Source organism: Heterodontus francisci, chromosome 34, assembly GCF_036365525.1.
Source record: "Heterodontus francisci isolate sHetFra1 chromosome 34, sHetFra1.hap1, whole genome shotgun sequence".
In the NCBI taxonomy this organism is placed as follows: Eukaryota; Metazoa; Chordata; class Chondrichthyes; order Heterodontiformes; family Heterodontidae; genus Heterodontus; species Heterodontus francisci.
Window position 1 is genome coordinate 31476331 of NC_090404.1, and position 71855 is coordinate 31548185.

Consider the following 71855-nt stretch of genomic DNA (forward strand, 5'->3'; position numbering starts at 1 on the left):
GGGAGAGGGGGAGAGCGAGGGGGAGGGGGAGAGGGGGAGAGCGAGGGGGAGGGGGAGGGGGAGAGCGAGGGAGAGGGGGAGAGCGGGAGAGCGGGGGAGAGCGGGGGAGAGGGGGAGAGCGCGGGAGAGCGAGGGAGAGGGGGAGAGCGAGGGAGAGGGGGAGAGCGGGGGAGAGCGAGGGAGGGGGGGGGAGAGCGAGGGAGGGGGGGTCAGAGGGAGGGAGGGGGGGAGAGCGAGGGAGGGAGGGAAGGAGGGAGAGCGCGAGGGGGGGTCAGAGGGAGGGAGAGAGCGAGGGGGGGGTCGGAGGGAGAGAGCGAGGGGGGGGTCAGAGGGAGGGAGAGAGCGAGGGGGTGCTCAGAGGGAGGGAGAGAGCGAGGGGGTGCTCAGAGGGAGGGAGAGAGCGAGGGGGGGCTCAGAGGGAGGGAGAGAGCGAGGGGGGGCTCAGAGGGAGGGAGAGAGCGAGGGGGGCTCAGAGGGAGGGAGAGAGCGAGGGGGGGCTCGGAGGGAGAGAGCGAGGGGGGGCTCAGAGGGAGGGAGAGAGCGAGGGGGGGCTCAGAGGGAGGGAGAGAGCGAGGGGGGGCTCAGAGGGAGGGAGAGAGCGAGGGGGGGCTCAGAGGGAGGGAGAGAGCGAGGGGGGGCTCAGAGGGAGGGAGAGAGCGAGGGGGGGGCTCAGAGGGAGGGAGAGAGCGAGGGGGGGGATCAGAGGGAGGGAGAGAGCGAGGGGGGGGCTCAGAGGGAGGGAGAGAGCGAGGGGGGGGCTCAGAGGGGGGGAGAGAGCGAGGGGGGGGGCTCAGAGGGAGGGAGAGAGCGAGGGGGGGGCTCAGAGGGAGGGAGAGTGCGAGGGGGGAGGGAGAGAGCGAGGGGGGGCTCAGAGGGAGGGAGAGAGCGAGGGGGGGGTCAGAGGGAGAGAGCGAGGGGGGGGTCAGAGGGAGAGAGCGAGGGGGGGGTCAGAGGGAGAGAGCGAGGGGGGGGTCAGAGGGAGAGAGGCGAGGGGGGGGTCAGAGGGAGAGAGCGAGGGGGGGGTCAGAGGGAGAGAGCGAGGAGGGGGGTCAGAGGGAGAGAGCGAGGGGGGGGACAGAGGGAGAGAGCGAGGGGGGGGTCAGAGGGAGAGAGCGAGGGGGGGGTCAGAGGGAGAGAGCGAGGGGGGGGGTCAGAGGGAGAGAGCGAGGGGGGGGTCAGAGGGAGGGAGCGAGGGGGGGTCAGAGGGAGGGAGCGAGGGGGGGTCAGAGGGAGGGAGTGAGGGAGGGGGGGGTCAGAGGGAGGGAGAGAGCGAGCGAGGGGGGGGTCGGAGGGAGAGAGCGAGGGGGGGTCAGAGGGAGGGAGAGAGAGAGCGAGGGAGGGGAGAGAGAGAGCGAGGGGGGGGTCAGAGGGAGAGAGCGTGCGAGGGGGGGTCAGGGGAGGGAGAGAGCGTGCGAGGGGGGGTCAGAGGGAGGGAGGGGAGAGAGCGAGCGAGGGGGGGGGTCAGAGGGAGGGAGAGAGCGAGCGAGGGGGGTCAGAGGGAGGGAGAGAGCGAGCGAGGGGGGTCAGAGGGAGGGAGAGAGCGAGCGAGGGGGGATCAGAGGGAGGGAGGGAGCGAGGGGGGGTGGGAGGGAGCGAGGGGGGGTCAGAGGGAGGGAGGGAGCGAGGGGGGGGTGGGAGGGAGGGAGGGAGCGAGGGGGGGTGGGAGGGAGCGAGGGAGGGAGGGAGCGGGCGAGGGGGGGGTCGGAGGGAGGGAGCGAGGGGGGGTCAGAGGGAGGGAGGGGAGAGGAGCGAGCGAGGGGGGGTCAGAGGGAGGAAGAGGAGCGAGCGAGGGGGGTCAGAGGGAGGGAGAGAGCGAGCGAGGGGGGGTCAGAGGGAGGGAGAGAGCGAGCGAGGGGGGGGTCAGAGGGAGGGAGAGAGCGAGCGAGGGGGGGGTCAGAGGGAGGGAGAGAGCGAGCGAGGGGGGGGTCAGAGGGAGGGAGAGAGCGAGCGAGGGGGGGTCAGAGGGAGGGGGGAGAGCGAGGGAGGGGGGGTCAGAGGGAGGGAGGGTCAGAGGGAGGGAGAGAGCGAGCGAGGGGGGGGTCAGAGGGAGGGAGAGAGCGAGGGAGGGAGACAGCGAGGGAGGGGGAGGAGAGAGAGGAGGGGGAGAGCGAGGGAGGGAGAGAGCGAGGGAGGGAGAGAGCGAGGGAGGGAGAGAGCGAGGGAGAGAGCGAGGGAGAGGGAGAGAGCAAGGGAGAGGGAGAGAGCGAGCGAGGGGGGGTCAGAGGGAGAGAGCGAGCGAGGGGGGGTCAGAGGGAGAGAGCGAGCGAGGGGGAGAGCGAGAGAGCGAGAGAGGGAGGGGAGAGAGCGAGGGAGCGAGGGAGCGAGGGAGGGAGGGAGGGAGGGAGAGAGGGAGGGGGGGGAGGGGGGGAGAGAGGGAGGGGGGGAGGGGGGGAGAGAGGGGAGGGGGGGAGGGGGGGAGAGAGGGAGGGAGAGGGGGAGAGAGGGAGGGAGAGGGGGGGAGGGGGGGGAGAGAGGGAGGGAGGGGGGAGGGTGGGGGGGAGGGTGGGGAGAGAGGGAGGGAGGGTGGGAGAGAGGGAGGGAGGGAGGGAGGGAGGGGGCGAGGAAGGGAGGGAGGGAGGGAGGGGGAGAGCGAGGGAGGGGGAGAGCGAGGGGGAGGGGGAGAGCGAGGGGGAGGGAAAGAGCGAGGGGGAGGGGGAGAGCGAGGGGGAGGGGGAGAGGGGGAGGGGGAGAGGGGGGAGAGCGAGGAGGAGGGGGAGAGCGAGGAGGAGGGGGAGAGCGAGGAGGAGGGGGAGAGCGAGGGAGAGGGGGAGAGCGAGGGAGAGGGGGAGAGCGAGGGAGAGGGGGAGAGCGAGGGAGAGGGGGAGAGAGGGGGAGAGGGGGAGAGAGGGGGGAGCGGGGGAGAGCGGGGGAGAGCGGGGGAGAGGGGGAGAGCGGGGGAGAGGGGGAGAGCGGGGGAGAGGGGGAGAGCGAGGGAGAGGGGGAGAGCGAGGGAGAGGGGGAGAGCGAGGGAGAGGGGGAGAGCGAGAGAGCGAGGGGGAGAGGGGGAGAGCGAGGGGGAGAGGGGGAGAGCGAGGGAGAGGGGGAGAGCGAGGGGGGGGAGAGCGAGGGAGGGAGGGTCAGAGGGAGGGGGGGGGAGAGCGAGGGAGGGGGGGTCAGAGGGAGGGAGGGAGGGGGGGGAGAGGAGGGAGGGAGAGAGCGAGGGGGGGAAGGAGGGAGAGCGCGAGGGGGGGTCAGAGGGAGGGAGAGAGCGAGGGGGGGGTCGGAGGGAGAGAGCGAGGGGGGGGTCAGAGGGAGGGAGAGAGCGAGGGGGTGCTCAGAGGGAGGGAGAGAGCGAGGGGGGGGCTCAGAGGGAGGGAGAGAGCGAGGGGGGGCTCAGAGGGAGGGAGAGAGCGAGGGGGGGCTCGGAGGGAGAGAGCGAGGGGGGGGCTCAGAGGGAGGGAGAGAGCGAGGGGGGGCTCAGAGGGAGGGGAGAGAGGGAGGGAGAGAGCGAGGGGGGGCTCAGAGGGAGGGAGAGAGCGAGGGGGGGCTCAGAGGGAGGGAGAGAGCGAGGGGGGTCTCAGAGGGAGGGAGAGAGCGAGGGGGGGGGCTCAGAGGGAGGGAGAGAGCGAGGGGGGGCTCAGAGGGAGGGAGAGAGCGAGGGGGGGGCTCAGAGGGAGGGAAAGAGCGAGGGGGGGCTCAGAGGGAGGGAAAGAGCGAGGGGGGGGCTCAGAGGGAGGGAGAGAGCGAGGGGGGGGGCTCAGAGGGAGGGAGAGTGCGAGGGGGAGGGAGAGTGCGAGGGGGAGGGAGAGAGCGAGGGGGGGGCTCAGAGGGAGGGAGAGAGCGAGGGGGGGGGCTCAGAGGGAGGGAGAGAGCGAGGGGGAGGCTCAGAGGGAGGGAGGGAGAGAGCGAGGGGGGGCTCAGAGGGAGGGAGAGAGCGAGGGGGTGTCAGAGGGAGGGAGGGAGAGAGCGAGGGGGGGTCAGAGGGAGGGAGGGAGAGAGCGAGGGGGGGTCAGAGGGAGGGAGGGAGAGAGCGAGGGGGGGGTCAGAGGGAGTGAGGGAGAGAGCGAGGGGGGGTCAGAGGGAGGGAGGGAGAGAGCGAGGGGGTGTCAGAGGGAGGGAGGGAGAGAGGGAGGGAGGGAGAGAGCGAGGGGGGGTCAGAGGGAGGGAGAGAGCGAGGGGGGGGCTCAGAGGGAGGGAGAGAGCGAGGGGGGGCTCAGAGGGAGGGAGAGAGCGAGGGGGGGCTCAGAGGGAGGGAGAGAGCGAGGGGGGGGGGCTCAGAGGGAGGGAGAGAGCGAGGGGGGGGGGCTCAGAGGGAGGGAGAGAGCGAGGGGGGGCTCAGAGGGAGGGAGAGAGCGAGGGGGGGCTCAGAGGGAGGGAGAGAGCGAGGGGGGCTCAGAGGGAGGGAGAGAGCGAGGGGGGGCTCAGAGGGAGGGAGAGAGCGAGGGGGGTCAGAGGGAGGGAGGGAGAGAGCGAGGGGGGGTCAGAGGGAGGGAGGGAGAGAGCGAGGGGGGTCAGAGGGAGGGAGAGAGGGAGGGAGGGAGAGAGCGAGGGGGGGTCAGAGGGAGGGAGGGAGAGAGCGAGGGGGGGTCAGAGGGAGGGAGGGAGAGAGCGAGGGGGGGTCAGAGGGAGGGAGGGAGAGAGCGAGGGGAGGTCAGAGGGAGGGAGGGAGAGAGCGAGGGGAGGTCAGAGGGAGGGAGGGAGAGAGCGAGGGGGGGGTCAGAGGGAGGGAGGGAGAGAGCGAGGGGGGGTCAGAGGGAGGGAGGGAGAGAGCGAGGGGGGGTCAGAGGGAGGGAGGGAGAGAGCGAGGGGGGGTCAGAGGGAGGGAGGGAGAGAGCGAGGGGGGGTCAGAGGGAGGGAGGGAGGGAGAGAGCGAGGGGGGGTCAGAGGGAGGGAGGGAGAGAGCGAGTGGGGGTCAGAGGGAGGGAGGGAGGGAGGGAGAGAGCGAGTGGGGGTCAGAGGGAGGGAGGGAGAGAGCGAGGGGGGGGTCAGAGGGAGGGAGGGAGAGCGAGGGGGGGTCAGAGGGAGGGGGGGTCAGAGGGAGGGAGAGAACGAGGGGGGTCAGAGGGAGGGCGTGAAGGAGGTGTCAGAGGGAGGGAGAGTGTGGGGGGGGGTCAGATGGAGGGAGGGCGAGAGCGGGGGGTGGGGTCAGAGGGAGGGAGGGAGAAAGGGGGGTTCAGAGGGATGGTGAGAGCGAGGGGGTGTCAGAGGTAGAGAGCGAGGGGGTGTCAGAGGGAGAGCGCGAGGGAGCGAGGTGGGGAGACAGAGACGGGGAAGGGGAAGGGGCAGGGAGACAGAGGGGGGCACAGAGAGAGAGAGGGATAAAGAGAGTAGGGAGAGGGAGACAGAGAGAGCAAATGGGCGAGAGAGTGAGGACACTGGTGGGGGAGACAGAAAGGGTGAATTGATGAGAGAGGGGGAGGGAACAGAGGCGGGGGGACAAAGAGAGCGGGGAACATGAAGTGGAGAACACTGGAGACACAGGGTGGGGGCAGAGAGGGTGGGTAGAGGGACAGAAGGAGAGAAAGGTGGGGAAGGAGACAAGGGGAGAGGGAGACAGAGATAGGGCGAGAAGGAAAGGGGCAGAGGGGGAGAAGGAAAGGGGGAGAGGGAGACAGAGGGAGAAGGAAAGGGGAGAGGGAGAAGGAAAGGGGGAGAGGGAGGGAGAGGGAGAAGGAAAGGGGGAGGAGGGAGAAGGAAAGGGGGAGGAGCGAGAGGGAGAAGCAGGGAAAGGGAGACAGAGAGGGGAGGGAGACAGAGAGAGGGGGAGACAGAGGGAGAGGGAGAGAGAGAGGGGGAGAAGGAAAGGGGGAGAGGGAGACAGAGAGAGGGGGAGAAGGAAAGGGGGAGGAGAGGGAGAGAGGGGGAGAAGGAAAGGGGGAGAGGGAGAAGGAAAAGGGGAGAGGGAGAAGGAAAGGGGGAGAGGGAGAGGAAAGGGGGAGAGGGAGACAGAGAGAGGGGGAGGAGGGAGAGAGAGAGAGGGGGAGGAGGGAGAGGGAGACAGAGAGGGGGAGAAGGAGTCAGAGGAAGACAGAGGGAGAGGGAGACAGAGAGAGGGGGAGGGAGACAGAGAGAGGGGGAGGGAGACAGAAAGGGAGGGAGGGAGACAGAAAGGGAGGGAGGGAGACGGAGAGGGGAGGGAGAGTCCAAGTCATTTACTTGTGACACAGAAAGAGGCCATTCTGTCTATTGAGCCCATGCCAGCTCTCTACAGATCTATGCAGTCAGTTCCACTCCCTGGCTCGATCCCCATAGCCCTGCAAGTTTATTTCTCTCAGGTCGTTTTGAAGTCATTGATTGTCTCCACTTCCACCACCCTTGTGGGCAGCAAATTCCAGGTCATTACAACCCACTGCATAAAAAAAGTGCTTTCTCATATTCCCCCTGCATCTTTTGCACAAAATTTTCAATCTGTGTCTCCTAGTCCTACAGGGGAGGGCGGGGGAAAGAGAGAACCAGACACACACACACACACACCGCAAGGATAGGGGGGGGAAGAGAGATCAAGGTGTCTCCTGAAAGATGGACATCTATCCAGACTGCTCTGTATCGCTACATCAAGTGTGCGGGCAGAGATTGACTACTTATACAAGCAAAAATAATGCCGGGTATGTCACTAAATCAGTTTTCAATATAATGATGAGAAAGGAAGTCAATAAATTAGTCTTCTCATGAAAAGCTTCTTCACAAAAATGCACATTTGTTGTTTTATTAGTAAGATAAATTTTTAATACCTTTACCTTTCGAAATTTGCTCACCTACCCCCCAGGCTGAGCAAAAATCAGAATGCGGCTCTGCGCCCGAAAAGGTTGGGCAACCCCGCTTTAGATGTTATGCTTCTTTTTTATTCTTCCTGCCAAAATGGACAATTTCACATTTTCCCACATTATATTCCATTTGCCAGATCTTTGCCCACTCACTTAACCTATGTATATCCCTTTATAGCCTATGTCCTCTTCACAACTTACTTTCCTACCTATCTTTGTGTCATCAGAAAATTTAGCAACCATACCTTTGGTCCCTTCATCCAAGTCATTTATATAAATTGTAAAACATTGAGGCCCCAGCACTGATCCCTGTGCCACAACACTCTTTACATCTTGCCAACCAGAAAATGACCCATTTATGTCTACTCTCTGTTTCCACGGGACTTATTGGGGTACAGAAGGTCAATACCGAGAAAGGCACTCTGACTGAGAGTTAGACAGATCAGGCTGTAGCTCTGACTCCAGCTGTAAGGCCAAGTACAAATACCGCTATGAGTGTGGGGGACCTGAACAAGATAATTGAGATCGATAGGGATCTCGTCAAAAGGAAAACAACTCCTTATCCCTCAAGTGAGACAGGTAAACCTATAGTTATACTTTGGGATACACGAGCCATCCAATCTCTTTTGCTGGATAAAGGCGTGATTTTTCCATCAGAGAGCATTGAATACCAAGGCTTTAGTGAATGGTATCGGGGAATATATACCCATACCTTTGATATCAGGTGCACCTGGAGTGTGACTTAATGTCTGGAACAGTAACCATAGGAGTTGTCCACAGTTTTCCTGTAGATGGAGTTCACCTACTCCTGGGGCACAATTTGGTCGGAGCAAAGATAGTAACTTCTCCAGTAGTCACAGAAAGACCAAGTGAAGTCAAGGAAACAGAGCAGTTGCAGGACAAGTTTCAAGGAATTTTTCCTTCATGTGTAATGACCCGAGCAAAGGCTAAACAAGTTCCATCGTCAGAGGTCAAATTGGCACCACAGACAGATATTTGGCTATCTGAAACTTTCTTTGGGGATTTGGATAATCGGAAGGAAATTCTCAGTAAGCCTTCTCTGATTAAGGCTCAGCAAGCCGATCCAGGGTTAAATAAAGTGGCAACAATTGGCTCAAGCTGAAGCAAAGGGAGTTCCAGAAGGCTACTACATTAAAAATGGGATTCTCATGTGGAAGTGAAGACCTCTTCACAGACCTGCGGACGAAAAATGGACGGTTGTTCACCAGATAGTGGTGCAATCTGAGTATTGCTGGGAAATATTAACGGTAGCCCATGAAATTCCTATGGAAGGACATGTGAGGATCTAGAAGATCCAAGCATGTATAAGTCGACATTTCTACCGGTAAAGTATTCAAAAAGATGTGATACAGTTTTGTAAAACATGACATACATGTCTGATTGTGGGAAAACCGCAACCTGCAATAAAACGGGCACCTCTAATTCCCATACCAGTTTTTGGGGAACCATTTGGTAATGTGTTGGTAGACTGTGTCGGACCAAAAACAAAAGCAGGGCACAAATACATACTCACCATTATGAATATGGCTATTTGGTTCCCAGAGGCCATTCCCTTGACAGCAATTTCTGCTATAGTAGTGTTCTTCACTGGATATGGATTACCAATTGAGATCCAGTCGGATCAAGGTTCCAATTTTTTTGTCTAAGATTTTTCAGGCAGTTATGAGTAGTCTGGGTATAACACAGTTAAAGTCTTCAGCATACCACCCACAGACACAAGGGGCTTTAGAAAGGCACTATCAGACCCACAAAACAATGATCAGGGCACACTGTCATGAATATCTCCATGATTGGGATCAAGGGCTGGAATTTCTTTTGTTTGCCACCAGGGATTCACCCAATGAGTCAACAGTTTTAGTCCTTTTGAATTAGTTTCTTAAACTAATCAGAGAAAAATTTTTAGAACAAAGGAACAAACCTTCCATGTTAGATTATGTATCCATGTTCCAGGAACAGCTTACAAGAGCTTGCAAAGTGGCTTAGAAGCACCTTAAAGCTTCCCAAACAACCGTGAAGAAATGGGCAGACAAGCATGCTAAGATCTGAACATTTCAAACTGGCGATGAGGTGTTAGTATTACTACCTTTGCAGGGTGAACCACTGAAATCATGGTTCAGTGATCCATATAGAATAGTCAAAAGTCCTGGCAAATTATTTGCTTGACACCCCAGATCACTGGAAAAAGAATCAGTTGTGTCACATCAATATGTTGTAACAATATCACCGCCAGGAAGAGGATAAGCAAGCACAGGTATGTCAGGTAGTAAGGACAATGAAGGACGGAAGGGATAGTTAGGATGGGGCCAAAGGAGGCCGAGACAATTCCCAAATTGAACCTTCTATTCTCCGGTTAGCTAACATTGAATTCTTTGTGAGATTAGAGACTATGCTTTCATATTTAGATGAACAACGAGGAGACCTAACAAGGCTACTCACAGCATTTAAAGGAGACTGTAAGGATAAACAAGGATGCACAACCTTAGCCATACATGATGTGGATGTAGGAACATCCTTATCACTTAGGTCTAGAGAAACAGGCCCAGGTCAAAGTAAAAATCCAATACATGTTGGAAAACCACCTAATTGAACCCAGTCAAAGTAGCTGGAGTTCCCCAGTCAAGTTAGTGCCTAAGCTTGATGGTTCAACTAGATTTTGAATGGACCATAGAAAGGTTAATGCAGTAACAAAGGCAGACTCCTACCCAATTCCTCACTTGGAAGACTGTATTGACAGAGTGGGCAGTCCCATGTGTCTTACAAAAATAGATTTGTTAAAGGGATACTGGCAGGTTCCTTTCACACCCTGAGCTAAAGCAATTTCAGCCTTTGTCACACCAGACAGTCTTTTCCAATGCTGAGTGATGCCATTCGGGCTAAAAAATGCCCCAGCAACTTTTCAGAGACGAATGAACCAAGTGGTAGCCAGTGTTCCTAACTGCATGGTTTACCTTGATGATGTGCTGATATACAGTGACACTTTTAAATGACCACTTGGAACAACTAGAGGCCCTGTTTAAATAAATACAGTCAGCTGATTTGGTGATCAACCTTGCCAAAAGTGAATTTACAAAAGCACTGGTAACCTACTGAGGGCATATAGTAGGACAAGGGCAAGTATTTCCAAGAACAGCAAAAGTACAAGCATTGGTGGAGTTCCCTGCCGCCAAGTCTAAATGAGAAATCATGAGGTTTTTGGGGATGTCTGGATTCTATCACAAGTTTGCATCAATTTGCAGTACTGTAGCTGCTCCATTGATGGATTTGCTACAAAAGAAAGCCAAGGTAGTGTGGTCAGGGGAGTGCCAAGCATCTTTTGAGAAGCTGAAAGCAAGTTTGATCAATGAACCAGTATTGGCTGCCCCAAATTTCACTAAGCCCTTCAAGGTAGCAATTGATGCTCGTGACCTAGGGGTAGGTGCAATCATAGTCATAGAGTTATACAGCACAGAAACAGGCCATTTGGCCCATCGTGTCTGTGCCGGCCATCAAGCACCTAACTATTCTAATCCCATTTTCCAGCACTTGATCCATAGCCTTATATGCTATGGCGTTTCAAGTGCTCACCTAAATACTTCTTAAATGTTGTGAGGGTTCTGGCCTCTACCACCTCTTCAAGCAGTGCGTTCCTGATTCCAACCACCCTCTCAGTGAAAAAAAATGCCTCAAATCCCCTCTAAACCTCCTGCCCCTTACCTTAAATCTATGCCCCCTGGTTATTGACCCCTCTGCTAAGGGAAAGAGTTTCTTCCTATCTAACCTATCAATGCCCCTCATAATTTTGTATACCTCCATCATGTCCCCCCGTCAGCCTTCTCTGCTCCAAGGAAAACAACCCTAGCCTTTTCAGTCTCTCTTCGTAGCTGAAATGCTCCAGCCTAGGCAACATCCTGGTGAATCTCCTCTGCACCCTCTCCAGTGCAATCATATCCTTCCTATAGTGTGGTCCCCAGAACTGTACACAGTACTCCAGCTGTGGCCTAACTAGCGTTTTATACAGCTCCATCATAACCGCCCTTTGGCCCACCGAGTCTGTACCGACCAACAACCACCCATTTATACTAACCCTACAGTAATCCCATATTCCCTACCACCTACCTACACTAGGGGCAATTTACAATGGCCAATTTACCTATCACCTGCAAGTCTTTGGCTGTGGGAGGAAACCGGAGCACCCGGCGAAAACCCACGCAGTCACAGGGAGAACTTGCAAACTCCGCACAGGCAGTACCCAGAATCGAACCCAGGTCCCTGGAGCTGTGAGGCTGCGGTGCTAACCACTGCGCCACTGTGCCGCCCGTATATTCCCTTGCCTTGATAGTCCTCCCAAAATGCATCATTTCACACTTATCAGGATTAAATTCCATTTGTCACTGCTCTGCCCATCTTTCCAGCCCATCTATATCATTCTGTAATCTAAGGCTTTCCTTCTCATTATTTACAACACCACCAATTTTTGTTTCATCTGCGAACTTACTGATCATACTTCCTATATTCGCGTCTAAATCATTAATGTACACTACAAACAGCAAGGGTCCCAGCACCGATGCCTGCGGTACACCGCTGGTCACAGGCTTCCACTCGCAAAAACAACCCTCAACCATCACCCTCTGCCTCCTGCCACTAAGCCAATTTTGAATCCAATTTGCCAAATTACCCTGGATCCCATGGGCTCTTATCTTCTCCCATGCGGGACCTTATCAAAAGCCTTACTGAGGTCCATGTAGACTACATCAATTGCTTTACCCTCATTAACATCTAGTCACCTCCTCAAAAAATTCAATCAAGTTTGTTGGACTCTAGTCACCGCCTCAAAAAATTCAATCAAGTTAGTTAGACCTGTTAGTCCTGTTACAAGATGATGAATTGGGCATAGAACATACTTTTCCAAAAAGTTACATTGACACCTAAAGAGATAATGTAGTACAGTGGAAAAAGAAACCCTGGGCTTACTACTAGCTCTTAAACATTTTGAAGTGCATATCCAATGCGGTTACAGAAACTCTGGTATATACTGATTATAAAACCTGAGCATTTGTGGAAAAATTCAAAAACCAGCTGGCGGCCGTTAACCTAGGCCTGTCACGAGGAGAAGCCCCGCAGCTGCAAACATGGCACCTGGAGGTTATTAAATGGGTTTACGGTCTACACTGTGTGTTTCTCAAGCTTCCCCGCCCACCCAGTCCCCATTTCTCTTCCAATGGTAAAGGAATGTCCCTTCTGAGCTGACAAGGTGTGTATTTTAACTAGAGAACAGGCCATCCTAGACTGGGTATGGTGTAATGAGAGAGGAATAATTGACAATCTAGTTGTGCGAGACCCCTTGGGGATGAGCGACCATAATGAGAGAATTCTTCATCTAGATGGAGAGTTACGTAGTTGATTCTGAGAAAAGGGTCCTGAATCTTAGTAAAGGAAAATACGAAGGTATGAGGCTATGATGGATTGGGAAATGTTACTTAAAGGGATGACGGTGGAAAGGCAACGGCAAACATTTAAAGAGCACATGGATGAACTGCAACAATTGTTTATTCCTGTCTGGCACAAAAGTAAAACGGGAAAGGTAGTCAAACCATGGCTTGCAAGTGAAATTAGAGATAGCATTAGATCCAAGAAAGAGGCATACAAATTTGCCAGAAAAAAACAACAGACCTGAGGATTGGGAGCAGTTTAGAATTCAGCAAAGGAGGACCAAGGGATTGATTAAGGGGAAAATCGAGTACGAGAGCAAGCTTGCGGGGAACATAAAAACTGACTGTAAAAGTTTCTATAGGTATTTGAAGAGAAAAAGATTTGTGAAGACAAATTGTCCCTTACAGTCAGAAACAAGGGAATTTATTATGGGAACAAAGAAATGGCTGACCAACTAAATGCATACTTTGGTTCTGTCTTCACAAAGGGGGACACAAATATCATACCAGAAATGTTGGGGAACACAGGGTTTAATGACAGAGAGGAACTGAAGGAAATCAGTATGAGTAAAGAAATGGTGTTGGTGAAATTGATGGGATTGAAGGCTGATAAATCCCCAGGGCCTGATGGTCTACATCCCGGAGTACTTAAGGAAGTGGCCCGAGAAATAATGGATACATTGGTGGTCATCTTCCAAGATTCTAGACTCTGGAACAGTTCCTAAAGATTGGAGGGTAGCTAATGTAACCCCACTATTTAAAAAGGGAGGTCGAGACAAAGCAGGGAATTATAGACCAGTCAGCCTGACATTGGTAGTGCGGAAAATTCTAGAGTCCATTATCAAAGATTTTATAGCAGAGAAATTGGAGAACAGTGGTAGAATCGGACAGAGTCAGCATGGATTTACGAAAGGGAAATCATGCTTAACAAATCTACTAGAATTCTTCGAGGATGTAACTAGTAGAGTTGATGAGGGGGAGCCAGTGGATATGGTTTATTTGGACTTTCAGAAAGCTTTCGACAAAGTCCCATATAAAAGACTAGCGTGTAAAATTAAAGCGCATGGGATTGGGGGTAGTGTATTGCAATGGATAGAAAATTGGTTGGCACACAGGAAACAAACAGTAGTGGTAAATGCGTCTTTTTCCGAATGGCAGGCAGTGCCTAGTGGGGTACCGCAGGGATCGGTGCTAGGACCCCAGCTATTCACAAAATATATTAACGATTTAGATGAGGGAACTAAATGTAATATCTCCGAATTTGCAGATGACACAAAACTGGGTGGGAGGGTGAGTTGTGAGGAGGATGCAGAGAGGCTTCAGGGTGATTTGGACAAGTTGAGTGAGTGGGCAAATGCATGGCAGATGCAGTATAATGTGGACAAATGTGAGGTTATCTACTTTGGTTGCAAAAACAGGAAGGCAGATTATTATCTGGATGGCTATAAACTGAGAAAGGGGAATATGCAACGAGACCTGGGTATTCTCGTATACCAGTCGTCGAAGGTAAGCATGCAGGTCCAACAGGCGGTAAAAAAGGCAAATGGTATGTTGGCCTTCATAGCGAGAGGATTCAAGTACAGGAGCAGGGATGTCTTGCTGCACTTATACAGGGGCCTGGCGAGGCCACACCTGGAATAGTGTGTGCAGTTTATGTCTCCTTATCTGAGGAAGGATGTTCTTGCTCTAGAGGGAGTGCAGCGAAGGTTTACCAGACTGATTCCTGGGATGGTGGGACTGACGTACGAGGAGAGATTGAGTCGGTTAGGATATTTGCTGGAGTTCAGAAGAGGGGGAATCTCATAGAAACCTATAAAATTCTAACAGGACTTGACAAAGTAGATGCAGGAAGAATGTTCCCGATGGTGGGGGAGTCCAGAACCAGGGGTCATAGTCTAAGGATACGGCGTAAACCATTCAGGACTGTGATGAGGAGAAATTTCTTCACCCAGAGAGTGGTGAACCTGTGGAATTCGCTACCACAGAAAGCAGTTGAGGCCAAAACATTGTATGTTTTCAAGAAGGAGTTAGATGTAGCTTTTGGATTTAAAGGGATCGAAGGATATGGGGGGGAAGCAGGAACAGGTTACTGAGTTGGATGATCAGCCATGATCATAATGAATGGCAGAGCAGGCTCGAAGGGCAATTGGCCTACTCCTGCTCCTATTTTCTATGTTTCTATTTTTACTTATCCTTGTATCTAACACTCACACATCAATAAAACAGGGAATTCCTGGAAACACGCTGCAGGTTCATCTTTATCTGGAGATTGACTGTCTGTTGTATAATTATACCAGCAGTTAACAGGCTCCTGTGAAATCCTCCATCTGCTATTTTAATGCAGACTTTATCCAATTTATTTGAAACAGGTATATTTTAAATGAGTTAACACCCATCTTAAAATGTCAGAACTGTCACACAAACACATTAAAGTTTTGTAGAATAATTATCAGTGATTTTCAGACTGGAAACTTAAACCTTTCCTTTAACTTTCAGTCAGAAACAGATTCCAGTTTTACACCAATCTCTGATTTGACAGCACGTTTCCAGCATTCACTGTTGTTCTTCCTGACTCTAAACACAGTTGTAAAGGAGCCTTCTGTTCTGTGCCCAGGAGCTCTGAACCATGGAAGAGAGCGGCTGGGACACATTTCTTACACATCTCAGGATTAACCCACACGGGGACTTTGCTGTCAGTGAAGAGAGACGAGAAAGACCAAACTGCCATTTGTCCCTCTCAGTGTGACCCTGACGGACTGTGTCCAGACTGAAGTTCTGTTTCTGCTGTACAATCCTCCCCCAGATTGTCCTTTCTGAGCTCCAGCCAGGTGATGCTAAACACTCAGGTGGGAAAGACAAAAATCGACAACACTGTGTTTGAAACAAATCTGATTTGACATTTAACCTGAATATTAAACTCCAGCCAAGTTATATTGATCAGTAACATCAGCACAAACAAACCTCAAATGTTCAAATAGAAATATAGAAAAGTTACGGCACAGAAGGAGGCCATTCATGTCTGTGCTGGCCATTAAGAGTTATCCAGCCTAATCCCACTTCCCAGCTCTTGGTCTGTAACCTTGTAGGTTATGGCTCCTCAGTTGCATATCCAAGTACTTCTTAAATGTGAAGAGGATTGCTGCCTCTATCACCCTTTCAGGCAGTGAGTTCCAGACACCAAACCCCAACCCTCTGGGTGAAAAGATTTCTCAACTGTCTTCTAATCCTTCTCCAATTACTGTAAATCTATGCTGCCTGGTTACTGACCTTTCTGGTAATGGAAATAGCTCCTTCCTATCCACTCTGTCTCAACCCCTCAGCCTCCTCTGTTCCAAAGAAAACAACTCTATACTCACCAATCTTTCCTCACAACTATAATTCTCCAATCCGGGCAACATCCTTGTAAATCTCCTCTGTACCCACATCTTTCCTGTAATGCGGTGACTAGAACTGCACACACTACTTCAGCTGTGCCCTAAGTAGCATTTTATACAGTTCCAGCATAACCTCCCAGCTCTTACATTCTATTCTTCGTCCAATAAAAGCAAGCAACGTATGCCTTCTTAACTACCTTATCAACTCATTTAAAAGGTACCTGGACTTGCACCTTAAGTGCTGTAACCTGCAAGGCTACCGACCAGGTACTGGAAGGTGGGATTAGATTGGGCGGCTTGTTTTTTTCAGCCGGCGCAGACACAATGGGCTGAATGTCCACCTTCTGTGCCGTAATTTTTCTATAGTTTTATGGTAGCTGTTCAGCCACTTTCAGGAATTTGTGGACATGTACTAAAAAGTCCCTTTGTTCCTCTACAATTCTCAGCATCCAACCATTTACTGTGCATTCTAATGCTTTGTTTGCCCTCCCCAAATGCATTACCTCACACATCTCTGGCCTGAATTCCATTTGCCATTTTATGCCTACCTGACCAGTCCATTGATATCTTGCTGCAGTCTACAGCTTCCTTCCTCACTGTCAACCACATGGCCAATTTTTGTCTCATCTGTAAACTTCTTCATCACGCTCCCTATATTTAATTCTGAATCATTGATATATACCATAAAAAGCAAGCCACCTGGTACTGAGCCCTGTGGAACCCCACTGGAAACAGGCTTCCAGTCATGATTCAGTTCTGGATGTGATTAGCAGCAGCAATAGCAGAATCCAACCCCTGTCATTATATGTGAACTCACTGGTTTGTCAGCAGCTTGGATGACTGAGTGAATCCCTTCCCACATATGGATCAGGTGACTGGCCTCTCCCCAGTGTGAACTCGCTAGTGCCTCAGCAAATCCTTCGTATTTTTAAATCTCTTCTCACAGTCAGAACATCTAAATAGTCTCTCCTCAGTGTGAACAAATTGGTGTTCATTGAGCTGGGATGACTGAATGAATCCCTTCCCACACACAGAGCAGGTGAATGGCTTCTCCCCAGTTTTAATTCGCTGGTGTCTATTGAGGCGATATGAATATGTAAATCTTTTCCCACACACAGAGGAGGTGAACGGCCACTCCCCAGTGTGAATGCATTGGTGTGTATAGAGGCTGGATGAAAATGTAAATCCCTTCCCACACACTGAGCAGGTGAACGGCCTCTCCCCAGTGTTGATAAGTTTCCAGCTGGATGGAGAATTGAATCCCTTCCCACAGTCACCACATTTCCACGGTTTCTCCACGGTGCAGGTGTCATTGTGTTTCTCCAGGTTAGATGATCAGTTGAAGCCTCGTCTACACACAGAACATGTGTAAGGTTTTGCGAATGGTGTGATTTTTTTTCAGGCTGTGTCACTGATTAAAGCTCTTTCCACAGTCAGTCACTGGAACACTCTCACTCAGGTGTGTGTGTGTGTCTCATTTGTTTCCAGTCACAATAATGTTTTAAATCTTTTCCCCCAGACAAACAGTTTTAAATCTTTTCCCCCATTCTCCTCCAATCTACCGCCCTTGAAAGTCTTACATTGGAAATTGTTGTGCACGATTGGGCTCAAAAGTACTCGGGGTTAAACCCAGCAGCTGTCCCTCCATCTCACTCCAGCTCAAACTGATGCAACAAAAAAGACCCACAATCAAGGTCCGCCGCAGTTCTGGTCGAAGATAGGCAAGGGCCTCGAGCCCCGCTCCTTACTTCTCCAGGTCCTGCTCCAGATCTACCGCAGCTCTGCTCTAAGGTAGATAAGGGTCTCGTGCCTCGCTCTTTATTTCCACAGGTCCCTCTCCAGATCTGCCTCTTCCCCGGTCCGCCGCCCACTACCGCTGCTCTGGTCCTCGGTTCTTGCTTCTGGAGCAGCTGTGGTGCAGTCTTCTCTCTTGAGGTGTTCTGTTGATTGTAGGTGGTCTCTTCATCGAATCAGTGCGTGTATTGATGTCTCTCAGCACCTGTCATTTACCCCTCCACCCCCAGAGGGTTTCTTCATTCCATATTTGGTTACATTCCACTTTAACCCTTTTGATTGGTCAGCTATGACTCACCTACTATACATTCTCTTTTCTTGATTCGTTTATAATAATTAGATTGTCCATATATAACCTCACCTTCCATATATTGATCCAGCCATGAATGGTGGTGGACAATTAAACAACTAACTGGAGGAGGTGGCTTCACAAATATCCTCATCCTCAATGATGGGGGAGCCCAGCACATCAGTGTGAAAGATAAGGCTGAAGCGTATGCAACAATCTTCAGCCAGAAGTGTCAAGTTGATGATCCATCTCAGCCTCACAGATCATCACAGATGCCAGACTACAGCCCATTCGATTCACTCCGCGTGATATCAAGAAACAAATGAAGGCACTGAATACTGCAAAAGCTATGGACCCTGACAATATTCTGGCAATAGTACTGAAGACCTGTGCTCCAGAACTTGCTGTGCCCCTAGCCAAGCTGTTCCAGTACAGCTACAACACTGGCATCTACCCTGCAATGTGGAAAATTGCCCAGATATGTCCTGTACACAAAAAGCAGGACAAATCCAACCCGGCCAATTACCGCCCCATCAGCCTACTCTCAATCATCAGTAAAGTGATGGAAGGTGTCATCAACAGTGCCATCAAGCAGCACTTGCTTAGCAATAACCTGCTCAGTGACGCTCAGTTTAGGATCCGCCAGGGCCACTCAGCTCCTGACCTCATTACAGCCTTGGTTCAAACATGGACAAAAGAGCTGAACTCAAGAGGTGAGGTGAGAGTGACTGCCCTTGACATCAAGGCAGCATTTGACCGAGTATGGCATCAAGGAGCCCTAGCAAAACTGAGGTCAATGGGAATCAGGAGGAAAACCCTCTGCTGGCTGGAGTCATACCAAGCGCAAAGGAAGATGGTTGTCGTTGTTGGAGGTCAATCATCTGAGCTCCAGGACATCACTGCAGGAGTTCCTCAGGGTAGTGTCCGAGGCTCAACCATCTTCAGCTGCTTCATCAATGACCTTCCTTCAATCATAAGGTCAGAAGTGGGGCTCTTCGCTGATGATTGCACAATGTTCAGCACCATTCGCAACTCCTCAGATACTGAAGCAGTCCGTGTAGAAATGCAGCAAGACCTGGACAATGTCCAGGCTTGGGCTGATAAGTGGCAAGTAACATTCGTGCCACACAAGTGCCAGGCAATGACCATCTCCAACAAGAGAGAATCTAACCATCTTCCTTTGACATTCAACGGCATTACCATCACTGAATCCCCCACTATCAACATCCTAGGGGCTACCATTGACCAGAAACTGAACTGCAGTAGACATATAAATACTGTGGCTACAAGAGCAGGTCAGAGGCTAGGAATCCTGAGTCGAATAATTCACCTCCTGACTCCCCAAAGCCTGTCCACCATCTACAAGGCACAAGTCAGGAGTGTGATGGAATACTCTCCACTTGTCTGGATGGGTGCAGCTCCAACAACACTCAAGAAGCTCGACACCATCCAGGACAAAGCAGCCCGCTTGATTGCCACCCCATCCAAAAACATTCAATCCCTCTACCACTGACGCACAGTGGCAGCAGTGTGTACCATCTACAAGATGCACTGTGGCAATGCACCAAAGCTCCTTCAACAGCACCTTCCAAACCCGCGACCTCTACCATCTGGAAGGACAAGGGCACCAAATGCATGGGAACACCACCACCTGAAAGTTCCCCTCCAAGTCACACACCATCCTGACTTGGAACTATATCGCCGTTCCTTCATTGTCGCTGGGTCAAAATCCTGGAACTCCCTTCCTAACAGCACTGTGGGTATACCTACCCCAAATGGACTACAGCGGTTCAAGAAGGCAGCTCACCACCACCTTCTCAAGGGCAATTAGGGATGGGCAATAAATGCTGGCCTGGCCAGTGACACCCACATCCCATGAATGAATTAAAAAATATACAAAGTATAACTATTCCCAAACATAACAGCAACATCACTTAAAATCAATGTGTCCTTGGGGATCCTGCCATCTTCCATGTGGCTCACATGGCCAAGCCATCTCAAGCGCTGCTGGCTCAGTAGTGTGTATATGCTGGGGATGTTGGCCGCCTTGAGGACTTCTGCGTTGGAGATACGGTCCTGCCACCTGATGCCAAGGATTCTCTGGAGGCAGCGAAGATGGAATGAATTGAGACGTCGCTCTTGGCTGACATATGTTGTCCAGGCCTCGCTGCCGTAGAGCAAGGTACTGAGGACACAGGCTTGATACACTCGGACTTTTGTGTTCCATGTCATGCGCCATTTTCCCACACTCTCTTGGCCATTCTGGACATAGCAGCAGACGCCTTTCCCATGCGCTTGTTGATTTCTGCATCGAGAGACAGGTTACTGGTGATAGTTGAGTCTAGGTAGGTGAACTCTTGAACCACTTCCAGAGCGTGGTCGCCAATATTGATGGATGGAGCATTTCTGACGTCCTGTCCAATGATGTTCGTTTTCTTGAGGCTGATGGTTAGGCCAAATTTGTTGCAGGCATCTGCAATCCTGTCGATGAAGCTCTGCAGACACTCTTCTGTGTGGGATGTTAATGCAGCATCGTCAGCAAAGAGGAGTTCCCGGATGAGGGCCGCACATTGTACAGCGAGCTCGTCACTGGTATCAGACCCACCAACCGTCCATGTCTCCGCTTTAAAGACGTCTGCAAACGTGACATGAAGTCCTGTGACATTGACCGCAAGTCGTGGGAGTCAGTTGCCAGCGATCGCCAGAGCTGGCGGACAGCCATAAAGGCAGGCTAAAGAGAGGCTAGTCGAAGAGACTTAGCTGTTGGCAGGAAAAAAGACAGAAGCGCAAGGAGAGAGCCAACTGTGTAACAGCCCCGACAAGCAAATTTTATCTGCAGCGCCTGTGGAATAGTCTGTCACTGTAGAATTGGCCTTTATAACCACTCCAGGTACTGCTTCGAATAACCACTGACTACCTCCAGGTGCTTACCCAGTCTCTCAAGACAAGGAGGCCAAAGAGAGAAGACAGAGACTTAAAATCATTCTACTTTTAAGCATAGCGCCTCATGTCATCTGTAGCAGGCCATAACTTGCATAGATTCATCCAACAGATTAAACATGGCAGTTGTTGACACCTTACTTTCTACAGAACTGGACAGGTCCAGACCCAGCAGTGACAAGACAGGACAGGCCCACTGGGAGGTGATATAAAGCCCAATTAAACTCAAATGTAGCATTTTCGTTATTTAATTAATTTTACAATGAGACTCAGTGAATATTTTCCATTGGGTTACCTTTCAGCTGAAGGCAGGATAAAAGTTTTCACATCACCAATCACATCAATGTTGAATATATTGGACAGCCCTGGAAAACATTCCTCCAAATCCCTTTAACAGGATACTGATGAACTTTACATTCAGAAATGTAAATGTACAAGGAGATAATAGTATAATTTAGGTGGAGAGGGGTCTGTGATTACGAATCCATTTGAAAAGGGATCCTTCAACCAAAAATCTTTGAGAACCACTGCTGTCAATTTGATGTGACTCTATGTACGCACTGTAATTCTCTGTAACTCTATATTACTATGTGTCTGACTCCTGACGGAACTGGAAAAGATTTCACTAATTTCACCACAATGGTGCACCATCTTCTTTTCCAAAGATCTCTCAGCTTCTCCAATGGCTGTTTCCGTCTCCCTCAATTGGGGGTGATATTTGTCCCTATTCTCCTGGAAACTGAATTCATCTTGTTCCAAACTGGGTTCAATGTAAGACAGTTCGGGGAGTCAAGCATCATTCACCCCTAGGTCTATACTAACAGGTAAAACCCCATACGGGGTTTCTCTGGTTCCTCACCATGTATCTGTCAGGATACTGAAACCCAGCTTTCTTACAGTCCACTCTTGGAGGCCCCACTCCCTGAGCCTAAAACTTCAGCAAGGTCAGTGGTGGAGTTCCACAGCAAGACTGATCCCAGAGTAACTGTCAGGATCGCCCCACCGTGGATATTCCAGGTTGTGTATTTTTAGTTATCCTGCTGCCTAACACTAACACATCAACGAAACAGGGAATTCCTGGAATCACTCTGCAGGTCCTTCTTTATCTGGAGATTGATTGTCTGTTGTATAATTATACCAGCAGTTAACAGGCTCCTGTGAACTCCTCCATCGCCTATTTTAATGCAGACTTTAACCAATTTATTTTAAACAGATATATTTTAAATGAGTTAACATCTGTCTTAAAATGTTAGACTCAGGACTGTCACACAAACACATTAAAGTTTTGTAGAATAACTACCAGTCATTTTCCGACTGGAAACTTAAACCTGCCATTTCACTTTCAGTCAGGAACAGATCCCAGTTTTACACCAATCTCTGATTTGACAGCATTCACCCTTGTTCTTCCTGACTCTAAACACAGTTGTAAAGGAGCCTTCTGTTCCGTACCCAGGAGCTCTGAACATAGAAGAGAACGGCTGGGACACATTTCTTACAGGCCTCAGGATTAACCCACACGGGGACTTTGCTGTCAGTGAAGAGAGACGAGAAAGACCAAAGTGCCATTTGTCCCTCTCAGTGTGATCCTGAAGGACTGTGTTCAGGCTGAAGTTCTGTTCCTGCCGTACGATCCTCCCCCCCAAATTGTCCTTTCTGAGATCCAGCCAGGTGATGCTAAACACTCAGGTGGGAAAGACAAAAATCTGAAACAATGTGTTTGAAACAAATTTGATTTGTTGCTCATTTATCCATAATATTAAACTCCAGTCAAGTTACAAGGATTATTCACATCAGCAGAAACAAACACTAATTGTCATAAAACAATAGATAAGTTATGGCACTTAAGGAGGCCATTCAGCCCATCATGTTCACACTGGCCATTAAGAGTTATCCAGCCTAATCCCACTTTCCAGCTCTTGGTCTGTAGCCTCGTAGGTTACAGCTCCTCAGTTGCATATCAAAGTACTTTTTAAATATGAGGATGGTTTCTGCCTCTATCACCCTTTCAGGCAGTGAATTCCAGACACCAAACCCCCCCCAACTCTCTGGGTGAAAAGATTTCTTAACTGTCTTTCAATCCTTCTGCCAATTACTGTAAATTAGAGCATGGCTACCCGACCCGAACCCGACGACATGTGTCGGGTTCAGGTCGGGTCGGGTCACTCTTCCCGATCCGACATTCGGGCTCAGGTAGGGTTGGACACAGTGACAGCCAGGACGTCAAGACGGGAAACACTCAGCACCAGTCTGCAGTGTGTGATTCCATCCAAGGTTGAGCACAATCTTTTCAATATAATCAACTTTATTCCGGTGGTCGGGTCGGGTACGGGAAAAAATGAAAGGACTTGGCTCTGGTTCTGTCAGGCTGGGATCGGCTTTAATTTGCAGACCCGAGCAGGCCTTTACTGTAAATCTATGCACCCTGGTTATTGACCTCTCTGATAATGGAAATATCTCCTTCCTATCCACTCGATCTCAGACCCTTATAATTTTATACACCTCAGCCTCCTCTGTTCCAAAGAAAACAACCCTAACCGAACCAATCTTTCCTCACAGCTAAAATTCTCCAATCTTGGACAACATCCTTTTAAATCTCCTCTGTACCCTCTCTAATGCAATCACATTCTTCCTGTAACGTAGTGACCAGAACTGCACACAGTATTCCAGCTGTAGCCTAACCAGTGTTTTTTACAATTCCTGTATAATCTCCCTGCTCTTATATCCTGTGCCTCAGCTAAAGCAAGCTTTATGTATGCCTTCTTAACCACCTTACCTACCTGTCCAGCCACCTTCAGGAATTTGTGGACATGCACTACAAGGTCCCTCTGTTCCTCTACACTTCTCAGTATCCGACCATTTATTGTGGATTCCCTTGCCTTTTTCACCCTCCCTAAATGCATTACCTCACACTTCTCCAGATTGAATTCCATTTGCCACCATCACAGAATTGTTTCAGCACAGAAGGAGGCCATTCAGTCCATCATGTCTGCACCAGATCTCCGAAAGAGCAAGTCAGCTAGTTCCATTCCCCCTTCTCCCCCTAACCTTTCAGATTCTTCCATTTTAATAAAACAGTCTCATTCCCTTTTGAATGCTTCAATTGAACCTGCCTCCACCACGTTCTCAGGCAGCACATTCCAGACTTTAACCACTCACTGTGTGAAAAAGTTTTTTCTCATGTCGGTTCTGCTTCTCTTTCCCATCACTTTAAATCTGTGCCCTCTCATTCTTGATCCTATCACGAGTGGGAACAGTTTCTCCCTGTCTACTCTGTCCAAACCTCTCATGATTTTTAATACCTCGTAAAATCACCTCTCAGCCTTCTCTTCTCCAAGGAAAACAGTCACAACTTCTCCAATCTGTCTTCATAACTGAAGTTCCTCATCCCTGGAACCATTCTCGTGAATCTTTTCTGTACTCTCTCCAATGCCCTCACATCTTTCCAAAAATGTGGCACACAGAACTGGCGGCAATTCTCCAGCTGAGGCTGAACTAGTGTCTTATACAAGTTCAACATAACTTCCTTGCTGTTGTGCTCTATGCCCCTATTAATAAATCCCAAGATACTGTATGCTTTATTAACTGCTTTCTCAATCGGTCCTGCCACTTTCAATGACTTACGCACATATACACCCAGGTCCCTCTGCTCCTGCACCCCAATTACAAGGGTACCCTTTATATTCTCTCTCCATGTTCTGCCGAGCAAAATGAATAACCTCACATTTCATTGCATTGAACTTCATCTGCCACCTCTCTGCCCATTCCACCAACTTGTCTCTGTCATTTTGAAGTTCTACACTATCCTCCTCACAGTTCACAATGCTTCCAATTTTGTATCCTCCGCAAACTTTGAAATTCTGCCCTGTACACCAAGGTCTGGGTCATGAGTATATTTCAGAAAAAGCAAGGGTCCCAACATTGACCTCTGGGAAATCCACTACAAAGCTTACTCCAGCTCAAAAAGCACCCAGTAACCACTACACATTGTTTCCTATCCCTCAGCCAATTCCGTATCCATGTTGCCACCATCCCTTTTATTTCATGAGCTATAACGTTTCTCACAAGTCTGTTGTGTGGCACTGTATCAAATGCCTTTTGAAAGTCCATGTACACCACATCAACAGCATTGCCCTCATGAACCCTCTCTGTTACCTCCTCAAAAAAAAGCAAGTTAGTTAAACATGATTTTCCCTTCAGAAATTCATGCTGGCTTTCTTTAATTAACCCGGCTGCCTACCTGACCAGTCCATTGATATCTTCCAGCAGTCTACAGCTTTCTTCCTCACTGTCAACCTCACGGCCACTTTTTGTCCCATCTGCAAACTTCTGAATTATGCCCCCTGCATTTAAGTCTAAATCATTGATTATATACCACAAAAAGCAAGGGTCCTGGTACCGACACTGTGGAACCCTCACTGGGAACAGGCTTCCAGTCATGATTCAGTTCAGATGGGAGGACCGAGTGAATCCCTCCCGACACTATGAGCTGGTGAATGGCCTCTCCCCAGTGTGAGTGCATTGGTTTATCTGTAGATCTGCTGTTCTTTTAAAACTCTTCTCAGTCAGAACATTTAAACGGCCTCTTCCCAGTGTGAACTCGCTGGTGTCTCAGCAGGTGGGATGAGTCAGTGAATCCCTTTCCGCACTCAAAGCAGGTGAACGGCCACTCCCCAGTGTGAATACGCTGGTGTCTTAGCAGGATGGATAACCGAGTGAATCCCTTTCCACACTCAGAGCAGCTGAACGGCCTCTCTCCAGTGTGAACTCGCTGGTGTCTCAACAGATCGGATGATTCAGTGAATCCCTTTCCGCACTCATAGCAGATGAATGGCCTCTCCCCAGTGTGAACTCGCTGGTGTCTCAGCAGGTGGGATATCCGAGTGAATCCCTTTCCACAGTCAGAGCAGTTGAATGGCCTCTCTCCAGTGTGAGTGCGTTGGTGCATCTGCAGATCTCTTTTCCCTTTAAAGCTCTTCTCACAGTCAGAACATTTAAACGGCCTCTCCTCACTGTGAACTCGTTGGTGTCTCAGCAGGTTGGATAAGTCAGTGAATCCCTTCCCACACTCAGAGCAGGTGAATGGTCTCTCCCCAGAGTGAACTCGCTGGTGTTTTAGCAGGATGGATGAATCAGTAAATCCCTTCCCACACTCAGAGCAGGTGAATGGCCTCTCCACAGCGTGAAGTCGCTGGTGTCTCAGCAGGCTGGATGAGTCAGTGAATCCCTTCCCACATTCTGAGCAGTTGAACGGCCTCGCCCCAGTGTGAGTGCGTTGGTGTGTCTGTAGACCAGTTTTCCTTTTGAAGCTCTTCTCACAGTCAGAACATTTAAACGGCCTCTCCTCACTGTGAACTCGCTGGTGTCTCAGCAGGGTGGATGACCGACTGAATCCCTTCCCACACTCAGAGCAGGTGAACGGCCTCTCCCCAGTGTGACTGCATTCATGAATTTCCAGCTGGGATGGGCGATTGAATTCGTTCCCACAGTCCCACATTTCTCTGTTGTGCAGGTGTCCTTGTGTCTCTCCAGGTTGGATGATCAGTTGAAGCCTCATCCACACAAAACACGTGTACAGTTTCTCCCAGCTGTGAATGGTGTGATGTGTTTTCAGGCTGTATCGCTGATTAAAGCTCTTTCCACAGTCAGTGCACTGGAACACTCTCACTCGGGTGTGTGTGTCTCGGTGTGTTTCCAGTCACACTGATGTTTGAAATCTTTTCACACAGTCAGAATACACAAAAGTTTCTCCTTTCACATGCAAAGGCTGATGATATTCAGGTCCTTGAATTGAGTGGCACTGTGAGATCAGGACATTATTTTGCACTTCACATTCCATCTGCAAATCCTCCCATTCTTATACCCTTTAAAAGGAGTTTACAAAAGCCATCACTGTCAGTCAGGATAGAAATTCACAACATTCTCCCCTCCTGCCTCTTGGTCCAGGATGGTCATGCATGCGCCCTGCTGCACATTCCTCTCCAATCTACCTCCCTTGACAGTCTCACATTGGAATTTGTTGGGCTTGAATGGACTCAAAAGTACTCGGGGTTAAACTCAGCAACTTCTCCTCCATCTGCACTCCAGCTCCAACTGACGTAACAAAAAAGACCCACAATCGAGGTCAGGGACCAACTTCCACATCCAACACCCAGCGTGATACAAACTGGCTCTTAATTGGTCCGTCTTGTGTTTCTTGGCTCAGTTCTGTGAACAACACCTGCATTAAAACAAAAGAAAAATACTGTGGATGCTGGAAATCTGAAATAAAAGGAGAAACTGCTGGAAATGCTCAGCAGGTTTGGCAGCATCTGTGCAGAGAAACAGAGTTAAAATTTCAGGCACATCAAGCTTCTGGAGCCGGCAGCCTGGAGTCGGAGGAGGAAGAATGAGGAGAGGCAATATCGTCCAACACTCTCAGAAACCTACAATCCACCGACATTACTGGGATAGGGAGACAGAGTTTAGAAACACTCAGCAACACGACTCCAGTAAAACATCCCAGGAGGAAAAGGGGGAGCAGTGTGTGTACCTGCCCGGATATCCCCCTCCCCAGGCCTGTCAGTCAAACCCCCCACTCCTCCCAGTCCACAGCTCAGCCTATCAGCTTCCTGCACCTTGAGCCAGCCCTGCCCAGGTGTGGCCCAGTCCAAGGGGAGTCTTTGTGGAACCAGGGAGTGGGGACCTCCTGCCCTGTGCTGTGTCCCAAATGGTTCCTCCCTCCCCCAGGCCCCTTTGTAACTGAGCTCAGTTTCCTTTAAAGTTTTCTCCTTTGATGTTACACTTTATTAATCTTTAATTCCTCCAAAAGAGCTGGAAATCTGGCGGCCGTTAACCCCGGGCGAAGCCCCGCAGCTGCCGCCCCGCTCGGTACAGACGCGGCACTGGGGGCTTCTTATTGGGGGTGTTGAGGCCTACACCGGGTGTTTCTCAGGCCTCCCCACCCACCCTCCGGCTCCTTTCCTCTCCTGTACTCGGTGGTTTCTCACCCGCTGCGGATCTGAAACGACCGCCTCCGTCCAGTCCAATACCCGCACTGCGCATGCTCCACACCCTCTGTCGGAGGCGCGCGGAGGATTGTGGGCGGGAATCGGTTAACGGTCGCCGGCGTTGCCATGGCTGCGGGGGGCGGAGCTTGGTAACGGCGCGCGCCGGCACAGGTGGAGCATCGAGCTGGAGCTGAGCAGCAGCAGGTGAGCGGCCAGGAGCAAGGCCGCGGAGAGAGCCTGGGGCTGGAGTGGGACCCGGGCTGGCCTCTCTCCTGGGGAGGTCACCACTCTGACTGGGGCCTCCTGAAACACGGGGATTTTAATGTCACAGTCTCTGAGGGGGAGGCAATGGGTGTGAGAAAACCTGGTTGATAATGACTGAGCTTGAATGGGTTTTGGTGTCTCCAGTGGGTGAGCTTCAGATTTTCCACCAGTCCCTTTGAGGAAAGGACTGGCTGCAAGTTTTTACTCATTCATTCTTGGGATGTGGGCATCGCTGGTAAAGCTGGTATTTATTACCCTGTCCCAAGTCGCCCCTCGAGAAGGTGCTGGTGGTGGGCGGCCGCCTCCTTGAACTGGTTTCATACGACTGAGTGGCTCGTTCGGCCACTTCAGGGGCAGTTAATAGTCAATCATGTTAGTGTAAGACTTCAGTCACATGTACAGGCCCAGACCGGGTAAGGTCGGCAGGTTTCCATCTCTCGGGCATTAATGAACCAATTTTACACCAATTGTGAAAAAGTGGACTATCCAGCCCTTTATCCTTTTACTGTTTGTGGGATCTTGCTGTGCACAGCTTGGGCTGCCAATGTTATCCTACATTACAGAAGTGAATACACATTTTAAAGATGTTTAATTGGCTGTAAAGTGCTTTGGAACGCCCTGAGGTCGGAAAAGCTGCCTGTATAAATACACGTTATTAGGTAATCCAGCAGCTTCATGGTCACTTCTACTGATAATCAGCTTTTTTATTTTGTCATGATCCTGTACTTTTTTTCCTGGAATATACGGTTTGCCTTTAAGGCTTGCAAGGTATTGCTTTAAGAGCCGGCAAGCCTTCGGAGTTACAGGAAGGTGCGTTTTCGTTGTCTTCGAAACAGCCATTTGGAGACTGCGATTCAAAGGGTGCATTCTCGATACCATGGAAACAGCCACTGGGAGTGAGCCTGATGTGATACATTTGTTCCAATTCAGTTTGAACTGGCAGTTAGTGAGACAGTTTGAACACAGACAGAGGACACAGCTGTGGTGTCAGCACTGAAAACAAGCTCTCAACCATTTAAACTGAAGGAAATAGGATTTTAATCTGTTTAATTATTATCTCAAAATTCTAAATCATCAAGCAGAGAGAGTGATCTCTGGTAATTTAAATTGAAGAAAGGGAAGTTAGACTGAAATTCGCTGGAGAAGGAAAGCATCACCTACTGAAGTTAGACTACGGACTGTTCAACTGTGGAAGAACCTTTTTTCCTGTATCGGACGACTGTGAGGACTTCAAGCAACCTCGGACTGTAAATTTGCAAGGACTGTAATTTTTTCTATTTTAAATGTTGTTTATATCTTCATAGTGTTTAAGAATTTAGTTCTTCTAATTAGAGTTGATTTGTTGATTTAAAGACACCTGGTTTGGTTAGCCTCATTGGGGGTTAATAGGTGGTACAAATTGGCTGAGTCTTTCTTTAATTTGGAAAGTTTTTAAATGATGTGTAAGCCGATCTGTGTAACGACGGGATTGAATTAACAGTGTGTTGGTCCCACCACAATCAGAATCGTATATTTTGATTGGGGGCTTTGACAGGAGCGGTCAGTTGTAACAATTTCCAGATTTTGACTTCCAATTCTCAGATTGCCATGGCAGGATTCGAACGCTCGGCCTCTGCATAATGTAACAGACCCACTAGTATCACCAAGTTCTGCTCAATTGAGTGCTGCGCACAGAGTGCGTAACTCAGGAATTTGGTAAATGTGGGGACTTCAAAGATTGATCTCTTTCTAAAGTCTAGTCAAGTTTGCATTTAGCATTTAACTTAATTTTAGCATTAAATTGTAGTTTCTTTCATTCTTGGTGGTAAACAAGCTGCTTGCTAGTGTCAGCTGCAGAGTTAGTTACTTAGGTAGCTAGTTCAGACTGGTTCCCTCGTCAGCAGGGCCTGACTCAGGTCTCTGGAATTCTAACTTGGATAAATACAGGAGGTTTTGCTAATGCACAAAGTAAGTAGCACAAATTTCTGCTCGACTGAGTGCTGAATTCAGGAATTTGCTAAGTGTGGGAATTTGGTGCAGTGAGGGAGGAGATGCTGTTCTGGTCTTTTAAAGAACAAGCAGTGATCCAAGAGAGGGAGCTGGAGACAGTGAGACCTGAGAGCTGAAGCCGAAAGGTATCAATTAGGGAGCAGGTAGATGACTGGTCAGTTATAAGTTTTATCCCCCCCTTTCTAAACAGCGGCAGTAGTTAAACTGATACTGGGGAGATGTAAGTATTGCATTAAATTTGTCGGTTAACTAATTAAATTATTTAATATAACTTATCAGTTATGTTTCTAAACTTGAAAGCTAATTAAACAAAGAACAGTACAGCACAGGAACAGGCCATTTGGCCCTCCAAGCCTTTGCCGATCTTGATGCCTGTCTAAACTAAAACCTTCTGCACTTCCGGGGACCGTATCCCTCTATTCCCATCCTATTCATGTATTTGTCAAGATGCCTCTTAAACGTCGCTATCGTACCTGCTTCCACCACCTCCCCTGGCAGGAAGTTCCAGGCACTCACCACCCTCTGTGTAAAGAACTTGCCTCGCACATCCCCTCTAAACTTTGCCCCTCGCACCTTAAACCTGTGACCCCTAGTAACTGACTCTTCCACCCTGGGAAAAAGCTTCTGACTATCTACTCTGTCCATGTCACTCATAACTTTGTAAACCTCTATCATGTCGTCCCTCCACCTCCGTTGTTCCAGTGAAAACAATCCAAGTTTATCCAACCTGTGCTCATAGCTAATACCCTCCAGACCAGGCAACATCCTGGTAAACCTCTTAGTTAAATAAAACAGCCGGTATGGCAGGGCAGGTGATGTGTTGCAGTTGTAGCATGTGGGAGCTCGAGGAACTTCAGCTCAGAGTTGATGAGCTAGAGTCTGAGATTCAGACTACTGAGACACATCAGGGAAGGGGAAAGTCACCTGGACACTTTGTTTCAGGAGGCAGTCACACCCCTGAGGCTCGGTACTTCAGATTTGGCTGTGAATGGGCAACAAGGTGGTGGGATGGATTATAATGTGGGGAAGTGTGAGGTTATTCACTGTGATCATTAGAAAAGTAGAATATTTTTTAAAAGGCATGAAACTTGTAACTATTGATGTTCAGAGAGACTAGGGTGTACTTGTAGAAGAACACAAAAAGTTAGCATGCAGTTCCCTTCATCACCACCTTCTCAGTTATGAATGGGCAATAAATGCTAGCATAGCGATGAATAAATAAAAAAAGGTGCAATCAGCAATTAGGAAAGCAAATGTTATGTTGCCATTTATTGCAAAGGGATGGAGTACAAGAATAATGAAGTCTTGCTACAATTGTGTGGGGCTTTGGTGATACCATACCTGGAATACTGTGTGCAGTTTTGGTCTCCATATCTAAGGAAGGATATACTTGCTTTGGAGGCAGTACAGGGAAAGTTCGCTAGATTGGTCCCTGGGATGAGAGGGTTGTCCTATGATGAGAGGCTGAGTAAATTGGGTCTATACTCTGTGGAGTTTAGCAAAATGAGGGGTGATCTCATTGACACATTCAAGATTCTGAAAGGGTTTGACAGTGTAGATACTGAGACGTTGTTTCCCCTGGCAGGGGAACCTAGAACACGGGGGTAATAAAAACAGAAAGTTCTGGAAATACTCAGCAGGCCTGGCAGCATCTATGGAGAGAGAAACAGTGTTAGCGTTTCTGTGACCTTTCATCAGAACATTGCTCCCTATAAAGATGGTGGCCGTTAACCCCTGGTCTGTCACTGGGAGAAGCCCAAGAGCTGCCGCCCCACTCGGTGCAAATGCAGGACTGGTAGATTCTTATTTGGGGTTAAGAAAAGAAATAGGAGCAGCAGTAGACTATATGGCCTGTCGTGTCTGCTCAGTCATTCAATATGATCATGGCTGATCTTGGGTTTCAATTCCCGTATCCCTCCATTCTCTGAGAGACCAAAAATCTCTGTCTCAGCCTTAAATATATTCAATGATGGATCATCCACAACCCTCTGGGGTAGAGAATTCCAAATATTCACAACCCTTTGAGTGAGAAAAATGTCTCCTCATCTCAGTCCTAAATGATCAGTCATTATCCTGAAACAGTGCCTCCATGTTCTAGAATAAAAACAAAATACTGTGGATGCTGGGAATCTGAAATAAAAAACAAAGTGCTGGAAATACTGTATATGTCCGTGCTGGTTGGAAAAGAGCTGTACATCCTAATCCCACTTTCCAACTCTTTGTCTGTAGCCCTGTAGGTTACAGCACTTCGAGTGCAGATCCAGATATTTTTGAAATATGATTAGGGTTTCCACCTCTACCACCCTTTCAAGCAGTGAGTTCCAGACCCGCTTCACCCTCCGGGTGGAAAATAAATTCTTCCATTTCCCGTTTAATCCTTCTGCTAATTACTTTAAATTGATGCCCCCTGACCTCTCTGGCAGGGGAAAAGTATGTCCTTCCTATCCACTCCAACTAGGCCCTTCATAATTCTATACACCTCAATTAAATTCCCCCCCTCAGCTTTCCCTGTTTGAAAGAAAACAACTCGGTCTGTCAAATCTTTCCTCACAGCTGAAATTCTCTATTTCCGGTGCATCTTCCTAACTCTCCTCTCCAGCACGATCACATCCTTCCTATAACGTGACTAGTACTTACTCCATCTGTGGTCTAACTAGTGCTTTATACAGTTCTAACATGACCTCCCTGCACTTGTATTCTGTGCCTTTTTTTTAATTTCCAAAATATACTTTATTCATAAAAATCTGTAAAAATTACATTGCCAAACAGTTTCCAAACAGCACCAAAAAATACAAACATTGCAAGGGAGATCAGTTTCCTTCAATACTGTCATGAGTTTCTTCCCAACCCTTCCGTTTCACAATTGTCATGTCAATTACAGTTTTACATTTACAGCAATTGAGAATATTAACAATACAGTTCGAGGGGTTTCCCATGGATCCAGCCCCTCAGTCCAACTTGGTGGGGGAACCTTACACTGTGCTCTTTCCCCATTGAGCCTTTGCTGCGGCTGCCCCAAGCTTTAGTGCGTCCCTCAGCACGTAGTCCTGGACCTTGGAATGTGCCAGTCTGCAACATTCGGTGGTGGACAACTCTGCGCTGGAAGGCCAGCAAGTTTCGGGCAGACCAAAGGGCGTCTTTCACCGAATTGATAGTCCTCCAGCAGCAGTTGATGTTTGTCTCGGTGTGCGTCCCTGGGAACAGCCCGTAGAGCACAGACTCCTGTGTTACAGAGCTGCTTGGGATGAACCTTGACAAAAACCACTGCATTTCTTTCCACACCTGCTTTGCAAAGGCACATTCCAGGAGGAGGTGGGCGACCGTCTCTTCCCCACCACAGCCAACGCGGGGGCACTGTGCGGCGGGGGCGAGACTTCGGGTGTGCATGAAGGATCTGACGGGGAGGGCCCTTCTCACCACCAGCCAAGCTACGTCTTGGTGCTTGTTTGAAAGTTCTGGTGATGTATTCTGTGCCTTGCTGATGGAGGTAAGCATCCCATATGCCTTCTTAACCACCCTATCTACCTGTCCTGCTACCTTCAGGGATCTGTGGGAATGCACTCCAAGGTCCCTCTATTCCTCTACACTTTTCAGGATGCCATTTATTGTGTATTCACTTGCCTTGTTTGCCCTCCCCAAATGCATTACTTCACACTTTTCCAGATTGAATTCCATTTGCCATTTTCTGCCCACCTGACTAGTCCACTGATATCTTGCTGCAGACTCCAACTTCCTTCCTCACTGTCAACCGCACGGCCAATTTTTATATCATCTGTAAACGTCTTAATCATGTCCACTATGTTTAAGTCTAAATCATTGATACCTCCCACAAAAAGCAAGGGACCTCCTACTGAGCCCTGTAAAATCCCACTGGAAACAGCCTTCCCGTCACAAGACACCAGTCGACCATTAGCCTTTGCTTCCTGGCACTGAGACGATTTTGGATCCAACTGGCCACTTGTGTTGGATCCCATGGGCTCTTACTTTTCTGACCAGTCTGTCATGTGGGAACTGGTAGATATGGAGAGAATATTTCCAGTTGTGGTACAATTCAAAACCAGGGACCATAAATACAAGATAGTTACTCCACCCCCCCTCCCCCCCCCTTTACCCCCCTTCCACCCCCTCCCCTTCCCTGCTCCACCCTCTCAGCTCACCCCCTCACAACCCCGTCCCAGCCCGCCCCCCCTCGCACCATCTTCACCCCGCACCCCCTTCCCCTGCACCCCCCCCTCCTCCCTCTACCCCTCCCCCTTGCATCCCCTCCTCCCACCGGCACCATCCTACACCTGTGTAGGGGCCCCAACAACCCCACTGCCTTGTGGGCGTCTCGGGAGAGACCAAGGCTAAGGGAGTAAACCCTAACAGAAAATCCGGAGCGGAACCCCGTAGGCGGTCATGTGTCACCTTTGGCATGTTTCCGGCAGTTCCTGCAGCCATACTGGTGCCAAACGTCGTGTCCTGCACTCCTTTGGACCCCACCAGAAAGGCCGAGAGGGGGGTTTTGACGACTGGGCAACTCTCAACCTCCATAAATTTGCCCAGGCATGCGCCATGGAGAGGTCACTCCATAGTTGCCTCACAGCGACTGAAACAACACGGAAGGCAGCAGTTACGGGTTATAAGTCCAGATAAATTGGCGTAGAAACTGGGCGCCACGGGTTGCCTTTGTCGGTGGGAGAGGTCATTGCACCTCACTGGACAGCTACCGCCCGCCTCAAACCGGGCAGCCCCCGGTCAATAAGGTTCTGTCCCGCCACAGTCTGCCTGCTTCAATGGGTGCTTGGAGCTCAGGGTCATTGCCCGAAAGGTGGACTGATACACCGCACCAAACAACATGAAAAAAGGAAAGAAGGTACCAGCCCTTCGCTTTGCAAGCTGGAACGTCAGAACTATGTGTCCTGGCCTGTCGGAAGACCTTACACAAATCAACGATTCTCGGAAGACCGCCATCATTAACAACGAGCTCAGTAGACTCAATGTGGACATTGCAGCACTTCAGGAGACTCGCCTCCCCGCGAGTGGCTCTCTAGCAGAGCAAGACTACACCTTCTTCTGGCAGGGCAGGGATCCTGAAGAACCAAGACAGCATGGAGTGGGCTTCGCCATCAGAAACTCCTTGCTCAGCATGATAGAGCCTCCCTCAAATGGCTCGGAACGCATACTGTCCATCCGACTGCTCACCACCTCTGGTCCAGTACACCTACTCAGCATCTATGCTCCAACACTCTGTTCCGCACCTGAAGCTAAAGACCAGTTCTATGAACAACTCCATAACATCATTAGCAGCATCCCCAACACCGAACACCTATTCCTGCTGGGGGACTTTAATGCCAGGGTTGGGGCCGACCATGACTCATGGCCCTCCTGCCTTGGGCGCTATGGCGTTGGAAGGATGAATGAGAACGGGCAGAGACTGCTTGAGTTGTGTACCTATCATAACCTCTGCATTACCAACTCGTTCTTTCACACTAAACCCTGTCACCAGGTTTCATGGAGGCACCCAAGATCACGTCGTTGGCACCAGCTAGACCTCATTGTCACAAGGCGAGCCGCCTTAAACAGTGTTCAAATCACACGCAGCTTCCACAGTGCGGACTGCGACACCGACCACTCCCTGGTGTGCAGCAAGGTTAGACTCAGACCAAAGAAGTTGCATCATTCCAAGCAGAAGGGCCACCCGCGCATCAACACGAGCAGAATTTCTCACCCACAGCTGTTACAAAAATTTCTAAATTCACTTGTAACAGCCCTTCAAAACACTCCCACAGGGGATGCTGAGACCAAGTGGGCCCACATCAGAGATGCCATCTATGAGTCAGCTTTGACCACCTACGGCAAAAGTGCGAAGAGAAATGCAGACTGGTTTCAATCTCATAATGAAGAGCTGGAACCTGTCATAGCCGCTAAGCGCATTGCACTTTTGAACTACAAGAAAGCCCCCAGCGATTTAACATCCGCAGCACTTAAAGCAGCCAGAAGTACTGCACAAAGAACAGCTAGGCGTTGCGCAAACGACTACTGGCAACACCTATGCAGTCATATTCAGCTGGCCTCAGACACCGGAAACATCAGAGGAATGTATGATGGCATGAAGAGAGCTCTTGGGCCAACCATCAAGAAGATCACCCCCCTCAAATCTAAATCGGGGGACATAATCACTGACCAACGCAAACAGATGGACCGCTGGGTTGAGCACTACCTAGAACTGTACTCCAGGGAGAATGCTGTCACTGAGACTGCCCTCAATGCAGCCCAGCCTCTACCAGTCATGGATGAGCTGGACATACAGCCAACCAAATCGGAACTCAGTGATGCCATTGATTCCCTAGCCAGCGGAAAAGCCCCTGGGAAGGACAGCATTACCCCTGAAATAATCAAGAGTGCCAAGCCTGCTATACTCTCAGCACTACATGAACTGCTATGCCTGTGCTGGGACGAGGGAGCAGTACCCCAGGACATGCGCGATGCCAACATCATCACCCTCTATAAAAACAAAGGTGACCGCGGTGACTGCAACAACTACCGTGGAATCTCCCTGCTCAGCATAGTGGGGAAAGTCTTTGCTCGAGTCGCTCTGAACAGGCTCCAGAAGCTGGCCGAGCGTGTCTACCCTGAGGCACAGTGTGGCTTTCGTGCAGAGAGATCGACTATTGACATGCTGTTCTCCCTTCGTCAGATACAGGAGAAATGCCGCGAACAGCAGATGCCCCTCTACATTGCTTTCATTGATCTCACCAAAGCCTTTGACCTCGTCAGCAGACGTGGTCTCTTCAGACTACTAGAAAAGATCGGATGTCCACCAAAGCTACTAAGTATCATCACCTCATTCCATGACAATATGAAAGGCACAATTCAACATGGTGGCTCCTCATCAGAGCCCTTTCCTATCCTGAGTGGTGTGAAACAGGGCTGTGTTCTCGCACCCACACTTTTTGGGATTTTCTTCTCCCTGCTGCTTTCACATGCGTTCAAATCCTCTGAAGAAGGAATTTTCCTCCACACAAGATCAGGGGGCAGGTTGTTCAACCTTGCCCGTCTAAGAGCGAAGTCCAAAGTACGGAAAGTGCTCATCAGAGAACTCCTCTTTGCTGACGATGCTGCTTTAACATCTCACACTGAAGAATGCCTGCAGAGTCTCATCGACAGGTTTGCGTCTGCCTGCAATGAATTTGGCCTAACCATCAGCCTCAAGAAAACGAACATCATGGGGCAGGATGTCAGAAATGCTCCATCCATCAATATTGGCGACCACGCTCTGGAAGTGGTTCAAGAGTTCACCTACCTAGGCTCAACTATCACCAGTAACCTGTCTCTAGATGCAGAAATCAACAAGCGTATGGGTAAGGCTTCCACTGCTATGTTCAGACTGGCCAAGAGAGTGTGGGAAAATGGCGCACTGACACGGAACACAAAAGTCCGAGTGTATCAGGCCTGTGTCCTCAGTACCTTGCTCTACGGCAGCGAGGCCTGGACAACGTATGCCAGCCAAGAGCGACGTCTCAATTCATTCCATCTTCGCTGCCTTCGGAGAATACTTGGCATCAGGTGGCAGGACTATATCTCCAACACAGAAGTCCTTGAAGCGGCCAACATCCCCAGCTTATACACACTACTGAGTCAGCGGCGCTTGAGATGGCTTGGCCATGTGAGCCGCATGGAAGATGGCAGGATCCCCAAAGACACATTGTACAGCGAGCTCGCCACTGGTATCAGACCCACCGGCCGTCCATGTCTCCGTTATAAAGACGTCTGCAAACGCGACATGAAATCGTGTGACATTGATCACAAGTCGTGGGAGTCAGTTGCCAGCATTCGCCAGAGCTGGCGGGCAGCCATAAAGACAGGGCTAAATTGTGGCGAGTCGAAGAGACTTAGTAGTTGGCAGGAAAAAAGACAGAGGCGCAAGGGGAGAGCCAACTGTCCAACAGCCCCAACAAACAAATTTCTCTGCAGCACCTGTGGAAGAGCCTGTTACTCCAGAATTGGCCTTTATAGCCACTCCAGGCGCTGCTTCACAAACCACTGACCACCTCCAGGCGCGTATCCATTGTCTCTCGAGATAAGGAGGCCCAAAAGAAGAAGACTCATAAATCCAACATAGGAATAAGGAGCAATGTATTTACTGTTTTATTTATTCATTTGTGGGATGTGGGCGTCGCTGGCATTTATTGCCCATCCCGAATTGCCCTTGAACTCAGTGGCTTGTCAGGCCATTTCAGAGGGCATTTTAAGAGTCAGCCGCATTGCTGTGGGTCTGGAGTCACATGTAGGCGTAGACGGTGGCGTAGTGGTATTATCACTGGGCTAGTAACCCAGAGACCGAGGGTATTGATCTGGAGACATGGGTTCGAATCCCACCACAGCAAAAGGTGGAATTTAATTAATAAATTTGAATTAATAAATCTGGATTTAATTAAAAGCCAGTCTAATGATGGCCAGGAAACCATTGTCCATTGTTGTAAAAACCCATCTGGTTCACTAATTCCCTTTAGGGAAGGAAATCTGCTGGTCTGGTCTACATGTGACTCCAGACCCACAGCAATGTGGTTAACTCTTACATGCCCTCTGAAATGGCCTAGCAGGCCACTCAGTTGTACCTAACCGCTACGAAGTCAATAAAAAGGAATGAAACCGGACGGACCACCCGGCATCGACTTAGGCACCGGAAACGACAACGGCAAACCCAGCCCTGTCGACCCTGCAAAGTCCTCCTTACTAACATCTGGGGGCTTGTGCCAAAGTTGGGAGAGCTGTCTCACAGACTAGTCAAGCAACAGCCTGACATAGTCATACTCATGGAATCATACATTACAGACAATGTCCCAGACACTACAATCGCCATCCCTGGGTATGTCCTGTCCCACCGGCAGGACAGACCCAGCAGAGGTAGCAGGACAGCGGTCTACAGTAGGGAGAGAGTTGCCTTGGGAGTCCTCAACATTGACTCCGGACCCCATGAAGTCTCATGGCATCAGGTCAAACATGGGCAAGGTAACCTCCTACTGATTATCACCTACTGCCCTCCCTCAGCTGATAAGTCAGTACTCCTCCATGTTGAACACGACTTGGAGGAAGCACTGAGGGTGGCAAGGGCACAAAATGTACTCTGGGTGGGGGGTTTCAATGCTCATCACCAAGAGTGGCTCGGTAGCACCACTACTGACCGAGCTGGCCGAGTACTAAAGGACATAGCTTCTGGACTGGGTCTGTGGCAGGTGGTGGGGAAACCAACACGAGGGAAAAACATACTTGACCTTGTCCTCACCAATCTGCCTGCTGCAGATGCTTCTGTCCATGACTGTATTGGTAGGAGTGACCACTGCACAGTCCTTGTGGAGATGAAGTCTCACCTTCACATTGAGGATACCATCCATCGTGTTGTGTGGCACTATCACCATGCTAAATGGGATAGATTTCGAACAGATCTAGCAATGCAAAACTGGGCATCCATGAGGTGCTGTGGGCCATCAGCAGCAGCAGAATTGTACTCAACCACAATCTGGAACCTCATGGCCCAGCATTTCCCCCACTCTACCAATACCATCAAGCCAGGAGACCAACCCTGGTTCAATGGAGAGTGCAGGAGGGCATGCCAGGAGCAGCACCAGGCATACGTCAAAATGAGGTGTCAACCTGGTGAAGCTACAACCCAGGACTACTTGCACGCCAAACTGCATAAACAGCATGCAATAGACAGAGCTAAGCGATCCCATAACCAACGGATCAGATCTAAGCTCTGCAGTTGTGAATGGTGGTGGACAATTAAACAACTAACTGGAGGAGGTGGCTCCTCAAATATCCCCATCCTCAGTGATGGCGGAGCCCAGCACATCAGTGCGAAAGATAAAGCTGAAGCATTTGCAACAGTCTTCAGCCAGCAGTGCCAAGTTGATGTTCCATCTCGGCCCCCTCCTGAAGTCCCCAGCATTACAGATGCCAGACTTCCACCAATTCGATTCACTCTGCGTGATATCAAGAAACGACTGAAGGCACTGGATACTGCAAAGGCTATGGGTCCTGACAATATTCCGGCAATAGTACTGAAGACCTGTGCTCCAGAACCTGCTGCAACTCTAACCAAGCTGTTCCAGTATAGCTACAACACTGGCATCTACCCGGCAATGTGGAAAATTGCCCAGGTATATCCTGTACACAAAAAGCGGACAAGTCCAACCCGGCCAATTACTACCCCATCAGTCTACTCTCAATCGTCAGTAAAGTGATGGAAGGTGTCATCAACAGTACAATCAAGCAGCAATAACCTGCTCAGTGATGCTCAGTTTGGGTTCCGCCAGGGCCACTCAGCACCTGACTTCATTATAGCCTTGGTTCAAACATGGAACTCAAGAGGTGAGGTGAGAGTGACTGCCCTTGACATCAAGGAACCTTAGCAATACTGGAGTCAATGGGAATCAGGGGGAAAACTCTCTGCTGGTTGGAGTCATACCTAGTGCAAAGGAAGATGGCTGTGGTTGTTGGGAGGTCATTCATCTGAGCTCCAGGATATCACTGCAGGAGTTCTTCAGGGTAGTGTCCTGGGCCCAACCATCTTCAGCTGACCTTCCTTCAATCATCAGGTCAGAAGTGGGATGTTCACTGATTTTTGCACAATGTTCAGCACCGTTCGCGACGACTCAAGTACTGAAGCAGTCTTTAGAAATGCAGCAAGACCTGGACAATATCCAGGCTTGGGCTGATAAGTGGCAAGTAACATTTGCGCTACACAAGTGCCAGGCAATGACCATCTCCAAATAGAGAGAATCTAACCATCTCCCCTTGACATGCAATGGCATTACCATCGCTGAATCCCCCACTGTCAACATCCTAGGGGCTACCATTGACCAGAAACTGAACTGCAGTAGCCATATAAATACCGTGGCAACAAGAGCAGATCAGAGGTTAGGAATCCTGAGGCGAGTAACTCATTTCCTGACTCCCCAAAGCCTGTCCACCATCTACAAGGCACAAGTCAAGAATGTGATGGAATACCCTCCACTTGCCTGGATGGGTGCAGCTCCAACAACACTCAAGAAGCTCGACACCATTCAGAACAAAGCAGCCCGCTTGATTGGCACACCATCCACAAACATTCACTCCCTCCACCACCCACGCACAGTGGCAGCAGTGTGTACCATCTACAAGATGCACTGCAGCAACGCACCAAGGCTCCTCAGACAGAACCTTCCAAACCCGCGACCTCTACCACCTCGAAGGACAAGAGCAGCAGATGCATGGGAACACCACCACCTGCAAGTTCCCCTCCAAGTCACACACCATCCTGACTTGGAATTCCATCGCTGTTCCTTCACTGTCACTGGGTCAAAATCCTGGAACTCCCTTCCTAACAGCACTGTGGCTGTACCTACCCCACATGGACTGCAGCGGTTCAAGAAGACAGCTCACCACTACCTTCTCAAGGGCAATTAGGGATGGGCAATAAATGCTGGCATAGCCAGACGCCCACATCCCATGAATGAATAAAAAAAAAGGACAGCAGATTTCCTTCCTTAAAGGACAATCGTGAACCTCGCTACAGCAGCAAGTGCTTGTGGCAAAAAGCTGAGATGTTTCAAAAGGAAACTAGCCGAGTACGTGCGAGAAAAGGGTATAGACAGATCTGCTTAAAGGCTGAGCTGAGGTAGATGGAATGGGAGTAGAAACACCAGCGCAGACTGGTTGGGCTAAACGGCCTGTTTCCATGTTGTATATTTTTAGTTTAGTTCAGTTTACAGATACAGCACTGAAACAGGTCCTTCGGCCCACCGAGTCTGTGCCGACCATCAACCACACATTTATACTACTCCTACACTAATTCCATATTCCTACCACATCCCCACCTGTCCCTATATTCCCCTACCACCTACCTATACAAGGGGTAATTGCTAATGGCCAATTTACCTATCAACCTGCAAGTCTTTGGCATGTGGGAGGAAACCGGAGCACCCGGAGGAAACCCACGCAGATACAGGGAGAACTTGCAAACTCCACACAGGCAGTACCCAGAAGTGAACCTGGGTCGCTGGAGCTGTGAGGCTGCGGTGCTAACCACTGCGCCGTCCTTTTACAGGGTATTGGGGTAGGATTTGCAGATGGGAAGCTCAAGCCAAATACTGTGTCAAGATCTGATCGTCATTCAATTCATCAGGACCTGAATATCATCGGACTTTGAATGCGGAAGGAGAAATGTTTGTCTCTTCTGACTGTGGGAAAAGATTTCAAACATCAGTGTGACTGGAAAAGCACCGAGACACACATACCCGATTGAGAGTGTTCCAGTGACTGACTGTGGAAAGAGCTTTAACCAGTTACACAGCTTGAAAAAACATAGCATCATTCACAGCGGGGAGAAACGTGTTGTGTGTGTGGACGAGGCTTCAACTGATCATCCAACCTGGAGAGACACAAGGACACCCACAGCATGGAGAAAACACGGTGGGGGGGGGCATTGTGGGAAGGGATTCAATTACCCATCAAAGCTGGAAATTCATCGAAGCAGTCACACTGGGGAGAGGCTGTTCACTTGCTCTGACTATGGGAAAGAATTCAGTGTTATCCAGTCTCCATATGCACATGCGAGTTCACACTGAGGCCATTCACCTACTCCATGTGTGGGAAAGAATTCACTCGTTCATCCCACCTGCTGAAACACCAGTGAGTTCACAAGTGACTGGAGTGGTTGGATTCTGCTTTTATTGCTGCTATTAATTATATCCAGGACTGAACTGTGTTCATTCTGACAGTTGGAGTTTTCTTTTCTATTGCTATTAAACTCCAGCCCAGTTACAGGGATTATTAATATTCTGGAGAAATGTGAAATAAATTGCTATTTACCCCCCTTCCACCCCCCCCCCACCCCCGTCCCCTTCCCTGCTCCACCCTCTCAGCTCACCCCCTCACAACCCCGTCCCAGCCCGCCCCCCCCTCGCACCATCTTCACCCCGCACCCCCTTCCCCTGCACCCCCCCCCACCCCCTCCCTCTACCCCTCCCCCTTGCATCCCCTCCTCCCACCGGCACCATCCTACACCTGTGTAGGGGCCCCAACAACCCCACTGCCTTGTGGGCGTCTCGGGAGAGACCAAGGCTAAGGGAGTAAACCCTAACAGAAAATCCGGAGCGGAACCCCGTAGGCGGTCATGTGTCACCTTTGGCATGTTTCCGGCAGTTCCTGCAGCCATACTGGTGCCAAACGTCGTGTCCTGCACTCCTTTGGACCCCACCAGAAAGGCCGAGAGGGGGGTTTTGACGACTGGGCAACTCTCAACCTCCATAAATTTGCCCAGGCATGCGCCATGGAGAGGTCACTCCATAGTTGCCTCACAGCGACTGAAACAACACGGAAGGCAGCAGTTACGGGTTATAAGTCCAGATAAATTGGCGTAGAAACTGGGCGCCACGGGTTGCCTTTGTCGGTGGGAGAGGTCATTGCACCTCACTGGACAGCTACCGCCCGCCTCAAACTGGGCAGCCCCCGGTCAATAAGGTTCTGTCCCGCCACAGTCTGCCTGCTTCAATGGGTGCTTGGAGCTCAGGGTCATTGCCCGAAAGGTGGACTGATACACCGCACCAAACAACATGAAAAAAGGAAAGAAGGTACCAGCCCTTCGCTTTGCAAGCTGGAACGTCAGAACTATGTGTCCTGGCCTGTCGGAAGACCTTACACAAATCAACGATTCTCGGAAGACCGCCATCATTAACAACGAGCTCAGTAGACTCAATGTGGACATTGCAGCACTTCAGGAGACTCGCCTCCCCGCGAGTGGCTCTCTAGCAGAGCAAGACTACACCTTCTTCTGGCAGGGCAGGGATCCTGAAGAACCAAGACAGCATGGAGTGGGCTTCGCCATCAGAAACTCCTTGCTCAGCATGATAGAGCCTCCCTCAAATGGCTCGGAACGCATACTGTCCATCCGACTGCTCACCACCTCTGGTCCAGTACACCTACTCAGCATCTATGCTCCAACACTCTGTTCCGCACCTGAAGCTAAAGACCAGTTCTATGAACAACTCCATAACATCATTAGCAGCATCCCCAACACCGAACACCTATTCCTGCTGGGGGACTTTAATGCCAGGGTTGGGGCCGACCATGACTCATGGCCCTCCTGCCTTGGGCGCTATGGCGTTGGAAGGATGAATGAGAACGGGCAGAGACTGCTTGAGTTGTGTACCTATCATAACCTCTGCATCACCAACTCGTTCTTTCACACTAAACCCTGTCACCAGGTTTCATGGAGGCACCCAAGATCACGTCGTTGGCACCAGCTAGACCTCATTGTCACAAGGCGAGCCGCCTTAAACAGTGTTCAAATCACACGCAGCTTCCACAGTGCGGACTGCGACACCGACCACTCCCTGGTGTGCAGCAAGGTTAGACTCAGACCAAAGAAGTTGCATCATTCCAAGCAGAAGGGCCACCCGCGCATCAACACGAACAGAATTTCTCACCCACAGCTGTTACAAAAATTTCTAAATTCACTTGTAACAGCCCTTCAAAACACTCCCACAGGGGATGCTGAGACCAAGTGGGCCCACATCAGAGACGCCATCTATGAGTCAGCTTTGACCACCTACGGCAAAAGTGCGAAGAGAAATGCAGACTGGTTTCAATCTCATAATGAAGAGCTGGAACCTGTCATAGCCGCTAAGCGCATTGCACTTTTGAACTACAAGAAAGCCCCCAGCGATTTAACATCCGCAGCACTTAAAGCAGCCAGAAGTACTGCACAAAGAACAGCTAGGCGTTGCGCAAACGACTACTGGCAACACCTATGCAGTCATATTCAGCTGGCCTCAGACACCGGAAACATCAGAGGAATGTATGATGGCATGAAGAGAGCTCTTGGGCCAACCATCAAGAAGATCACCCCCCTCAAATCTAAATCGGGGGACATAATCACTGACCAACGCAAACAGATGGACCGCTGGGTTGAGCACTACCTAGAACTGTACTCCAGGGAGAATGCTGTCACTGAGACTGCCCTCAATGCAGCCCAGCCTCTACCAGTCATGGATGAGCTGGACATACAGCCAACCAAATCGGAACTCAGTGATGCCATTGATTCCCTAGCCAGCGGAAAAGCCCCTGGGAAGAACAGCATTACCCCTGAAATAATCAAGAGTGCCAAGCCTGCTATACTCTCAGCACTACATGAACTGCTATGCCTGTGCTGGGACGAGGGAGCAGTACCCCAGGACATGCGCGATGCCAACATCATCACCCTCTATAAAAACAAAGGTGACCGCGGTGACTGCAACAACTACCGTGGAATCTCCCTGCTCAGCATAGTGGGGAAAGTCTTTGCTCGAGTCGCTCTGAACAGGCTCCAGAAGCTGGCCGAGCGCGTCTACCCTGAGGCACAGTGTGGCTTTCGTGCAGAGAGATCGACTATTGACATGCTGTTCTCCCTTCGTCAGATACAGGAGAAATGCCGTGAACAACAGATGCCCCTCTACATTGCTTTCATTGATCTCACCAAAGCCTTTGACCTCGTCAGCAGACGTGGTCTCTTCAGACTACTAGAAAAGATTGGATGTCCACCAAAGCTACTAAGTATCATCACCTCATTCCATGACAATATGAAAGGCACAATTCAACATGGTGGCTCCTCATCAGAGCCCTTTCCTATCCTGAGTGGTGTGAAACAGGGCTGTGTTCTCGCACCCACACTTTTTGGGATTTTCTTCTCCCTGCTGCTTTCACATGCGTTCAAATCCTCTGAAGAAGGAATTTTCCTCCACACAAGATCAGGGGGCAGGTTGTTCAACCTTGCCCGTCTAAGAGCGAAGTCCAAAGTACGGAAAGTCCTCATCAGAGAACTCCTCTTTGCTGACGATGCTGCATTAACATCTCACACTGAAGAATGCCTGCAGAGTCTCATCGACAGGTTTGCGTCTGCCTGCAATGAATTTGGCCTAACCATCAGCCTCAAGAAAACGAACATCATGGGGCAGGATGTCAGAAATGCTCCATCCATCAATATTGGCGACCACGCTCTGGAAGTGGTTCAAGAGTTCACCTACCTAGGCTCAACTATCACCAGTAACCTGTCTCTAGATGCAGAAATCAACAAGCGCATGGGTAAGGCTTCCACTGCTATGTTCAGACTGGCCAAGAGAGTGTGGGAAAATGGCGCACTGACACGGAACACAAAAGTCCGAGTGTATCAGGCCTGTGTCCTCAGTACCTTGCTCTACGGCAGCGAGGCCTGGACAACGTATGCCAGCCAAGAGCGACGTCTCAATTCATTCCATCTTCGCTGCCTTCGGAGAATACTTGGCATCAGGTGGCAGGACTATATCTCCAACACAGAAGTCCTTGAAGCGGCCAACATCCCCAGCTTATACACACTACTGAGTCAGCGGCGCTTGAGATGGCTTGGCCATGTGAGCCGCATGGAAGATGGCAGGATCCCCAAAGACACATTGTACAGCGAGCTCGCCACTGGTATCAGACCCACCGGCCGTCCATGTCTCCGTTATAAAGACGTCTGCAAACGCGACATGAAATCGTGTGACATTGATCACAAGTCGTGGGAGTCAGTTGCCAGCATTCGCCAGAGCTGGCGGGCAGCCATAAAGACAGGGCTAAATTGTGGCGAGTCGAAGAGACTTAGTAGTTGGCAGGAAAAAAAGACAGAGGCGCAAGGGGAGAGCCAACTGTGCAACAGCCCCAACAAACAAATTTCTCTGCAGCACCTGTGGAAGAGCCTGTCACTCCAGAATTGGCCTTTATAGCCACTCCAGGCGCTGCTTCACAAACCACTGACCACCTCCAGGCGCGTATCCATTGTCTCTCGAGATAAGGAGGCCCAAAAGAAATTATATCCAGGACTGAACTGTGTTCATTCTGACAGTTGGAGTTTTCTTTTCTATTGCTAGTAAACTCCAGCCCAGTTACAGGGATTATTAATATTCTGGAGAAATGTGAAATAAATCAGTTTTGTTTTAAACACAATGATACAATGGGCTGAATGGCCTCCTGTACAATAAATTTTCCATGTTTCTATTCGAATAGTTGGGGTTTGTTTCTGTTGATGTTAATAACCCCTGTAACTGGGCTGAAGGTTAATATTCTGGATAGATTTGAAATATATCAGCTTTGTTTTAAACACATAGGTGTAGATTTTTGTCTCGATGTCAAGAGTCAACCACATTGCTGTGGGTCTGGAGTCACATGTCAGCCAGAACCAGGTAAGGACAGCAGATTTCCTTCCCTAAAGGACATGAGTGTGCTAAATGGGTTTTTACAACAATCGACAATGATTTCATGGCCATCATTAGACTAGTTTTTAATTCCAGATTGATTTATTGAATTGAAATTCCACCTTCTTCTGTGGTGGAATTCAAACCCATGTCTCCAGAGCAATATTTGGTTTTTGGGTTACTAGTCCCGTGACAATACCACTACTTCCCCCCCAGATACCAGCTTTTTTAAATCCCAGATTTATTTAATTGATTGAGTTTAAATCCCTAAACTGCAGTGGTGGGAGTTGAATTCATATCTTTGCATCATTACTTCAGGCCTCTGGATTACTAGTTCAGTAACATAACCACTATGCGACAGCACCCCCACTCTGCTCCATCTCCCATGAGGAGAGATTGAGTAGACTAGGCGTATATTCCCTGGAGTTTAGAAAAATTAAACATGATCTGACTGAAACCTAAATTTTTCAGGGACTTGATAGGGTAGATGCTGAGAAAATGTTTCCCCTGTCTGGGGAATCTAGAACACCGGGTCACAGGTTCAGGATAAGGGATTGGCCATTTAGGACTGAGATGAGGAGAAATTTCTTCACTGAAAGGGTTGTGAATCTTTGGAATTGTCTTCCCCAGGGAGCAGTGGATGCTCAGTCATTGAGTATATTTAAGACAGAGATTGATAGATTTTTGGATACTGAGGGAATTAAGGGATATGGGGATAGTGCGGGAAGGTGGAGTTGAGGTAGAAGATCAGTCATGATCTTGGTGAATGGCAGAGCAGGCTCGAAGGGCCAAATGGCCTCCTCCAGCTCCTATTTCTTATGTTCATTAAACCTCAGTCTGGTTCCTCTCAAGCTGCTGAGTGAGTGAATTAAATCTTTCTTGACAAATCACCAAGATACCAGACTACAAGTCATGGCCAAAACATCATTTATTGGTTACAGATCACAACTTAGTTAAATCTGGGCACACAGACACTTTATAGACATGTATAAACACATTTAAATGTAATCAGAGTTATCCAACAGTTGAGCAGTAATAGGGAGAGTATTTCACAAAACCACGCAAGAAATACAGGGGGTGAGAGTGGCCAAAGACCAAAAGGTCTGAAAATTAGTGGCCGAAGACTAAAAGTCTGATTTTTTTTTGACAAGGAATCATGTAATTACAGCACTGTTATTCAAGCAAACTGGTTGAGTAATGGTAATTTTGTACAATTTTGCATATGTAATGAATAAAATTACACTGTACTCAGAATACAATTTCATGAGAAGGCAGCTCACCACCACCTTCTCAAGGGCAATTAGGGATGGGCAATAAATGCTGGTTTGGCCAGCGACGCCCACATCCCGTGAACGAGTAAAAAAAAAGTGACAACTGCATTTAACAAGGTGAGCTGAAAATCATAACTATTGTGCTGGCTTGGAGAAAGGCATCACTCTGTAGATACAGATTCATACATGTACAGAGTGTTATGCCAGCAGCCTGAGAAAGCCAGTGACCATTTATAGTGACTGCAGAGAGCTCACAGGATAGTTGCACTGTAGCCAATGCACAGCACTTGTGGTGCAGGACAGTCTTTTCCAGATAATCTTAAGCAATGCCAAACCACACATGAAGAAAGATGGTCAGAGTTACACTCCTTGTCTTCCATCACTATGGTGTAAAAGACAGCTTCACACTGACTCCAGGTTTACAGTGTGACTGGGTCAGTAGACAGTGAAAGTGGAGATGAACAATGAATGGAATTCAGCCATACACCTGAGCAAACCGATAAGTGGAAATTCCAGATCACTTCAGTTGCTGCAATGCACAGGACATATGAAGTTTATACAGTTCATGCTCACTGCAGGATATTCACATTCAGTAACCAGTTTGTGCAGAGTTTTCAGAAATTATTTCAGACACACAGTGCTGTGTAAATGGAAGCAAGTTTCAAATTCCTATTGACAGACCAATGTTTTTACTGCAGACCAGCGACTTGCCAGCTACTGATCCTGCATCATTAATTTTAAGCCATGTCAAATGAGCTGTGTCAGTTCTGAGGTGGTCTCTGCTAAGATATCCCATGAAGGCATAAACAAACATTGGGAATTGGTCTGTGTATACACACACCTCCTTTTTGGCCATTTACAGAAGACTGACACACTGATGTTGTGAAGGAGTGTGCAGTTACGTTCACTTGCTTTCTTGGTTGAAGTACATTTCCACCAAGTTGGAATATGATAAAAATAAAGATGACCTAACAACGGGTAAATCCGCCATTCAGCGGAAATTTCACATCCCTGAGTTACTAGTGAACTCGCTGATGTCTCAGCAGGTCGGATGACTGAGTGAATCCCTTGCCACACTCTGTGCAGGTGAATGGCTTCTCCCCGTTGTGAACTCGTAGGTGTGCAAGAAGGTTGGATGAAGTAGTAAATCCCTTGCCACACTCTGAGCAGGTGAATGGCTTCTCCCCAGTGTGAACTCGCTGGTGGGCAAGAAGGCTGGATGACTGAGTGAATCCCTTGCCACACTCTGAGCAGGTGAACGGCCTCTCCCCAGTGTGAACTCGCTGGTGTGCAAGACGGCTGGACGAAGTAGTGAATCCCTTCCCACACACTGAGCAGGTGAATGGCCTCTCCCCAGTGTGAACTCGCTGGTGTTTCAGCATATCTGACGAAGTAGTGAATCCCTTCCCACACTCTGTGCAAGTGAATGGCCTCTCCCCAGTGTGAACTCGCTGGTGTGTCAGCAGGTGGGATGAGTGAGTGAATCCCTTCCCACACTCGGAGCAGGTGAATGGCCTCTCCCCAGTGTGAACTCGCTGATGGCTCAGCAGGTGGGATAGCTGAGTGAATCCTTTCCCACACTCGGAGCAGGTGAATGGCCTCTCCCCTGTGTGAATACGCTGGTGTGCAAGAAGGCTGGATGACTGAGTGAATCCTTTCCCACACTCTGAGCAGGTGAATGGCTTCTCCCCAGTGTGAACCCGCTGGTGTGAAAGACAGCTGGATGACTGAGTGAATTCCTTCCCAGACTCTGAGCAGGTGAACGGCCTCTTTCCAGTGTGAACTCGCTGGTGTTTCAGCAGGTTGGATGACTGAGTGAATCCCTTCCCACACTTGGAGCAGGTGAATGGCCTCTCCCCAGTGTGAACCCGCTGGTGTTTCAGCATGTCAGATGACGTTGTGAATCCCTTCCCACATTCTGCGCAGGTGAATGGCCTCTCCCCTGTGTGAACTGGCTGGTGTTTCAGCAGGTCAGAAGAAGTAGTGAATCCCTTGCCACATACTGAGCAGGTGAATGGCCTCTCCCCAGTGTGAATTCGCTGGTGTGCAAGAAGGCTGGGTGAAGTAGTGAATCCCTTTCCACACTGTGAGCAGGTGAACGGCCTCTCCCCAGTGTGAACACGCTGGTGTGCAAGAAGCCTGGAAGAAGTGGTAAATCCCTTCCCACACTCTGAACAGGTGAACGGCTTCTCACCCGTGTGAACTCGCTGGTGTCTCAGCAGATGGGATAACTGAGTGAATCCTTTCCCACACTCGGAGCAGGTGAATGGCCTCTCCCCAGTGTGAATTCGCTGGTGTGCAAGAAGGCTGGATGATTGAGTGAATCCCTTCCCACATTCTGAGCAGGTGAATGGCCTCTCCCCAGTGTGAACTCGCTGGTGTTTCAGCAGGCAGGATGAGTGAGTGAATCCTTTCCCACACTCTGAGCAGGTGAAAGGCCTCTCCCCAGTGTGAATTCGCTGATGTGCAAGAAGGCTGGATGAAGTAGTGTATCCCTTCCCACATTCTGAGCAGGTGAACGGCCTCTCCCCACTGCAAACTCGCTGGTGTTTCAGCATGTCTAATCAAGTAGCGAATCCCTTCCCACACTTGGAGCAGGTGAACGGCCTCTCCCTCGTGTGAACCCGCTGGTGGCTCAGCAGGTGGCCTGATTGCCTGAACCCAATCCCACCGTGAGAACACCTGAACAGTCTCACGTCAGTGTGAACACGTCGATGGGACATCAGTTCAGTGGAACATTTATAGCAATTCCCACAGTCTGGACATTGAAAAGGTCTCTCCCCAGTGTGAACTCGCTGCTGTATCACAAGGTCAGATGACGGTGTGAATTCCCTTCCCTCACTCGGAGCAGGTGAACAGCCTCTCCCCAGTGTGACAGGGCGGATGAGTTTCCAGCTGGCTAATTCAATCCCTCTCCACAGTTCCCATATTTACATGGTTTCTTCCCAGTGTGACTGCACTTGTGTTTCGACAGGCCAGATGATCGGCTGAAACTTTGTCCACACACAGAACACTTGTACAGTTTCTCCCCACTGTGATCACTGCTTTTTCCTTCCACGTTCAAAATCCGGTGTTATTCAGGTTACGATAAATTGGGCGACTCCTTCAGATCACGATCAAATGTTTGCTTTGCATTTCACGGCTGCAATTTCTCCTCGTCTGAAACCCTGTGAAATTGATTTAAAACAGAAATGAAGTGTGAGAACCCACAAAAACACGAAGGCAGATTGTGAAATGGAGCTGAATGAATCTGGTAATTTATGAGGTCGGCACGAGAAGAAAGTGACCATGAAAGCTGCTGGATTGAAGTACAACCCCAACTGGTTCACTAATGTCCTTCAGGGAAGGGAAGCTGCCACCCAGTCTGGACCTACACAAGACTCTGCCCTCTATGGAGAGAGAGAGGGCGAAGTGGGAGAAGCAGGGAGAGGAGAGGGATTTTATGTATCTATAACTCGACCAGAATGTTGACAGAACCTCCCAAACCCTAAACTTCCATATTCTATAAGGACCAGGGTAGCAGATGTATGTGAACACCATCACCTCCAAGTTCCCCTCCAAGTCACACATCATCCTGACTTGTCTGACATCCAGTACTGGATGAACAGAAATTTCCTCCAATTAAATACTTGAAAGTCTGAAGTCATTGTCTTCAGTTCCTGCGACTAACTGCACTCCCTAGTCACCAACACAATCCCTCTCCTTCACAACTGTCTGAGGCTAAACCAGACCATTCATAACCTTGGTGTCAGACTTGACCCCGAGATGAGCTTCCGACTGCAGATCAGCACCATCAGTCAGACCGGCTATTTCTACCTCAGTAACATGACCCGATTTCACCACTGCCTCAGCTCATCTGCCTCTGAAATTTACATCCATGTATCTGTTTCCTCTCAACTTGACTATTCTAACACACTCCTGGCCGGCCTCTCACATTCTACCCTTCATAAATGTGAGGTCATCCAAAACTCTGCTGCCTGTGTCCTTACTCAAACCAAGTCCTGTTCACCCATCACCACTGTGCTCACTGGCCTACACAAGCTTCCAGTTAAGCATCATCTCAATTTTAAAAACCTTATCCTGGCTTTCAAATCTCGCCATACCCGCACCCCTTACTATTTGTATAATCTCTTCCTGCCCTGCAACCCTCAGAGATCAGGGCTTATCTAATTCTGGCATCTTGAGCATCCCCGATTTTCATTGCTCCACCACTGGTGTCCGTGCCTTCAACTGCCAAGGCCATAAGCTTTGGAAATCCCTCCCTAATCCTCTCTGCCTCTCTAACTCACCTTCTGTGAGTTCTTAAAACTCACCTCTTTGATCAAGTTTATGATTATCTGCCCTAATATCTCCTTATGTGGCTCAGTGTCAAATGCTGCTTTATAACACTCCTGTGAAATGCCTTGGAACATTTTATTCCATTAAAGGTGCTACAGAAATACAAGTTGATGTTAACTTGGACGTACATCACTGATCCTTCATCATCACAGGGTGAAAATCCTGTAACTCCTTCCCTAACACCATTGTGGGAGCACCTTCACCATACAGACTGCAGTGGTTCTAGAAGAAGGCCCATCATCACCTTCTCGATGAGCAACTGGGGATTGGCAATATATGCTGGTCTTGCTGGTGACGCCCTTATCCCAAGAATGAATAACAAAATCTGCATATGTAAAATGGATTAAAAGCCTCTAGAGAAATACTTGTTGCTGAAACAAATCTCTTTTACATTGAATGGTTGGTGTCTATTTAGCAACTTCATCTGCCCTGGAATCTACCTCCCTTGACAGTCTCACATTGGAAATTGCTGGACCCAACTGGGGTTAAATGTACTCAGGATGAAAGTCAGCAGCTGCTCCTCCATCTTCACTCCAGCTCAAACTGATGCAACAAAAAAGACCAACACCCATCCCGATAAAAAACAGCTCTTCATTGGTCCGTCTGTGTTTCTCGACTCAGTTCCCTGAGAAACTCTTACATTAAAATGAAACCAAAATACGCAGATGCTGGAAATCTGAAATTAAAAGAGAAAATACTGGGAATGGCAGGTCAAGCAGCATCTGTGAAGACAGATACAGTTAACGTTTCAGGCACATTGAGCCACCGGAGCCTGCAGCCTGGAACTCGGGAGTAGGAGGAGAAGCAATATAGTCCAACACTCATAGCAACCTACAATACCAGGAGAGGGAGACAGAGTTTAGAAACAGTCAGCAACAGGACTCCAGTAAAAGATCCCAGGCAGGTGTACCTGCCCTGATATCCCCCTCCCCAGGCCTGTCAGTCAAACCCCCCCACTCCTCCCAGTCTCAGCCTAGCAGCTTCCTGCACCTTGAGCCAGCCCTGCCCAGGTGTGGCCCAGTCCAAGGGGAGTCTTTGTGGAACCAGGGAGTGGGGGAGGGGGGACCTCCTTTAGATTAGAGATACAGCACTGAAACAGGCCCTTCGGCCCACCGAGTCTGTGCCGAACATCAACCACCCATTTATACTAATCCTACACTAATCCCATATTCCTACCAAACATCCCCACCTGTCCCTATATTTCCCTACCACCTACCTATACTAGTGACAATTTATAATGGCCAATTTACCTATCAACCTGCAAGTCTTTTGGCTTGTGGGAGGAAACCGGAGCACCCGGAGAAAACCCACGCAGACACAGGCAGTACCCGGAATCGAACCCGGGTCGCTGGAGCTGTGAGGCTGCGGTGATAACCACTGCGCCGCCCTGTGCTGTGTCCCAAATGGTTCCTCCCTCCCTCCCCTCCCCCAAGCCCCTTTATAACTGAGCTCAGTTTCCTTTAAAGTTTTCTCCTTTGATTTTACACTTTATTAATCTTTAATTCCTCCAAAAGAGCTGGAAATCTGGCGGCCGTTAACCCCGGGCCTGTCACCGGGAGAAGTGCCGCCGCCGCCCCTTTTGGTACAAACGCGGGACCGGGAGTTTCTTTATTGGGGGTGTTAAGGCCTACACTGGGTGTTTCTGAAGCCTCCCCGCCCGCCGGCTCCACCGCTCCCTCCCCCAAGCCGCCACTCACCCACAGCAGAAGCGACTTTCTCCACCGCCGTCACTCGCAGTCTCTCTAAACGCAGTGCGCAGGCGCACTCGGTTATTGACCTCTGCGACCTACTGTCTGTGTGATTGATGGCAGCTCCAGACCAATAGCAAGAGCGGGGCGGGACAGTAGGACAAGGGAAGTCCGCCCCCTCCTTGGCTCAAGCACCGCCCCTCACTTGCTCCGATTCGTTGCAGGACCCCCAGCCTGAACGGTCCGCCTGCGCGCCCCGCTCTCTCTATTGGCCTGGAGGTGATGTCAATCAGCTGAGTGGGCTGTGAGATGTGAGCATGCGCGGCCAGCAGGGGCTGAGGCAGAGTGCGCGGTTCACGGACCCTTCCGAAGAAGGGTCACTGACCCGAAACGTTAACTCTGCTTCTCTTTCCACAGATGCTGCCCGACCTGCTGAATATTTCCAGCATTTCTTCTTTTTATCACGGAATCATAGAATTGTTACAGTGAAGGAGGCCATTCAGCCTATCATGTCTGCACCGGCTCTCTGAAAGAGCAATGCAGTCAATTCCATTCCCTCACCTTTTCTCCGTATCCCTGCACATTCTTCCTTTTCATTTAGCAGGCTAATTCCCTTTTGAATGCTTCAATTGATCCTGCCTCCACCACACTCTCAGGCAGCGCATTCCAGACTTTAACCACTCGCTGCGTGAAAAAAGTTTTTCTTCATGTTACTTTTGCTTCTTTTCCAAAATATTTTAAATCTGTGCCCTTTCGTTCTTGATTCTTTCACAAATGGGAACACTTTCTCCCTATCTACTCTGCCCGGACCCCTCTTGCTTTTGAATACCTCCATGAAATCACCTCTCAGCCTTCTCTTCAAGGAAGACAGTCCTAACTGCTTCAATGTATCTTCATAACTGAAGTTTCTCATCCTTGGAACCATTTTCGTGATTTTTTTCTGTGCTCTCACGTCTTTCTGAAAGTACGGCACCCAGAACTGGACACAATATACCAGGTGGGACTGAATTCGTGTCTTATGCAAGATCAAAATAACTTGTACCCTATGCCCCTATTAATAAAGCCCAGGATGTTGTATGCTTTATTAACTTCTCTCTCCACCTGTCTTGCCACATTCAATGACTTACGCACATATACACTCAGGTCCTTCTGCTCCTGTACCCCCTTTAGAATTGTACCCTTTATTTTATACTGTCACTCCATGTTCTTCCAACAAAAATGAATCACTTCACACTTCTCTGCATTGAGCTTCATCTGCCACCTGTCTGCCCATTCCACCAACTTGTCTATGTCCTTTTCGAGATCTACACTATCCTCCTCACAGTTCACAATGCTTCCAAGTTTTGTATCATCTGCAAACTTTGAAATTGTGCCCTGTACACCAAGGTCTCGGTGATTAATATATATCAGGAAAAGCAAGGGTCCCAACACTGACCCCTGGGGAACTCCACGACAAATATTCTCCAGCCTGATAAACATTCATTAACCACTACTCTTTGTTTCCTGTCACTCAGCCAATTTTGTAGCCATGTTGCTACTATCCCTATTATTCCATTAGCGAGAAGGTTGTTCACAATTCTGTTGTGTGGCAGGGTATGAAACGCTTTTTGAAAGTTCATGTACATCACATCAACAGCATTGCCCTCATCAACCCTCTGTTACCTCCTCAACAACTCCAGCAAGTTAGTGAAACATGATTTTCCCTTAAGAAATCCATGCTGGCTTTCCTTAATTAACACGTATTTGTCCATGTGACTATTAATTTTGTCACAAATTATTCTTTCTAGACGTTTCCCCACCACCGAAGATAAACTGACTGCCCTGAAGCTATTGGACTCATCTATACACCCATTTTTGAACAAGGGTGTGATGTTTGCAATTCTCCAGTCCTTTGGCACCACTGCCGAGTCTAAGGAAGACCGAGAAATTATGGTCAGTGCCTCTGCGATTTCCACTCACTTCCCTCAGCATCCTTGGATGCATCACATATGGTCCTGTTGCTTTATCCACTTTAAGTACAGACAGCCTATCTAATACATCCTTTTTTATCAAATTTAAACCCTTCTGGTGTCTGAATTACCTCCTCTTTCACCATTGCCTGGGTTGCATCTTCTTTCTTGGTAAAGACAGATGCAAAGTATTAATTTAATACCTCAGCAATGCCCTCTGCCTCCATGTGTGCGCCCCCTTAATGGTCCCTAACCAGCCCCACACTTCCTTTTACCACCCTTTTACTGTCTGTATGCCTATAGAAAACTTTAGGATTCCCTTTAATGCTAGCTGCCAGTCTCTTTTTATGCTCTCTCTTTGCTTCTCTTATTTGCTTTCTCACTTCCCCTCTGGACCTTCTATATTCAGCCTGGTTCTCAATAATATTTTCTACCTAGCATCTGTCATAAGCACACGTTTTCTTCTTTAACTTAATCTCCACCTCTTTTGTCATCCAAGGAGCTCTGGATCTATTTTCCCTACCTTTCCCCTTCGAGGGAACATATGTTAATTATCCCTTCTTTGAAGGTAGCCCATTGTTCAGCTATCAGTTTTCCTGCCAACTTTTGAATCCAGTTTATTCACCCCAGCTCCATTCTTACCCCATTGAAGTTATCTTTCCCCCAATGAATTATTCTTACTCTGGATTGTTCTTTGTCCTTTTCCATAGTCAGCCTAAATCTTATGATACAATGATCACTCTCCCCTGCATGCTGCCCTACTGAGACTTGATCCACTTGGCCCACCTCATTCTCAAGAACCAGGTCTAGTAGTGTCTCCTTTCTTGTTGAACTAGCAATATATTGCTGGAGAAAATTTTCCTGAACACACGCCAGGACCTCTTGCCTCTCACTGCCCTTTACACTACTACTATCCCAGTCCATATTTTCCCACTAGCTGGTGGCTATAGGCAACACCAAGCAATGCAACTTTTGTGTTCCTCAGCCCGAGCCAGTTGATTCTGTCCTCGACCCCTTTAGGACATCTTTTCTCTCCAAGACTGCAATGCTCTCCTTAATCAATACTGTCACCCCTCCCCCCTCTTTTCCCTTTCCTATCTTTTCTGAGCACCTTGTATTCAGGAATATTTAACATCCAGTCCTGCCCTTCTTGGAGCCATGTCTCTGTTATAGCTACAACATTATAATTCCACATGGCAATCAGCACTATACCTCACTAATCTTATTAACCACATTCCGTGCATTCACATATCTGCACATTAACCCTGATTTAGACTTTATTACTTTCTCCCTAACTCTGACCCCACGTAATAGCTCACTATTCCCTACTCTAGTGCTATGTATCTCTCCCAGTATTCTGTGCACCTTGGTGTTCCTCTGATATTTCATCCTGGTTCCCATACCCCTGACAAGTTGCCAGTTTTACTTCCCTCCAATCTGAGCTCCATCTCAGGTTTCTACCCTCCTGCCAATCTAGTTTAAACCCTCCCCAACAGCACTAACAAATCTCCCTGCGAGGATATTAGTCCCAGTCCTGTTAAGATGCAACCCGTCCATCTTGTACAGGTTCCACCTGCCCCAGAACTGCTTCCAATGCCTCAGATATCTGATACCCTCGCTCCTACACCAGTTCTCCAGCCACTTGCTCAATCGCTCAATTCTTCTATTCTATGCTCACTTGCACATAGGAGTGGGAGTAATCCTGAGATTATTCACCTTCCCCCAGAAGAATGTCCTGTAGCTGTTCCGTGACATCCTTGATCCTGGCACCAGGGATGCAACACACCATCCTGGAGTCCTGTTTCTGGCCACAGAAACACCTGTCTGTTCCCCTAACTAACGAATCCCCGATCACTACTGCTCTTTTTCTCTTCCTCCTTCCCTCCTGTGCAGCTGAGCCACCGGTGGTGCCACAAACTTAGCTCTGTCTGCACTCCTCTGAGGAACCATCACCCTCACCAGTATCCAAAATGGAAAGCCGATTAGCAATTGAGATCATATCAGGGAACTCCTGCACCACCTGCCTAGTTTTCTTAGACTGTCTGTCGGTCACCCATTCCCTATCCTCCTGCATGCTCCTAACCTGTGGTGTGACCACCTCCCTAAACTCGCTATCCATGTAGTTCCCTGCAATGTGGATGCACACAGTGACTCCAGCTGCAGCTCGAGATCCAAAACCTAGAGCTCAAGCTTGTGCAGCCGGTGACACTTCCTGCAGATGTGTTTGTCTAGGACACATGGTGCGTCCATAACATCCCACATGTCACAAGCTGTGCATTGCACTGGGCCAAGCTGCCCTGCCATACCTTAACGTTACAGACTATTTATTATAAGTAGAATATCTGACCAGTTACTCACCAACCAGCTCCTCCCACTGCACAGAAACAAGAACCAAATACTGGAGGACGAATAAAGTAGAAAAAAGGAGCACCTCTTCTCCCCTTCACTGAACTCACCACTCAGCAAACACGTACCTCCATATCTGTTTGCAATCTGCACTCCTTATCAATCTTTTAGTTACTCTTTGCTGATTTTTTAAATATTCTGTCCAACATTCTGACCTGCCATCCATCTTTGTGCAATTATATGCTTTTCCTTTAATTTTGATACTATATTTCACTTTTTTAGCTAACCAGGGATAGTGGGTCCTCCCCTCCCCGTACCCCGTTCATACTGAGAATCCCAGAGTGGAGAGCTGGGACATCCTGTCTCAAAACACATCCACCCTGTTCATACTGAGAATCCCAGGGTGGAGAGCTGGGACATTCTGTCTCAAAACACATCCCACCCTGTTCATACTGAGAATCCCAGGGTGGAGAGCTGGGACATCCTGTCTCAAAATACAGAGTCATTTATGGCACAGAACAAGGCCATTTGGCCCATCGATTCCATGTCAGCTCTCCAGGGAGCAATCCACTCAGTCCCGCTGCCCCACATCAGCCCATAGCCCTGCAAGTTTATTTCCTTCAAGTGACCATCCAGTTTCCTTTGAAAATCATTGATTATTTCCACTTCCACCACACACATTGGCAGCGAGTTCCAGGTCAGAACCACTTGCTGCAGAAGAAGTTCTTCCTCACATTCCTGCTGCAACTCTTCCTCAAAACATTCAATCTGTGTTCCCTAGTTCTTGTACCATTAGTTCATGGGAACAGTTTTTCTTTGTCTAATTTATCAAAGTCTGTCAGAATCTTGTACATTTCGATGAAATTTCCCCTCAATCTCCTTTGCTCCAATGAGAACAACCCCAACTTCTCCAACCTACCCTTGTAACTAAAATCCCCCATCACTGGAACCATTCTGGTAAATCTCCTCTGCAGCCTCCCCTGGACCCTCACATTCTTCCTGAAGTGTGGTGACCAGAACTGGACACAATCCTCTAGTTGGGGTCTAACCAAAACTTTATCAAGGTTCAGCATCCCTCCTGTCATCGGCCTTACTGTTTTCACCCGATCCTGTGTCCCGCCCTCCCAGCCCTTCAATACCTGAACATGACACTGGACCTGCCCTCCTATCGAATTGAACTGCCCCATGACTGTGACCGTTCCCTCCACCAGCCAGTAGCCTGACTTCAACCCACAGGACCCCAATGTGGACAATAATGACCTGAACATAGGCCCCTCATTCACCTCCCCTTCACTGACTCTAACTCCCACCACCACACCCAGGATGTTAGGCCTTTCCCTCCGTCCTCCCTTACATCCCTCCTCCTCTACATCCCTCCTCCTCTGTCCCTCCATGAACCTGAACCCCACCCTTTGAACGTTCCCTCCCCTCCCCCCTTTTCACTCCCGATTCACCCTTGCCGGTCCCGAGCCTTCAGTCAAACATCCATTCCACTGTTGCCCTTCCTTGTGCAGCAGAGTTCCAGAAAGAAAACCGCTAACGTCAGACACAAGGGCACAAAGCCGACTGGTGCACAAAGCCACATTTAAACAAACATGAATCGGGTGCCACGAGACTCCCGTGTGCCGCTGACTTCATCTGGAGGGTAGAACTTAATTCTAATTGATTAGAAGGTAATGAATATTCATGACATGCAGATATATTAAAAGTAGGAACCTGCTATAGGACACCATTGGTCCCGAGTCACCAAAAAACACGCCGCTGACTTTATCCTGAAATGTGAACCTACCGTCAGGAAAGCAAAATTTCACCTCCCACCAAATTAAGTCACCCCACCCGCCACATTTCCCACTCTTACAGCTCCAATAAATTACCCCTTGTGTTTGATGTAAAGCTGATTTATTTGACATAAATCCAGTTACAGGATTATCAACTGAAATAAACTCCACTGTCAGAATAAACATGGTTCGGTCCTGGATGTGATGAACAGCAGCCATAACGACAGAATCCAACCCCTGCAGTCATAGAGTCATGGAGTTATACAGCAGAGAAACAGGCCATTCGGCCTACCGTGTCCATGCCGGCCATCAAGACTGTTAATCTAATCCCATTTTCCAGCACTTCGCCAGTAGCCTTGTATGCTATGGCGTTTTAAGTGCTCATCTAAATGTTTCTTAAATGTTGTGAGGGTTCCTGCCTCTCCTTCAGGCAGTGTATTCCAGATTCCAAGCACCATAGAGTCATAGAGTCATAGAGTCGTACAGCATAGAAACAGGCCCTTTGGCCCACCATGTCCATGCCGACCATAATGCCTATCTATACTAATCCCACCTGCCTGCATTAATTCCATATCCCTCTATGCCTTACTCATTCAAGCACCTGTCCAGATGCCTCTTAAATGTCGCAACTGTTCCTGCCTCCACCACCTCCTCTTGCAGATCATTCCAGATACCCACTATTCTTTGTGTGAAAAATTTACCCCTTTGATCCCCTTTAAAGCTCCTCCCTCTCACCTTAAATCTATGCCCTCTAGTTTTAGTCACCCCTATCATGGGAAACAGACTATGGCTATCTACACTATCTATGCCTCTCATAATTTTATATACCTCTATCATGTCCCCTCTCAGCCTCCTTCGCTCCAGGGAAAACAGACTCAGCCTGTCCAATCTCTCTTTATAACTCAAGCCCTCCAAACCAGGCAACATCCTTGTGAATCTTTTCTGCGCCCTCTCTAGCTTAATCACATCTTTCCTGTAGTGCAGCGAACAGAACTGCACACAGTACTCCAAATGCGGCCTAACCAACGTTATGTACAACTGTAACATGACGTCTCAACTCTGTACTCAATGCCTCGGATGATGAAGGCAAGCATGCCATACACCTTCTTCACCACCCTGTCTACCTGTGTTGCCACTTTCAGGGAACTATGTACTTGCACCCCAAGGTCTCTCTGCTCAAGAACACTCCCCAGGGCCCTGCTATCCACTGTATATGTCCTGTCCTGGTTTAACTTCCCAAAATGCATCACTTCACACTTGTCTGCGTTAAATTCCATTTGCCACTCCCTTGCCCACTTTCCCAGTTGATCTATATCCTTTTGTAACCTTAGACAACCTTCTTCACTGTCCAATATAACCACCAATTTTGGTGTCATCTGCAAACTTACTAATCATGCCCCTTACATTCACATCCAAGTCATTAATATATATGACAAACAACAGAGGGCCCAGCACCGATCCCTGCGGCACACCACTGGTCACTGGCCTCCAATCTGAAAAACAACCCTCCACTACCACCCTCTGCCTCCTACCACCAAGGCAATTTTGTATCCAATTGCTGGCTCACCCTGGATCCCATGTGTTCTGGGTGAAATTATTTTTCCTCAAATCCCCTCTAAACATCCTGCCCCTTACCTTAAATCTATGCACCCTGGATATTGATCCCTATGCCTAGGGAATAAGTTTCTTCTTATCTACCCTATCTATGCCCCTCATAATTTTCTATACCTCAATCAGGTCCCCCCCTCAGGCTTCTCTGCTCTAAGGAAAACAACCCTAGCCTATCCAGTCTCTCTTCATAGCTGAAATGCTCCAGCCCAGGCAACATCCTGGTGAATCTCCTCTGCACCCTCTCCAGTGCAATCACATCCTTCCTATAGTGTGGTGCCCAGAACTGTACACAGTACTCCATCTGTGGCCTAACTAGCGTTTTATACAGCTCCATCATAACCTCCTTGCATTTATATTCTATGTCTCAGCTAATAAAGGCAAGTATCGCATATGCCTTCCTAACCACCTTATCTACCTGTGCTGCTGTCTTCAGTGATCTATGCACAAGTACACCAAGGTCCCTCCGACCCTCTGTACTTCCTATGTCCTACCATCCATTGTATATTCCCTTGACTTGTTAGTCCTCTCAAAATGCATCACCACACACTTATCAGGATTATATTCCATTTTCCACTGCCCTGCCCATCTTACCAGCCCATCTATATCGTCCTGTAATCTAAGGCTTTCCTCCTCACTATTTACGACACCACCAATTTTCGTGTCATCTGAGAACTTACAGATCATGCCTTCTATATTCACGTCTAAATCATTAATGTACACTACAAACAGCAAGGGTCCCAGCAGAGGTCCGTCCGGTACACCACTGGTCACAGGCTTCCACTCGCAAAAACAACCCTCGACCATCACTCTCTGCCTCCTGCCACGGAGCCAATTTTGAATCCAGTTTGCCAAATTGCTCTGGATTCCATGGGCTCTTAACTTCTTAACCAATTTCCCATGTGGGACCTTATCAAAAGCCTTACTGAAGTCCATGTTTACTACATCAACTGCCTTACCATCATCTACACACCTAGTCACCTCCTCGAAAAATTCAATCAATTTGGTTAGAGATGATCTCCCCCTGACAAAGCCATGATGACTACCCTTGATTAATCCCTGCCTCTCCAAGTGGAGATTAATCCTGTCCCTCAGAATTTTTTCCCAATAGTTTTCCTACCATTGATGTTAGACTCACTGGCCTGTAATTACCTGGTTTATCCCTACTACCCTTCTTGAATAATGGTACCACATTCGCTCTCCTCCAGTCCTCTGGCATTTCTCCTGTGGCCATAGAGGATTTGAAAATTTGTGTCAGAGCCCCTGCTATCTCCTCCCGTGCCTTACATAGCAGCCTGTGATACATCTCATCTGGGCCTGGGGATTTATCCACTTTTAAGCCCGCTAAAACCGCTAATACCTCCTCCCTTTCACTGTTAATTTGTTCAAGTATGTCACAATCCCACTCCCTGATCTCTACACCTACATCATCATTGTCCATAGTGGACACCAATGAAAAGCAATCGTTTAAAACCTCACCTACGACCTCTGGATTCACACACAGATTGCCACTTTGGTCCTTAATGGGCCCTACTCTTTCCCTGGTTATCCTTTTGCCCTTTTATAAAACGCCTTGGGATTTTCCTTTAACTTGCCCGCCAGTGTTTTTCATGCCTCCTCTTCGCTCTCCCAATTACTTTTTTAAGTACCCCCTATACTTTCTATACTCTTTTAAGCCCTCCGCTGTTTTCTGCACTCTGAATTTGCCATAAGCCTCCTATTGTTTTCCTTAACCAATTCTCTATATCCCTTGACATCCAGGGTTCCTTGGACTTATTGGTCCTACCCTTCACCTTTCCGGGAACATGTTGCCCCGGAACTCTCGCTATTTCCTTTTTGAATGACTCCCGCTGGTCTGTAATAGCCTGTGAACTCTCTGGTGTGTCAGCAGTTTGGATGACTGAGTGACTTTAACTCGCCCACTCTGAGCAGATGAACGGCCTCTCTCCTCTGTGAATTTGTTGGTGTCTCAGCAGATAATCTTTGCTTTTAAAGCTCTTCTCACAATTAGAACATCTGAAAGGTCTCATATCTGTGTGAACAAGATGGTGTTCAGTGAGGTGGGATAGCTGAGTGAATTCCTTCCCAACCTTGGAGCAGGTGAATGCTTCTCCCCAGTGTGAGGGCGTTGGTGTGTCAGTAGATCATCGCTGCTTTCAAAGCTCTTCTCACATTCAGAACTTACAAAACATCTCTTGTCAGAGTGCACAAGTTGGTGTCTCAGGAGATGGAATGAGTGAGTGAATCTCTTCCCACACACATAGCAGGTGAATGGCCTCTCGCCAATGTGAACTCTCTGGTGTGTCAGAAGGTTGGATGAACAGGTCAATCCCTTCCCACACTCCGAGCAGGTGTATGGTCTTGCCCCAGTGTGAACTTGCTGGTGTGTCAGCAGATAACTTTTGCTTTTAAAGCTCTTCTCACAATTGGAACATTTGGAACAGAGTGAACAAGTTGGTGTCTCAGCAGTTGTGATAACTGTATGAATCCCTTCCCACAAATGGAGCAGGTGAACGGCCTCTTCCCAATGTAACTGCATTGATGAATATCCAGCTTTTATGGAGAACAGAATACCTGCCACAGTCCCCACATTTCCATGGTTTCTGTATAGTGCGGGTGTCCTTGTGTCTCTCCAGGTTGGATGATTAGTTGAAGTCTCACCAAACACAGACCACGTGCACAGTTTCTCCCCACTGTGAATTATGTGAAGTGTTTTCAGGCTGTGTAACTGGTTAAAGCTCTTTCCACAGTCAGTCACTGGAACACTCTCACTCGGGGAGTTGTGTTTCAGTGCTTATCTAGCCACACTGATGTTTGAAATTTTTTCTCACAGACAGAAAAATAAACATTTCTCCTTCCACATTCAAAGGCCAATATCAATGGACTGGTCAGGTGGGCAGAACAGTGGCAAATGGAATTCAATCCAGTGAAGTGTGAGGTAATACATCCGGAGACAGCTAACAAGGCAAGGGAATCCACAATAAATGGTAGGATACTGAGAAGTGTAGATGAACAGAGGGACCTTGTTGTGCATGTCCACAGATTCCTGACGGTGGCTGGACAGGTAGATATGGTGGTTAGGAAAGCATAAGGGATACTTGCCTTTATTAACCGAGGCACAGAATATAAGAGCAAAGAGGTTATGCTGGAAATGGTTAAGTGACAGTTGGAATAGTCTGTGCAGTTCTGGTCACCGCACTCTAGAAAATACATGAATGCATTGGAGAGGGTGCAGAGGAGATTTACGAGGATGTTGCCTGGACTGGAGAATTTTAGTTATGAGGAAAGTTTGGAGGGTGAGGGTTGTTTTCTTTGCAAAAGAGGAGGCTGAGGGGAGACTGAATTGAAGTGTATAAAATTATAAGGGGTCTCGATAAAGTGAATAGGAAGGACCATTCCCCTTGGTTGAGGGGTCTACAGCAAAGGGGCATAGATTTAGGGTAAGAGGTAGGAGGTTTAGAGGGGATTTGAAGGGAAAAGTTTTCACCCAGAGGGTGGTGGGATCTGGAACTCACTGCCTGGGAGGGTGGTAGAGGCAGAAACCCTCATAACATTTAAAAAGTACTAGAAATGCACTTGAAGTGCTCCAACCTACAAGGCTATAGACCAAGAGCTGGAAAGCGGGATGAGGCTGGATGGTTCCTTGTCGACCGCCATGGACATGATGAGCCGAATGGCCTGCTTCCGAATCATAAATTTCTATGATTCTAAGTTGAGGAGCAGCCCCTTCAGGTAACTGTACAAGGGTTGTAACCTCTCACACTGAATATATACATCATCCATGGATTCCCCTGGGCTGCAAACATCACATGCAGCCTGGCAGTGGATAAAGCTGCTTAAAACCCTGTTGTGCAGCATTCTCTATTTCCTGGGCACTAGGACCCAGTTGGGAACATATTCTGTGAAGTCCCGTCCACTTTCTGTGCCCTCACCAAGATGGCTGCGCATGTGCCCTGACTCCGCCCTTTCCAAGATGGCGGCCATTGACCCCTCTCCCCTGGGCCTGTCGCCACGAGGCAAACATAGGACCTCTGGCCAACCCCAGGTGTCTATGAAGCCTTCCAGTCAACCCACGGCTCTAATTGCTCCCCTGAACCCACAATCTCCATGGCCCATGGAGAGTCCCGGGTTCCAAACATTGAATCGATGATTTCGTGCGACCCCACGAAATTGGGGCCAGAGAGGCAATGAAGAAAATTATTAAATAAATTGTACAGAAACCCGAGTGCCCAGAGAATCAACGATGGTGTGAAGTACACTGGGATTTCTGTTCTTTATCCACATTTGGGCTCGGGAATTAGAGGGATGTTTTCACAATTTGCAGATTGCACCAAATTTGATGGCAGAACAAATAATGTGGAGGAGTGCACTGAAATCCAGGAAGACATAAACAGGCTGGCAGACTGGACAGATAAATGGGAAATGAAATTCAACATAGTGAAATGTGAGCTGGTTCATTTTGGGAGGAGGAATAAGGAGGCCAGTTATTGGTTAGAATATAAGAATTTAAATGGAGCAGAGGCGCAAAGAGATCTGGGAACAGAGTCACAGAAATCACTAAAAGGAGCAACACAAGTCGATAAGAGAGCAAAGAACGAGCTGATGTTCTTTTCTAGAGGAATACAATGTAACAGCAGGGAGGGAATGTTACATTTATAGAGAACCTCACTTAGAAGGACTGTGAGCAGTTCTGGTCTCTTTTTGCGAGGAGCAGCTTTGACAGAACGAGGTGCGGAGCGAATTTACAGCTGAGCGGTCAATTTCACAAATTAATCCCCTTTTGTTTCGGTGGACCAGGGGACTGCTGGGGAAGGGAAAACTATCTATTTGGGCAGTTTTCAAATCTTTTTCTTTTTGCGAGGAGCAGCTTTGACAGAACGAGGTGCGGAGCGAATTTACAGCTGAGCGGTCAATTTCACAAGTTAATCCCCTTTTGTTTCGGAGGACCAGGGGACTGCTGGGTAAGGGAAAACTGTTTATTTGGGCAGTTTTCAAATCTTTTTCTTTTTGCGAGGAGCAGCTTTGACAGAACGAGGTGCGGAGCGAACTTACAGCTGAGCGGTCAATTTCACAAGTTAATCCCCTTTTGTTTCGGAGGACCAGGGGACTGCTGGGTAAGGGAAAACTGTTTATTTGGGCAGTTTTCAAATCTTTTTCTGGCTTTCCCACCCACCCTCCTCCTCTAACCAAAAAAAAAGGACTCTGGTGTGTTGATAAGGTAAGCTTTTTATTTAAAAAGTTCAGTCCGTCGGATTGCTAAGCGAACAAGTTTTGACTTTTTTTTTTGTTTGGTTTTTCAGTAGCTTTGTTGGGAATCTAGAATAGTGGGAATGGAGGTAAAGGCAGTTGTATGTTCCTCCTGCAGAATGTGGGAGGTAGGGGTCGCCAAGAGTGTCCCTGCTGACTGCATCTGCGGGAAGTGCACCCAACTCCAGCTCCTCGCAGACCGCGTTAGGGAGCTGGAGCTGGATGAACTTTGGATCATTCGGGAGGCGGAGGGGATTATTGACAGGAGTTATAGGGAGGCAGTCACACCTCAGGTAAAAGAAGTAGGTAGATGGGTTACCGTCAGGGGAAGGAAAGGGAACCAGCAGGCAGTGCAGGGATCCCCTGTGGCCGTTTCCCTGAACAACAGGTATACTGTTTTGGATACTGTTGGGGGGGGGACGACTTACCAGGGGTAAGCAATGGGGTGCAGGTCTCTGGCACAGAGTCTGTCCCTGTTGCTCAGAAGGGAAAGGGGATGAGGAGCAGAGCATTAGTCATTGGGGACTCCATAGTTAGGGGAACAGATAGGAGGTTCTGTGGGAACGAGAGAGACTCACGGTTGGTGTGTTGCCTCCCAGGTGCCAGGGTACGTGATGTCTCTGATCGTGTTTTTGGGATCCTTAAGGGGGAGGTGGAGCACCCCCAAGTCGTGGTCCACATAGGCACCAACGACATAGGTAGGAAGAGAGATGGGGATTTAAGACAGAAATTCAGGGAGCTAGGGTGGAAGCTTAGAGCGAGAACAAAGAGTTGTTATCTCTGGGTTGTTGCCCGTGCCACGTGATAGCGAAGCGAGGAATAGGGAGAGAGAGGAGTTGAACACGTGGCTGCAGGGATGGTGTAGGAGGGAGGGTTTTGGTTTCCTGGATAATTGGGGCTCTTTCTGGGGTAGGTGGGACCTCTACAAACAGGATGGTCTTCACCTGAACCAGAGGGGTACCAATATCCTGGGGGGGAGATTTGTTAGTGCTCTTCGGGGGGGTTTAAACTAAATCAGCAGGGGAATGGGAACCTAAATTGTAGCTCCAGTGTACAGGCTGTTGAGAGTAGTGAGGTAGGGGATAAGGTTACAGGGACGCAAGAGGGCTCTGGCAAGCAAGAACTTGGTTTAAAGTGTGTCTACTTCAACGCCAGGAGCATCCGGAATAAGGTGGGTGAGCTTGCAGCATGGGTTGGAACCTGGGATCCTGATGTTGTGGCCATTTCAGAGACATGGGTAGAGCAGGGGCAGGAATGGATGTTGCAGGTTCCGGGATTTAGATGTTTCAGTAAGAACAGAGAAGAGGGTAAAAGAGGGGGGGGGGGGGTGGCATTGTTAATCAAGGAAAGTATTACAGCGGCAGAAAGGACGTTTGAGGACTCGTCTACTGAGGTAGTATGGGCCGAGGTTAGAAACAGGAGAGGAGAGGTCACCCTGTTGGGAGTTTTCTATAGACCTCCGAATAGTTCCAGAGATGTAGAGGAAAGGATAGCGAAGATGATTCTCGACAGGAGCGAGAGTAACAGGGTAGTGGTTATGGGGGACATTAACTTTCCAAATATTGACTGGAAATACTAAAGTTCGAGTACTTTAGATGGGTCTGTTTTTGTCCAGTGTGTGCAGGAGGGTTTTCTGACACAGTATGTGGACAGGCCAACCAGGGGCGATGCCACATTGGATTTGGTACTGGATAATGAACCCGGCCAGGTGTTCGATTTAGATGTCGGTGAGCACTTTGGCGATAGTGATCACAATTCGGTTAGGTTTACCTTAGCGATGGGCAGGGACAGGTATATACTGCAGGGCAGGAATTATAGCTGGGGGAAAGGAAATTATGACGCGATTAGGCAAGATTTAGGATGTGTAGGATGGGGAAGGAAACTGCAGGGGATGGGCACAAACGAAATGTGGAGCTTATTCAAGGAGCAGCTAATGCGTGTCCTTGATAAGTATGTACCTGTCAGGCAGGGAGGAAGTTGTCGAGCGAGGGAGCCGTGGTTTACTCAAGAAGTTGAAGCACTTGTCAAGAGGAAGAGGGCGGCTTATGTTAGGATGAGACGTGAAGGCTCAGTTAGGGCGCTTGAGAGTTACAAGCTCGCCAGGAAGGATCTAAAGGGAGAGCTAAGAAGAGCAAGGAGAGGACACGAGAAGTCATTGGCGGATAGGATCAAAGAAAACCCTAAGGCTTTCTATAGGTATATCAGCAATAAAAGAATGATAAGAGTTAGAACAGGGCCAATCAAGGATAGTAGTGGGAAGTTGTGTGCGGAATCAGAGGAGATAGGGGAAGCGTTAAATGAATATTTTTCGTCAGTATTTACAGTAGAGAAAGAAAATGTTGCCGAGGAGATTACTGAGATACAGCCTACTAGGCTAGATGGGATTGAGATTCACAAGGAGGAGATGTTAGCAATTTTGGAAAGAGTGAAAATAGATAAATCCCCTGGGCCAGATGGGATTTATCCTAGGATTCTCTGGGAAGCCAGGGAGGAGATTGCAGAGCCGTTGTTGATCTTTATGTCGTCATTGGCGACAGGAGTAGTGCCGGATGACTGGAGGATATCAAATGTTGTCCCCTTGTTCAAGAAGGGGAGTAGAGACAGCCCTGGTAATTATAGACCTGTGAGCCTTACTTCGGTTGTGGGTAAAATGTTGGAAAAGGTTATAAGAGATAGGATTTATAATCATCTTGAAAAGGATAAGTTCATTTGCGATAGTCAGCACGGTTTTGTGAAAGGTAGGTCGTGCCTCACAAACCTTATTGAGTTTTTCGAGAAGGTGACCAAACAGGTGGATGAGGGTAAAGCCGTGGATGTGGTGTATATGGATTTCAGTATGGCGTTTGATAAGGTTCCCCACGGTAGGCTATTGCAGAAAATACGGAAGTATGGGGTTGAAGGTAATTTAGAGCTTTGGATCAGAAATTGGCTAGCTGAAAGAAGACAGAGGGTGGTGGTTGATGGCAAATGTTCATCCTGGAGTTTAGTTACTAGTGGTGTACTGCAAGGTTCTGTTTTGGGGCCACTGCTGTTGGTCATTTTTATAAATGACCTGGATGAGGGTGTAGAAGGGTGGGTTAGTAAATTTGCGGATGACACGAAGGTCGGTGGAGTTGTGGATAGTGTCGAAGGGTGTTGTAGGGTACAGAGGGACATAGATAGGCTGCAGAGCTGGGCTGAGAGATGGCAAATGGAGTTTAATGCGGAGAAGTGTGAGGTGATTCACTTTGGAAGGAGTAACAGCAATGCAGAGTACTGGGCTAATGGGAAGATTCTTGGTAGTGTAGATGAGCAGAGAGATCTTGGTGTCCAGGTACATAAATCCCTGAAAGTTGCTACCCAGGTTAATAGGGCTGTTAAGAAGGCATATGGTGTGTTAGCTTTTATTAGTAGGGGGATCGAGTTTAGGAGCCACGAGGTCATGATGCAGCTGTACAAAACTCTGGTGAGGCCGCACCTTGAGTATTGCGTGCAGTTCTTGTCACCGCATTATAGGAAGGATGTGGAGGCTTTGGAAAGGGTGCAGAGGAGATTTACTAGGATGTTGCCTGGTATGGAGGGAAGGTCTTACGAGGAAAGGCTGAGGGACTTGGGGTTGTTTTCGTTAGAGAGAAGGAGGAGGAGAGGTGACTTAATAGAGACATACAAGATAATCAGAGGGTTAGATAGGGTGGATAGTGAGAGTCTTTTTCCTCGGACGATGATGGCAAACACGAGGGGACATAGCTTTAAGTTGAGGGGTGAAAGATATAGGACAGATGTCAGAGGTAGTTTCTTTACGCAGAGAGTAGTAGGGGCGTGGAACGCCCTGCCTGCAACAGTAGTAGACTCGCCAACTTTAAGGGCATTTAAGTGGTCATTGGATAGACATATGGATGAAAATGGAATAGTGTAGGTCAGATGGTCGGCGCAACGTCGAGGGCCGAAGGGCCTGTACTGCGCTGTAATGTTCTAATTCTAATTCTAATTAAAAAAGGATATTGAAGACTGAAGAAAGTGCAGAATAGATTTACAAAGATGTCACCAGAGAGGATGTTACTATCCAGCAAGATTGAGCAGGCTGGGGATCCTTTCTCTGGAAAAGAGAAGACTAGGAGCAGATCTGATAGAGGTCTTTAAAATGATCAGTGAGTCAGAACAAGGGGGCAGCAATATAAAACAGACATTAACAGGTCAAATAGAGAACTTAGGAGGAATTTCTCTCCTCAGAGTGGTGAGAATGTGGAACTCACTGCCACGTGGAGTGGTTGAAGCAGATAGCAATGATGTGTTTAATGACAGGTTCAATATATTTATGAAGGAGAAGAATAGAGGGATATCGGGGCAGAGTGGAAACAGGTAATGAGAGTGGAGGAGGCTCATGTGTATTATAAAGCCCAGCACAGTCTCGTGGGGCCGAATGGCCTGTTTCTGGGCTGTAATTCTGTGTATGTACAGCAGGGGTGTATTAATGTTTAAGCCTGCAGGCCCAGGGGTACTTAATGGCTCAGTGGTAGATTAATACTTGGGTTTACCAGGTTCAGGGTAGATTAATACTCGGGTTTACCAGGTTCAGGGTGGATTAATGCTCGGGTTTACAGGGCCCAGTGGTAGATTAATACTCGGGTTTACCAGGTTCAGGGTGGATTAATACTCGGGTTTACTAGGTTCAGGG

General features: G+C 48.9%; 1 protein-coding gene and 1 pseudogene across 1 annotated transcript; both read right to left on the reverse strand.

Moving 5' to 3' along the window:
* Positions 1–16398: 16398 nt before the first annotated feature.
* On the reverse strand, positions 16399–24967 carry LOC137348794 (gastrula zinc finger protein XlCGF8.2DB-like). The gene is made up of 3 exons (XM_068014038.1): positions 24768–24967; positions 21980–22058; positions 16399–16827 (listed from the first exon to the last, which is right to left on the reverse strand). Exons 1-3 carry the CDS (start codon positions 24965–24967, stop codon positions 16408–16410), a joined length of 699 nt encoding a protein of 232 aa, XP_067870139.1. The 3' UTR covers positions 16399–16407.
* Positions 22247–51137, reverse strand: LOC137349301 (zinc finger protein 850-like; annotated as a pseudogene).
* Positions 51138–71855: the final 20718 nt, after the last annotated feature.

What these genes read in the sequence shown, in the direction of transcription:
- LOC137348794 (XM_068014038.1), bottom strand. Translation starts at nt 24,967, where the DNA reads ATGACTGGAAGCCTGTTCCCAGTGAGGGTTCCACAGTGTCGGTACCAG. An exon ending in GATATCAATGGACTGGTCAG is followed by an intron (nt 22,059 to 24,767) that starts GTAGGCAGCCGG and finishes CTTCACTGACAG; the next exon opens with CAAAGTCCCCGTGTGGGTTA. An exon ending in TCTATGTTCAGAGCTCCTGG is followed by an intron (nt 16,828 to 21,979) that starts GTACGGAACAGA and finishes TCTAACCTGGAG; the next exon opens with AAACACAATGACACCTGCAC.